Consider the following 72,089-nt stretch of genomic DNA (forward strand, 5'->3'; position numbering starts at 1 on the left):
TTAGGGTAAGTGTCAGGCCTACTTTTAGTGTATGGGTCAGGGCTAGGGCTAGAGGTAAGGTTCCGGTTAGTGTTGGAATTAGGTCCAGGGTTTGGGGTAGGTTTAGGGTTAGATCTAGGGATAGGGCAAGGATAGAGTTAGATTTAGGTAGGGTTAGGGCTAGGGCTAAGGTTTGGGCTAGGACTAGGGCTAGGGGAGGGTTAGGGTTAGGGCTAGAATTAAGGTTAGGATTATGGCTAGGGTTAGGGCTGGGTCAGGGTTAGGGTTAGGGTTAGGATTAGGATCTGCATTAGATTTAGAGTTATGGTTAGGGTTAGGGCTATGATTTCATTTAGGGTTAGGGCTGGGGTTAGTGTCAGGTTCAGAGTCAGGCTAAGGCTAGGGTGAGGATTAGGGCTAGGGCTAGGGTTAGCCTTAGAAACAGGGTTAGGGCTACAGTTAGGGTTAGTTAGGGTTTGGGTTAGGTTTGGGGCCAGGGCGAGGAATAGGGTTAGGGTTAGGATTATGTTTAGGTTAAGGTTTAGGGCTAGAGCTATGGTTCAAATTAGGGTTAGTTTTAGGGTAGGGTTAGGATACTGGTAGGTTTAGGTTTAGGCTAAGGGTGAGGTTAATGGTTAGGATTAGGGTTAGGGTTAGATTTAGTTTTAGGTTAGGTCTAGGGCTAGGGTTAGGGTTAGGGTTAGGGTTAGGATACTGTTAGGTTTAGGGTTGAAGTTAGGGCTAGGGTTAGGGGTAGTGATAGGGTCAGGGTTAGGGTTAGGGCTAGTGTTAGGGCTAGGATTCAAGTAGGGTTTGATTCAGGGTCAGGCCTAAGTCTGGTGTTAGGGTTAGGGTTAGTGGTAAAACTAGAGCTATGGTTATGATTAGAATTAGGTTAAGGCTAGGGTTAGGGCTAGTGCTAGGTTTAGGGGTAGGGGTAGGGTTAGGACTAGGGTTAGTGTTAGTGTAAGGGCTATGGCTATAGGTAGGGTTAGCATTTGTGTTAGGTTTAGGTCTAGGGTTATGGTTAGGTTTAGGGTTAGGGTTAGGGCAAGGGCTAGGGCTATGGTTTGGTTTAGAGTTAAGGCTTAAATTAGGTTTGTGGTTACAACTAGGGTTTGGGTTATGGTTACTGCAAGGACTAGGGTGAGGTCTAGGGTCGGGTTAGGATTAGGATTAGAATTAGTGTTAGGGTTAGGATTAGAACTAGGGCTAGGTTTAGGGTTAGGTTTTTGTCTAGGGTTAGAGTTAGGGTTAGAATTAGAATTTTGGTTAATAATTGGGATAGGGTCAGGGCTAGCATTAAAGTTTGGGTTATGTTATGGAAAGAATTAGGGCAAAGGCTATGGTTGGAACTAAGCCTAATCTAGGGCTAGGACTAGGTTTAGGGTTAGTGTTATGGTTAGGGTTATTTTTAGGCTTAGGGTTTTCTCCAGGAAAAAAAAAAACATAGCCTAACTACAAATTCATGTGTACTATGTAACTTAGTACAGAATTGTGAATGTCTAAATGTTATGAAACCTAAAAGTACATTTTCATGATTCCAAAAGCATTCCACACTGATAATATGGTAGTGAAGTGTTTGGACTTTAATAAATTACTCAGGAATCAAAATATTTCACATGAAGTGGTTTCCAACAAAAGAAATCTTCACTGTTTAGCAGCTTATGACTGTACTCATTAAAGTAGAAGACGAAAGGAATGGTATCTTTCACAATGCAGACTGTTTGTAGCACTTTTGTTCATGTATTTTTATGAAATATGACTGTGAAAAGTTTGATAGTGAAGGAGCTTCTAGAAACACTTTTCTGTCCTCAGATCAGTGAACAGATGCATAAGACGGTGGCATCTTGAAGTAGAAAGAGCTTCTGCAGTACAGATATTTCCAAAGTATTCTACCCTGTATGAAAGCATAGGGAAGTGGAGATGTGCATTAACTGTGTACTACATGACTTGGGCAAAACCATTTCATCAATATCAAAGTGAATATGAACCTACAGTCCACTTTCTATCACCAAGTCCATTTATCTCCGAAAGAACACTAATGAATTGTTGGAACCCTTGCACATCACTTGGGAATAAGCATGTTTCCTATAAAGATTGTTTTATGCATACTACTTCTGCCGTGTTTATCATGCTAGGTCAATATACTCCTTTCAGTAGAAGTTGAAATGGATGGTGCCTGTGGTAATACATAGTGTTTTCAGCTTCTCTGTTAAAGAAGTTTTTTTAAAATGTTTTATTTATTTATCTTTAGAGGGGAAGGGAAGGAGAGAGGAAGAGAAACCTCAATGTATGATTGCTTCTCATGCATTCCCTGCTGGGAACTTGCCCCTGCCGGGAACTGGCCTGCAACCCAGGCATGTGCCCTGACTAGGAATCGAACCACAATCGTCTGGTTTGCAGGCCCGCGCTCAATCCACTGAGCTACACCAGCCAGGGCAAAGCAGTTTTTGAAATGTTACTTTAGTGGTAAGTTTGATAGCAAAAGGGGTCCTGAATTGCAGTTCTGTCAACTAATGTGTGAATGTAAGCATAGGACTGTGAAATTTGTGAAATACTGTAGGCATCCATGCAACAGTTTCCCACATAGATTTTCTCCAGGAGAAAAGCATAGCCTAATTACAAAATGCATGTAGACTGTACTATGTAACTTTGTACAGCATTGTGAATTTCTAAATGAATAGAATTCTAAAAGTACACTTTCGGGATTCCAAGAGTATTCCACACTGATAATATGGTAGTGAAGGATTTGCACTTTAATAAATTACTGAGGAATCAAAATATTTTGTATGGAGCGAGTTTTCAACAAAAGCCATCTGCACTGTTTATTGGCTTATGGTTGTACTCATTTCAATAGACGATAAAAGGAAGGGTGTCTCTCATAGTGCATACTCTTTTAGCACATTTATTCAAGTATCTTTCTGAAATATGACATTGAGGAAAGTTTGATAGTGAAAGAGTTTCTGGAAACACCTTTCTATCCTCAAATCAGTGAAGAGATGCATGACTGTCATCTTGAAGTAGAAAGCGCTTCTGAAGTACAGTTACTTCCAAAGTATTCTTTCCCATCTACAGCATAGGGAAGCTGAGACGTGCATGGCAAAAGGGCTCCTGAATTACATTTCTGTCAACTAATGCGTGAACACAAGCATAGGACTATGTCACTTATGAAATGCTGTAAGCATCCATACCACAGTTTTCCCCCAATGGATTTTCTCTAGGAGAAAAGCATAGCCTAAGTAGTCTGTATGTAGACTACTAAATGCGTGTAGTCTGTACTATGTAACATTGTACAGAATTGTGAAGGTCTAAGTGAATAGAAAATTAAGACACCTATGGGGCTTCAAGAGCATTCCACTCTGATAATACGGTAGTGAAGAGTTTTTACTTTTCTCAGTTACTCGGGAATGGAAACATTTTGTATGAAACAGGTTTTCAACAGAACCCATTTGCCTGGTTTAGTGCCTTATGGGGTCTGTACTTATTTCAATAGAAGATCTAACGAGTAGCATCTCAGATACTGTGAACTGTTTTCAGGTATCTGTTGAAGTATGTCTCTTAAATACCAATTGCAAGGAGTGGGGGATAGCGAAAGACATATTGAAATTATTTTCCTCAGCAAATGTCTGAACACTAGAATAGGACTGTGTGATTTTCGGGAAAGAATGAGCTCCTAGCGTTTTCTCCCAAGTATTTTTTTTTTCCAGCTGAAAAACATAGCCCTCTAAAATGTGAAAGCACAGCCTTCTCTATTAGTTGGACAATAATTTTTGAGAGTGTCAAAATGAACACGAAGTTAGTAGTTTACTTTCAGTCACTCAGTGTGTTTCTCTACGATACAATAGTAATGAATCTTCTGAACCCTTATAAATCACTCCAGAATAAGACTGTTTTCTACACAGCAGGTTTTAAGCATGCATGTTTGGTGGTATTTCTAACTCCAGGACAAATTACTGATTTCAGTAGAAGATAAAACGAATGGCGTCTCTTCATACAGACTGTTTTAACACTTGTGTTGAACAATCTTTCTGAGATATGACTTTTGTGGTAAGTTTGATAGCAAAAGAGCTCTGGAAACATTTTTTTTTTGTCCTCAAATCAGTGAATAGATGCATGACTGTGGCATCTTGAAGTAGAAAGAGCTTCTGAAGTACAGGTACTTCCAAAGTACTCTTTCCCATATTAAAGCATATGAAAGCTGAGATGTGTATGGACTGTGTACTACCAGACTAGTGCAAAGCCATTAATCAATATCAAAATGAGTATGAATCTACAGTCCACTTTCTGTCACCAAGTTCATTTCTCTCTGAGAGAACAGTAATGGATTGTTGGAACCCCTCCTCATTACTTGGGAATAAGCGTGTTTCCTATGAAGAGAGTTTTAAGCAAACTGTCTACAGTGTTTGTCATGCTAGGTCAATATACTCGTTGCAGTAAAGGTGGAAATTAATGGTGTCTATGGTAATACATAGTGTTTTCAGCCCTGCTGTTGAAGTATTTTTCCCAAATGTCACTTTAGTTGTAAGTCTGATAGCAAAAGGGCTCCTGAATTACCTTCCTGTCAACTAATCTGTGAACACAAGCATAGGACTGTGACACTCGTGAAATGCTGTAGACATCCATACCCCAGTTTTTCCCAGTGGATTTTTCTCCAGGGGAAAAGCATAGCCTAACTACAAAATGCATGTAGACTGTACTATGTTACTCAGTACAGAATTGTGAGTGTCTAAGTGAACAGAAACCTAAAAGTATACTTTTGGGATTCCAAGAGCATTCCACACTGATAATATGGCAGTGAAGCATTTGCACTTTAATAAGTTACTCAGGAATCAAAATATTTCATATGAAGTGGTTTCCAACAAAAGAAATCTCCACTGTTCAGTGCCTTATGACTTTACTCATTTCAGGACAATATAAAATGAGTGGTGTCTCAGATCTTATGTCATGTTGTCAGCACTCTGTTGAGGTATATATGTTATATATTGATTCCATGGATTGATTGATAGCGAAAGAGCTATCGAAATTATTTTCCATCAGCCAATGTGGGAATGCTAGCAAAGGACTACATGATCTTTGAAGGAGAATGAGCTTCTATGGTACAGTTTTTTCTAAGTATTTTTTTCCAGCAGAAAAAGAGCCCCATTGAAAGAATAATGCATATTATTAAATAAAATATTGCACAGTAAAAAAATTACATGAGAGGGTATAAATTAAAAAAGAAAAAGGATTTCTACTTGTACCTTCACCAGGTATGCTTAGGAAATACAAACACTAGCATTCCTCTTCTAATTTACAGGTAGAATTTGTTTCTATAAGGTGTATAACTTAAGCTAGTAAAGACCAGCATTTGTGCTGCCTGTCACATTCAGAACTCAATAAGCAGAAACAGGAATTGAATCTTAATGGGTGCTTTATTCAGATGGCCTGCAATCTGAGAAAATTGTGGGTTCATACCCTAACAGACCGTCTTACACTTTCTTCCAAGGCAGTTTTTTTCTACCACAGAAGTGTCCTTTGTATAATACAGTGAGGAGTTTTGAAATTCAGGAAAAATTACATTTTTCAAAACTATGGTATTCTTACCCTGGGCAGTTAGCTGTTCCCAGGTGGTCATCTGTCTCTCCAAGAAACACAGTGGCTCTGATGTCTTCAGCCATGCCCCAGGTAGTGGTCTTTAGCTGTGCCACTGGAGGTCGGTTTTCTCTCCCAATAGAGAGAATGGGCCTTATCTGCAGTTTCTGAAATAACAGCTTTAACATATGCATTACTTACTGGCTTCTAACTATTTACCTTAAACTAAAATTTCCCCACTCTTAAGTCCCTTATCACACCTACACATACAACCAACAAATGTCTACACAGTGCAAATGTCTTCCCTTTGTAACTGACATACATAACCAACTAATTTGCTCCCAAGACTTTATCTTTTCTCTGGGCATATCATAAAGTGTTTCACAGTTCTGGGTTTGCTGGACTCACTTTATCAGGACTCTGATGCCTACTGCATCTACCCTTTGAGTGTGTCACTTGTGCAGGGTGTTGGGTGGTGCTGTGGAGTTGCCTGCAGATGGTAACCAGGTATGTTGGTTCTGGGGTCTCTTGGGAGGTACAGCTGCCATGTGTACCCAGCCCAGGGCTTCTCAGAATGTCCTACAAAGTAATCTACAGATGGTTGCCACTTCTCCTGGGCCCTGTACCCTTGAGGCATCTGAGAGAGGCTAAGCTAGGACCTGAGGCTGGCTGCTGCTAGTGCCAGGCCTCTGATCACTTAGCAAGAGGTACAGGGCACATTGAGGTTGGATACAGGTTGTTTGTGAACTTTTGAGAGATTTTAGGAATCTTCAGCATGAGCCAGAATAGGCCATTTGTGTGGAAACGCCATTGGAAGGAGCTTGGTTAAGCTGGTAGGTTGGGTGGGGCAGGGAGAATGGCTAGCCAGGTTACTGGATAGGGGGTGTGGGTTGGGGGAGGGCCCATCAGAGGAAGAATGGCCTCTGCCAGCACTTCTGTTGAGAGAAAGCTGACACTCCAGCCTTCACCCTGAAGCTACATGACTCAGTTCCTCCTAGTATGTCCCCTGCATTTTGAGCTGCTGCCAGTGCTGGAGCTCAAAGGAAGTTAGTCAGAATTAGTCCAGTTCCAGGATCTCACCTTTAACAGGAAGCTAAACAACAAAACAAACAAGTAAGCAAAATATAACCAGACATTGAAATAGAGAACAGGGGGTCAGTGACCAGAGGGGAGAGGGGAGGGAATTTCAGGGGAAATAGGGGAGGGATTTAGAGGAACAAATATAAAGGATACATGGAAAGCAACTAAGAAGGGTGGAAATGGGAGGGAGGGGGGAGCACGGGGGAATGGGATAGGATGAAAGTAATAGAAAACTATACTTGAAAAATAATTAAATAAATTTCAAAAAAAAGCAAAACAATTTTTTTCAGGAAAATATTATTTAAAAAAAGAATTAGTCCATAAGTGGGCCCTTTAAGAGGAACTCCTGGGGCACCAGCAGCCTTCTGTCTCACTCAGCCTTAACCCCCACTGGTTTTCAAAGTCAGAAGTTATAAGAACTTCTCTTCCTGGCACTGGAATCCTGATCTGGGGGACCCCATGCTCCTCAGAGTGATATAGGACTTCTGTTTAGCTAGTCTTCAGGTGCTTCTGAGTGGTGGTTGTTCTGTAGTTTAGTTGTAATCTTGAAATGGTCATGGGAAGGTGAGAATAGTATACCATTTACCTAGGCTGCTATCTTGACCGGAAGCCCCCAAATGACTTCTGAAGTATTATTATGTGGGTAGCAGTTAAAATGCAGATTCCTGGCTTCTCCAGCACTCTAACTGAATCACAATCTTCAGGGTTTGGAATCCAGGAACCTGCATTTAAATAAATGCCCAGGTGATTCTGTGCACAGTAAACTTTGGGGCTCCCTAGCCTAGCCTCTGCCCCTATGTAGTAGCTAGGATGTACCAGCTGTGTAGCCTTTACATTCTTACCTGCTCACACACAAAGGAAACAAAGGACAGAAAATTTGCAGTTATATTTTTTTATCCCCACCCAAGGACATTTTTTCCATTGCTTTTTTGAGAGTGAGGAAGGGGGGGGGGAAGAGAGAGAGAGAGAGAGAGCACTGTAACCAACTGAACCAAACCGGCCAGGGCTGCAGTCATTTTTATTTGTTCATTTATTCATTTGGAATTAAGAAACAGTTTCCATTTTTATTCATTAAATTTATCAAAATGGCAACAACACATTTTCAGAGTCCCATATCAATTACAAAACTGGAAGGAAACACAATATTCCAGAGACATCTTGAAAAGTTTCAAATGAATACACAACAGGCTAAGAATCTAGAGCTAAACTATGGTTGTGTAACAGGTTATATTTATTCCTGCATTTTCTCAATAAATTCTTCCTTGTATTTGCCTTTCTCTTTTCAAAATTTCTGAGATGTGACTTTGCATTCAGGAATTTTTCCAATATTTGTCTAGTTTTAGTCTGGTAATACCCCCCTTACTCAGGTGAATGCCCATATGAACAGTAGCATGGTTAGCCTTCTTATATTGCACTCCCTCAATGTAGATGACATATTTTTTTCTTTATACTTGTACTACCTTGTGAATTTGCTGACCTCTGTAGTGTCCTCAAACCACCTGGACCACCTTCTCCTTGTGGATAGGCATGGAGTGGATGTTGTACTTCTGCCGCAGCTTGTTTTTTTTCCTGTGGTCTGACATCATGAAGATGTTGATCTTCATGGTGACCATCAGAGAGGTTTTGGGGAGAGAGCAGCACAAAAGTCTTGAAGCTGACTAAAGCGGGAAGGCACGGACTAGAGAAGAATGCATGGTTGGGGTCATACAGAGAGATCTCTGGAGAGGTGAGTAACCCCGTGGCAGGTGGGGAAGGGCCCTACCTGGCAGGGTTCATATATCCTGTAGTCATGTTTAAGTTCAGAATTTATAATTCCTCTTACCTGCTTTTACTACATTCTTTCTAGATTTTAGATTCTCCTTACTTACTTGTACCTACACTTTGCTGCCTGCCTGGCCTTTTAATGTGAGGTTTTCACAGGTAGAAATATTCAAGCTCTAAATTTAGACCCCCCGTTGCTTTCCTTTTCTTTCCTGCCTTCCATCCTTCAACACTTCTGTTTTTTGGTGTATGTTTGTTTGTTCTGTTTTCATTCAGTTTAAAAATATCTCTAAGTTTGGAAAGTTCTCCACACTAAGAACTGGAGTTGCTCCCCACGCTTCTATATCAAGTTTATTATTAGTGTTACTAATTCCATCTGAACATTTTGGGGATGGGTGGTGGGACTACATTGATTGATATACTTTCTCTTGTATAAGCTACTATAATTAATGTGACCAAACAATTTATTACCCAAACCAAGACAATTATGAGACTAAAGGGAGGAACTATTAGTAATTAAATCAGGATAAAATAAACAAAGCATATGACCCACCAATTCCATTCTTAGATACCTACTCAGGAGAAATAGAAACACTTTCACTCAAAGACTTGCATGTGAATGTTCATAGCAGCACTAATTATAATAGCCAGAAAGTGCAAACAACACAAATATCCTTTAACTGGTGATGGATAAACATACAAAGTATGTCTGTATAATGGAGTACTATTCAGCAATAAAAAAGAACAAAATAGTGATACGTGCTACTGCACGAATGAACCTTGTATAGGCAGAATAAAGATATCTATTCTTAGTTTCTGGAATCTGTGAATGCATTACCCAGAAAAAGGGACTTTACAGATGTGATTATAATGGGTCCAGTACACTATTCTCATCTCAAGATCCTTAACTAATCACATGGGTACTTATAAGAGGGACAATGAAAACAAAGGTCAGAGTGGTGTGACCATGAGCTAAGAAAAGCTGGTGGCCTTTCAAAGCTGTAAAAACAAGGAATGAATTTCCCCTTAGAGCCTCCAAAAGGAACGCATCTCTGATGGTACTTGGATTTTATCCTCATAAGTCCCACTTTGGACTTCTGACCTTTGGTTCTATAAGATAATTTATATTGTTTTCTGCCACAAGGTTTGTGCTAATTTGGTATAGCAGTAATTGGAAACTAGTGTAAAAGTCATAAACATTTTGCTAAGTAAAAGAAGGTCGACTCAAAAAAAAAACCCCCTCAGATAATTCCATTTATATGAAATGTCAAAAAATGCATAGGATGGGGAGTAGAAACAGGGATTCACTATATACGGACATGAGGAATCTTAATGGGGTGATGGAAATGTTCTAAAACTATAGTGTGGTGATAACTGCACAACTTGGCAAATTTACCCCCCAAAATTAACTTGTGTAAGTTAAACAAATGAAGTATATAATATATAAATTATACCTCAATAAAGTTGTTAAATGTGGGAAGAGGGTCAGCTTAATGATAAGACAATGGTTCATCATGATCTCCCTGAAAACTTGTTAAAAAGATGCCTTGGTCTTACTCCTGTAGGCTCTTATTCACTGGGTTTGCGATAAGGCTGGGCATCTGCATGATTATTTAACATTATCCCTCGGTATATCCCGATATAAACCACTGGGGTATTTCTCAACATATGGTCTGTTTGTATCATCTACATCCTAATCACCCCAGGTGTTAACGAAAAATGCAGATATTGCCCTGGCTGGTGTGGCTCAGTGGATTGAGTCCAGCCTCCAAACCAAAGGGCCTCTGGTTCAATTCCCAGGAAGGGCACACGCCTGAGTTGCAGGCCAGGTCCCCAGTGCAGGGCACATGAGAGGCAACCACACACTGAAGTTTCTCTCCCTCTCTTTCTCCCTCCTTTTCCCTTTCTAAAAATAAATAAATAAAATATTTTAAAAAATGCAGATATCTTGGTTCTAATGCAGGTCTACTGAATCAGAATCTCTGGGTATGGGGTCCATCATCTGATGTTTCAATGAGTTTATGAACCTCTGCTCTATGTAGCAAGCAACGTTTTGGTTTCTGCTCTAATTCTAAATGTCCAAAAACTGTTCCATGCAACAGAAACTGATTGTCACTATGTATCAATAAGCAGAAGGCTGTCACGGAGGTGTGAAACAGTGATTGGAACCACTGTTCAACTACCTATATCATTTTGGCTTTTTAAAATTTCTGTTTGGGCAAAGCTCAGGAATATTCACTGCAGTATGATCTAATAGAATAATCTTCTAATCCATATTCATTTTTGATTGTCTCCAAGATTAAATACCTTCAAGGGCAGCCAAAGAAATCACTGTCATTGCCCTAGCTGGTGTAGCTCAGTGGATTGAGCGTGGGCCTGCGAACCACACGATCTCGGTTCAATTCCCAGTCAGGGCACATGCCTGGGTTGCAGGCCAGTTCCCAGCAGGGGACTCACAAGAGGCAACCATACATTGATATTTCTCTCCTTCTCTCCTTCCCTTCCCCTCTAAAGATAAATAAAAATAAATAAATAAATACATACATAAATACATAAATAAAATCACTGTTATTAAAGGACCTCAAAAGATGGGAAAAATACTGGGTTAGTGGAGAGAAGAAGGGGAAAGAAGGCTCTTGCCTTGCCAGCTGGAGATGCCCTATAAAGCTAAATCCCAGTTAGAAAAAGTTTTACCCATCTACCTTTCTGTTAATGTTAGCTCCCCAGGATACTGTGAATGTATAATCCTCACACCTGGTAATACAGAACTCATTTACCTCTGCCCCCAAATTGCAAATAATGCCTCAAAGACCTAAATAATTTAAGGTTAAGACATGTCTTATTAAAATATTATGGTGAAAGCTGGGAAGAAAGTATCCTCACTTTACAAAGTATCCAAGACAGGGAAGAATGGATTCCCAGACCTAGAAATAGTCTCTGATGGAAATCTCTCAGCTGCCTGACTGTATGCTTCATATTATCCACCAGCTCCTATGCTTTTAGGAGGGCCTGGTATAACACTCACCTTCTCCAAGTAAGGTCACTGTTGGGTATGTGCTAACAAATCATCCTTTGGTGCTCATACTTTAGGGAGCTGCTTGAAGAAGGGAAAGAGACAGTTTTTGTGAGGAATAAGGTGGAACAAGGGACATTTTCTAGCACATGTAGTTTTCAAACCAAAGTAGAGCCTAAAGTCAACTCAAAACAGGGAATAAGTCAAAGCTCCTAATTAAAAACACATTAATGTTGCCTCAAGGTTTATTTATAGTCACATTTGAATTTTGTAACTATATCCCTATCTTTCATCCACAAAAATGCACTGAAGTGGCAACACGAAAACTGTTTGAAGGAGATACAGGTCAATTTTGTATATTTGTACCAAGGAAAAGTATCAAGGGAAAATGTACTCCTCTTACTTTATTTTAGACTGTTTTTTTTTTCCCCAAAACTAATTTTTTGGCCTACTTTATTGCACTTAAAGGAAAATAAATCTTTTTTTCTATTTTACATGAAAAGTAGTAGTAAGAATGTATCTAGTAAAAAAATGCATCTTTAAATCATTGGGTTCCACCCTTGTGTGCTGTTGGTGGGAATGTAAAATGGTACAGCTGCTATGGGAAACAGCATGGAGGTTCCTGAAAAAAAATTAAAATAGAGTTTCCGTATGATTCAGCAATCCCACTTCTTGGTATGTATTCAGAATAATTGAAAACAGGATCTCAAAGAGATATTTACACACCCATGTTCACAGCGGCATTATTTGCAACAGGTGGATGCAACCCTGATAGGTGAATGGATAAACAAAAGGCAGTATACAAGTACAATAGAATATTATTCAGGCTCAAAAAGGGAAGGAAATTTTAAAACATGCTACAGCATAGATAAACCTTTAGGACACAATACTAAATGAAATAAGGCAGTCAAAAATATAAACACTTTATGATTACACTTATGATTACACCTAGAGTAGTCAAAATCATAGAAATGGAAGGTAGAATGGTGGGTGCCAGGGGCTGTAGAAGGAGGAAATAGAAAGTTTTCATGTAAAGGGGACATAGTTTCAGCTTTGCAAAGAGAAAAAAAATCTGCAGATCAGCTACACAACAGTGTGAAGTACTTAACATTCCTGAGCTGTACACTTAGAAATGGTTAAGATGATAAATATTATGCATTTTACCACAATAATAATATAGCATAATTCTATTTCTAATAAAAATAGTCATGGACACGTAAAGTACAGCATAGGAAATATAGTCAATTATATTGTAATAAATATGGTATGGTGTCAGATGAGTAATAGACTTATCAGGGGATTACTTTGTAAGGTGTATAAATATCTAATCACTCTTTTGTACATCTGAGACCAATATAATGTATATCCACTGTAAGTGGAAAAAAGAAAAATAGGCCTTCCATTTTTTGCATTCCCTGAGGCAGAGTGCAAAATGACTTGTTGTTTTAAAACAATTATAATCCTAGTGCAATGTTTTTACACACACAATAAATGTCAAAGCCAAGTTATTTTTAAAAACCTGGGATCCTTGCATTTTAGAAGCAGCAATCCTTATAAATATCAGCAAATCATTTCTCACTGAAAATATACACAGAGCCCATTTCTTGATTCACAAGGATGAGGTGAAGAACTTCTGTATATTGAATTTAAATGTTATTTTCGGATTAGTTAAATCTTTTAAATGAACACAGAACACAAACACTGATCCCTTTAAATAGAGAAACTGACCACACTCTCAGGCTATCTTTACCATTTAATGCAAATTTGGATATATATCAACATGAGACCTTCAAAGAATGAGAAACTGGATGGAAGAGGAGAAAGAGAAAAGTGAAGAGGTCTCTTTTTTCTGTGTTTTTTTTCTTCTTGTCAACAGCAGCAGGAAAAAAAAGAGAATGAAATGGCAAAATGACTTCTTTTTAGAAAGTAGAGGATGAGGGTGGGGAATATTCAGGAAGCAATGACAGGGAATGAAATGAGAATGAAATGACAGGGCAGGAGAAAGATGTTTCAAAAGGTTTCTGACCCTCTGAGAAAGTGAAGGCACAGATGGATTTCTCCTTATCTGCCACAAGATTTTTAGAGATAGTCAAAGAGAAATGGTTTTACTTTGGGATCATTCTCAATCTTTCACTGGTCTTGACCATTCTTGCTCTTCATCAAAGTGGGTATTCAGATTAGAATTTAGAGAACAATTGAAAGAGATAGACTTGCTCAACTGAAATTAAATACTAACTATTGTGAATTAATGTTTTTTTTTCTTTTCATGGGTCTGCTTTACCCATTATGCTATAAACTCCATGAAGCCAAGGACCCCATTTCATTTATCTTTATAGACTTGGCACCAAGAACAATCCCTGGCAAATAGTAGTGTCTCAAAATAATCTTTGTTAATACAAATTAAACTGGTTAACTGGAAAACTAGCACTGAGCAAACAACTTTGGCAGTGTTTATCAGTCCAGGACTATAGACTCATTTCAGAAAAGCTGAAGGAGAGACTTCTGCTAAGACGGAGGCATAGGAGGAAACACTGTGCCTTCTCCCACAACCAAGTTTCAAGACAACAAAGTTTTAGTAAACAAAAATGCAGCCAAAACACAGAAAATTGAACTATATGAAAGTCTGACAACAATGAACCATTCAGCCAGACCCATAAGAGGCATGGAGCCAGCAGTGGAGCAGGGTGGGGCAGGAAAGATCCCCAGACCCAGGCACCCAGGCATCCGTGGGCGGATCCCAGGTGTGGGGTAGCAATGGGCAGACCCAGTGAGGGTGTAAGGCAGCAGGCTGACTGTGGTCACACATTTACACACAGATAAACCAGTAAAGGAGTAAGCAGTGAGACAGACCTCACAGGCCCCAGTAGCAGAGGAGACCGCCATTGCCCATCTTTGACCCCAACCCCACGTACAGCATTACAACGCAGCGACTGAGTTGCCCTGCACTGGTGAACACCTGGGGCTCTGCTCCTCATAAGTAACAGGCATGAACAGACCAAAATATGGCTCAAGAATTCAAAGCCCCAGAGCCGATAATTCTAAGTGACCAAGAAATAGCCAGCCTCTCAGACGCACAGTTCAAAATACTGGTGATCAGGGTGCTCACAGAACTGGTTGATTTTAGTCACAAATTAGAGGAACATATGAAGGCTAATCTAATTGAAATGAAGGGAAATGCACAGGAAACCAATAGTTGTAGAAAGGAAATTAGGACTCAAATCAAGGGAGTGGACCAGAAGAAAGAAAGAAATGACCAAACAGAAAAATATAAAGAAGCAAGAATTCAAAAGAATGAGGAGAGGCTTAGAAACCTCCAGGACATCTTTAAACATTTCAACATCCAAATTATAGGGCTACCAGAAGGGTAAGAGGAACAGTCATGAGTGGAAAACTTATTTGAACAAATAATAAAGGAGAACTTCCCCAGTCTGGCAAAGCAAATTGACTTCCAGGAAATCCAGGAAGCTCAGAGAGTCCCAAAGAAGCTGGACTCAAGAAGGAACACACTAAGGCACACCATAATTACATTAGCCAAGATTAAAATGAAGGAGAGAATCCTAGAAGCAGCAAGAGATAAGGGGACAGTCACCTACAAAGGAGTTCCCATCAGACTGTCAGTGGATTTCTCAAAAGAGACCTTAGAGGCAAGAAGGGGCTGGAAATAAGTATTCCAAGTCATGAAATCCAAAGACCTACAACCAAGATTGCTCTATCCAGCAAAGCTTTCATTTAGAATGGCGAGAGGGATAAACTGCTTCTCAGATAAGATCAAATTCAAGAAGTTCATTATCACCAAGCCCTTATTATATGAAATGTTAAAGGGACTTACATAAAAAAAAGAAGATGAAAAATATGAACAGTGAAAGGACAGTAAACTCACAGTTATTAACAACCACACCTAAAACAAAAACAAACTAAGAGAACAGCTAGATCAGGAGCAAAACCATAGAAATGAAGATCACATGGAGGGTTAGCAACGGGGGAGTGGGAGGAGGAGAAGGGGGGAGAAGGTGCAGAAAATAAGTAGTACAGACGGTAAGTAGAAAATAAATAGGGGGGACAAGAATAGTAGGGGAAATATAGAATCTAAAGAACATGAGACATGTGGTCATAAACTAAAGGGAGGGTAATGATGGGGGAGGGATGTGCAGGGTGAAGGGGAATGAAGGGGGGGAATAGAACAACTGTATTGGCATAATCAATAAAATATATTTTTAAAAATTAAAAAGAAGAAAAGCTGAAGGGAATGATGTTTCTGATCATAGAGAGTGCATTCACCACTTATGCTCAAGTATTCCTGAAATGTCACTTTCTCAGTAAGTTGGAGCATAAAATGCAGTTAAAATCACGTTTTCTCTCTGAAATGTGTCAATGATGTCACCTTTAAAGTAGAATGCCTTCCACATAGAGATTCCTCCAAAGCATTCTTTCTTGTAGAAAATAATGAGCAAGCTAAGACATGCATGTATTGTGCAGTACATGACTTGGACAAATCAGTTTGTGAATGTCAAAATGAAAAAAAAAATGCACGGTCACCTTCCCTCAAGCAAATAACTTTCTCTCTATTGGAACCATTATGAATTGTTGGAAACCTTCAAAATCACTTGAGAATGAGCAAGTCCTCCATAAAGCCTGTTTTAGGCAAACTCTGAATTGTTTCCAGTAAGGCAAGGAACTCATTTCAGTAGTACAGAAACATAACTCTGTTCCCTTAACAGACACTTTCCTAGTCCTTCTCTTGACGTGTTTTTCTGCAGTGTCACTTTCCTGGTAAGTACTTCACCAAAAGATCCACCAGATCACTTGTGTCAAAAATTATCAATGCTTTCATAGGACTATGTTATCTGTGAAACAGAGAAACTTCTAACCCGTAGTATCCTCCAATGTATTTTCTGTAGTATAAAATTGTAGCCTTAGAAATGTAAGTTTGCTGTACTACATAAATTGGCCTCTACAAGTTTGTGAGTGATACCTGAATGTAAAATTAAAAGTACTCAGTGGGGGCTCCAAGGGCTTTGCATCTGATTACAGAGTATGCTGAGCCCTCAGTCCTGCAAACCCCAAGTGTGAACAATATTTTCTACAAATCTGGCTTTCCACCCATACAGTATGCAGTGCTAATCATCATATCATTGTTCGCATTTGAATAGAAGGTGAAATGAGAGGTGTCTCAGATAGTGGCGTCATCTTTCAGTGCTTGGTTGAAGAATCTTCCTAAAATATATGCTTAGGGGAGTTTGTGAGAAAGAATCTGCAACCCGATTTCTTATTCATTAGTCCATTGGAAAACGCTAGCATAGGAGTATGCCATATTTGAAAGAGAATTATATTTTAGGGTAGAGTTTTCTTGTGTGTTTTATTTCCAAGAGAAAAGCATATCCCTATTAAGACATGCCAGGACACTCTACAACGTGTTTTGGACAAAACAGTATTTTTACAGTTGAAATGAATGAGAAACAAATGGTAAACTTCCTATCATCCAGTTCATTTTCCTTATAAAAATTAGAAGAAAATTGTTTGAACCCTTCAAAAGCACTCTGGAAAGACACTGTTTCAAAACAACTGGCTCGGAGCAAACAACTTTGGCAGTGTTTATCAGTTCAGGACTATAGACTCACTTCAGAAAAGCTGAAGGGAATAATGTTTCTGGTCATACAGAGTGCATTTATCACTTCTGCTCAAGTGAAATGTCACTTTCGTGAAATGTCACTTTCTTGAAATGTCACTTTCTCAGTAAGTTGGAGCATAAAAGAGCAGATAATATCAACCACGTTTCCTCTCTGAAATACATCAGAGAATTCAAAAGTTTATGTCACTTTAAGAGTAGAATAGATTTTCCCTGGCTGGTGTAGCTCAGTGGATTGAGCGCGGGCCTGCGAATCAGACGATTGTGGTTCGATTCCCAGTCAGGGCACATGCCTGGGTTGCAGGCCAGTTCCCTGCAGGCCAAATCCCAGCAGGGGACGCACGAAAGGCAACCATACATTGATGTTTCTCTCCCTCTCTCCTTCCCTTCCCCTCTAAAGATAAATAAACAAAATCTTAAAAAAAAAGAGTAGAATAGATTTAATGTAAATTTTTCTCCACAACATTTCTTCTTGTAGAAAATAAGGAGACAGCTAAGACATGCATGTACTGTGCAGTACTGAACTTGAGCAAATCAGTTTGTGAATGTTAAAGTGAAAAGGAGACAAATGATCACTTTTTTTAAGGAAATGAATTATTCTCTGTTGAAAACATTATAAATTGTTGGAAAACTTCAAAATCACTTGGGAATTAGCAAGTTCTTTACAAAGCCTGATTTAGGCAAACTCTGAATTATTTCCCTGTAAGGTAAGGAATTCCTTTCAGTATTACAAAAACACAATGCTCTTTCTTTAACAAATATTTTCCTAGTGCTTTTGTTCAAGTGTTTCTCTGTTGTGTCACGTTCCTGGCAATTACTACACCCAGAGATACACCAAATTGCTTGTGTCCCAACACATTAATCCTTGCACAGGATTATGCTCTTTGTGAAAGATAGGAAACTTTGAACCCGTAGTATTCTCCAATGTGCTTTCCCTAGGACAATATTGTAGTCTTACAAATGTAAGTTTGCTGTACTACATAAATTGGCTTCCACAGGTTTGTGAGTGTTAACTGAATGTGAAAGTTAACATACACTTTGGGGGCTCTGTAGGCATTGCATATGATTACACAGTATGCTGAGCTTTCAGTCCCACAGATCACAAGGAGGAACAATATTTCATCTGAAGCGGGTTCTCATCAAATGACATTTTCACTGTTTATCATCATATTAGTGCCTTCATTTGAGTAGAAGATAAAATGAGAGGTGTCTCAGATAGTGCCATCTCTTTTCAGCACTCAGTTGAAGAATCTTTCTAAAATATCAGCTTTGTGGAGTGTGTGAGAAACTATGGGCTACTGAATTTCTTGTTTGTTAGTCAATTGGGGAACACTAGGATAGGACTATGTGATATTTGAATGACAAGAAGATTTTAGGGTAGAGTTTTCTCATGTGTTTTATTTCCATGAGAAAAGCATATCCCAATTAAGATATGCAAGTACAGGTTAGGACGTACTTTGGACAAAACAGCATTGTGACAGTCAAAATGAATGTGAAATGAATGGTCGACTTTCTACCATCCAGTACATTTTCCTTATAAAAAATAGAAGAAAAGTGTTTGAAACCTTCGAAAGGATGCTGGGAAGACACTGTTTCAAAACAACTAGCACTGAGCAAACAACTTTGGCAGCATTTATCAGTCCAGGAGTATAGACTCATTTCAGAAAAGCTGAAGGAAATGACGTTTCTGATCATACAGTGTTCATTTATCACTTCTGCTTAAGTATTCCTGAAATGTCACTTACTCAGTAAGTTGGAGCATAAAAGACCAGCTAAAATCCCGTTTTCTCTCTGAAATGTGTCAACGGATGCATAAGACAATGTCACATTTAAAATAGAATGCCTTCCACGTACAGTTTCCTTCAAAGCAGTCTTTCTTGTAGAAAATAACAAGGAAGCTAAGACATGCATGTACTGTGCAGTACATGACTTGGACAATTCGGTTTGTGAGTGCCAAAATGAAGAGATCACAAATGGTCACCTTCCTTTAAGTGAATGAATTTCTCTCAGTTGGAAACATTACGGATTGTCGGGAACCTTTGAAAGCACTTGGGAATGAGCAAGTTTCTTACAAAGCCTGTGTTAGGCAAACTCTGTCTGAATCGTTTTCATGTAAGGCAAAATACTCATTTCAGTAGTACAGAAACATAACGCTGTTCCCGTAACAAATACTTTCCTAGCGCTTCTTTTGAAGTGTTTTTTGCAGTGTCACTTTCCTAGTAAGTATTACATCAAAAGATCCACCAAATCACTAGTGTCCCGACATATTAACGCTTGCATAGGACTATGCTGTTTGTGAAATATAGGCTAGTGTTAGATCTAGGGTTAGTGTTAGGGTCAGGGTTAGGGCCATGGCTGGGGCTGAGGCTTGGGTTAGGGTTAGGGCTAGGATTAGGGTTAGGGTTAGTTTTATGGTTAGGGTTTAGGCTAGGTTAGGCGTAGGGCTAGAATTATGGTTAGGGTTAGGTTTCGTCTTAGGTTTAGGGTTATGGGTAGGGCTAGGGCTAGGTTTAAAGTTAGGAATAGGGTTAGAGTTTGGTCTAGGGCTGGCTCTAGAGTCGGGTTAGGGTTGTAGTTGGGGTTAGTGTTAGGGTTAGGGTAATGGGTAGGGCTAGGTCTAGGGTCAGGGTTAGGGGCAGGTTTAGGTTTAGGGTTAGAGTTTGGTTTAGGTTTAGTGTCAGGGTAAAAGAAGGGCTAGGTTTAATGTTAGGTGAAGGTCTAGATTCTGGGTTACAGTTAGGGTATGGTTAAGGTTACGGTGAGGCTGAGGTTTGGGGTTAGGGTTAGAATTCAGGGTAGGGTTAGGGTAGGGCTAGATTTAGGGTTAGGAATAGGGTTAGGGTTAGAACTGGGGCTGGAGCTACTGCTAGGGTTAGGGATAGAGTTTGTGTTAGTGTTAGGGTTTTGCTTAGGGTTAGGGTTAGGGTCAGATAAAAGTTAGGGCTAGGTTTAGGGTTAGGGTTAGAGGTATGTTTAGATTAGTGTTACATTTAGGATTATGGTTAGGGTTAGGGCAAGGCTTAGAGTTAGGGTAAGGATTAAGGTTAGGGTTAGAATTTGGGGTATGATTAGGGTAAGGGTGTGGCTTAGGGCTAGGGTTAGCACTAGAGCTAGGGCTAGGGCTAGGGTTAGGACAAGTGTTAGGGTTAGGGATAGAATTTCGGTTAGTGTTAGGGTTTTGTTTAGGGTTAAGGTCAGGTTAAAAGTTAGGGCTAGGTTTAGAGTTAGGGGTAGTTCTAGATTAGCATTACACTTAGGGTTATGGCTATGGTTAGGGTGAGGCTTAGTGTTAGGGTAAGGATTAGGATTAGGGTTAGAATTTTGGGTAGAATTAGGGTAAGGGCGCAGTTTAGGGCTAGGGCTAGGGCTAGAGCTAGGTCTATGGTTAGGGCTAGGGTTAGGGTTTGGCTTAGGTTATGGTTATGGTTATAGTTATGGTTAGGGTAAGGGTTTGGGCTAGGGCTAGGGCTAGGGCTAAGTCTAGGGTTAGGGCTAGTTCTAGGGTTAGGGTTAAGGTTAGGGCTAGGACTAGAGCTAGGGCTAGAGCTAGGGCTAAGGCTAGGGCTAGGGTTAGGGTTAGGGTTAACAGTAGGGTTAGGGTTAGGTTTTGGGCTAAGGCTAAGGCTAGGGTTAGGGTTTGGGTTAGTGTTAGGGTTAGGTCTAGGGTAAGGTCTAGGACTAGGGTTATGTTTAATATTGGGTTAGGGTTATGGTTAGGGTTAGGTTTAGTGTTAGGGCTATGGTTAGGTTTGCATTAGGGTTAGACCTAAATCTAGAATTATTGTTTCAGTGGCGGTTAGGGTTGGGGTGAGGCTTAGAGTTAGGGATAGATTTAGTTTTAGGGTTAGAATTTGGGGTAGGGTTAGGGCTAGGGTTAGGGTTTGGGTTAAAATTGGGTTTAGAGTCAGGGTCAGGGCTAGGGCTAGTGTTAGTGTTAGGTGTGTGTGTGGGGGAGGGGGGCTTTTCTCGCAAGTCCTCCCTGTGTGCCTTGGATGAGAGTAAATATGTCTGAGACATGATGTGATCTGCTTAGGGAGGAGAAATGGCCATTTTCCCAGAGGAAAAGGCCATGAGCAGTGGCCAGGGTCTTAGTGGAGAAAGGCCAGCTGTGGCCAGTTTCTCTGAGGAGAAAAGGAATCAAGCCCCCTCCTCCAGGGTTTTTTATTGGGTTCTAATACACAAGAATACATGTCATTAAGATCAAACAGTAGACAACATTTCAAAGAAATCTGAGGGCTTAGTATGAGTCAGAGTCTGTCAGGAACAGAGTTTTAGGGTTTCCTGCTCGATCCATTAACATATGAATGAAAACACTCTTAGCAGAGCAAATTTCACAGGTTTATCAGGAAGTCTTTGTGATGCCAGAATTTTCCCCAGGACACACTCTAGCAAGGCAAGGACCTGCACCTCTCCCCAACAGGTATTCAGACTTAAAAGGATTAGAGCCAGAAAGCACTTTGCCCAGAGAACATGGAGACTCAGGCTATGTCAAAGCTGGTGTGGTGAGACACAATTGCTCCCTCTTTGTTTCAGCCCCCACCCCAAGTCCTTCAATGAAGGCCTCCCAAGTGATGGAGTCTGGCTTAGGTTGACCCCCACTGTGAGGGATCTTACCCATCATTGACTTCTGACCAAGCTTTGGGGGCAGGAGAGGAAACTGAGGCAGTGTTTGCTACCATAGACAAGCTTTGTCTCCTGTGGCTCGCATTCCAAAGGTCATTCCTCACGCTTAGCTACAAGGGGTAGAGATACAATTTCTAAAACCAGGCAGAGCCGTCTACAGTAGTTAGAGATAGGGCTAGGGCCAGACCAAGGGCTAGGGTTATGGTACAAATTAGGCTTAGGTTTAGGCTTAGGGCTAGGTCTAGTGTTAGGTTTAGGGCAAGGTTTAGGGTTAGGGCTTGGGTTAGGAATATTGCTCAGGCTAGGGCTGGGCTGGACCAGGGTTAGGGTTGGGCTAGGGCTAAGTCCAGGGCTAGGGCTAGCGCTAGGGTTATCTTTAGAATTAGTGTTAGGTTTAGGGCTAGGTTTATCATTAGGGCTAGTGCTAGGGCTTAGATAGGGTTTGGGTTAGGGTTAAGGCTAAGGTTAGGCTTAGGGTTTATTTTAGGGTTAGGGTTTGGGCTAACGCTAGGAATGGGGCTAGGTCTAGGATTATGGTTAGGGTTAGGGTTAGATTTAGAGTTAGGGTTATGGGTAGAGCTAGGGGTGAGTCTAGGGTTAGGGTTAGGATAAGGGTTAGGGTCAGGGTTAGGGCTCTGGTTAGGGATAGGCCTAGGCATAGGCCTAGGGGTAGAGTTGGGGTTAGGTTTAGGGTTAGGGTTTAGGCTAGGGCTAAGGTTAGGGTTAGTGCTAGGGTTTTGGGTAGGGCTGGGTCTAGGGTTAAGATTAGTGTAAGGGATAAGGTTATGGGTAGGGCTAGGGCTAGGTCTAGAGATAGGGTTAGGAATAGGATTAAGGTTAGGGTTACGTTTGGTTTAGGGTTAGGGTCAGGGTTACAGTTAGGGCTAGGGTTAGGTTTCGGGTGAGGGTCAGGGTTTGGGCTAGAGCTAGGTCTATGGCTAGAGCTAGGGCTAAGGCTAGGGCTAGGGTTAGGGTTATGGTTAGGGATAGGATTAGGGTTAGTGTTAAGGTTAGAATCACAGTTAGGGCTAGGGCTAGGGTTAGGGCTAGAATTAGGGTTAGGGTTATGGTTAGTTTTACAGTTAGGGCAGGGCCAGCATCAGGGTTTGGGTTAGGGTTAGGGTTCAGGTTAGGTTTAGGGATAGGGCTAGGGTAAAGTTTGGGTTTAGGGGTGGGTTCAGGGTAAGGTTTAAGGCTAGGGTTCTGGCTATGCCTAGATTCAGGGTTACTGTTAATGTTAGGGTTAGGGTTTGGGTTATGGTTAGGGCTAGGTCTAGTGTTAGGGCAAGATTTAGGGTTAGAGTTAGGTTTAGGGTCAGGGTTAGGGTTAGGTTTAAATTTGGGGTTAGTGCTAGGGCCAGGGTATAGCTAGTGTTATGTTTACATTTAGGGTTAGGGTTAGCGCTAGGGTTAGTGTTAGGACAAGGTTTAGGGTAAGGGTTAGGGTTGGGGATATCGTTTGGGCTAGGACTTGGTCTTGGCTAGGGTTAGGTTTAGGGCTAGGGCTATGGTTATGGTTAGGGTTATTGCTGGGGCTTGGGCTATGGTTAGGGTTTGGATTAGGTTTAGAGCTAGGTCTAGATGTATTTTTACCGTTAGAATTAGGGTTAGATTTAGGGTTAGGGTTAGAATTTGGGGTAGTGTTATGGTTATGGTTATGGTTGTGGTTAGTTTTAGAGCTACAGCTAGGTTTAGGGTTAGGGTTAGAATTAGGGTTAGGTCTTGGGCTGCGGTTAGGGCTAGTGTTAGAACTAGAGCTCAGCTAGGGCTAGGGTTAGGGCTAGGACTATGGCTAGCATTAGGTTTAGGGCTAGTGTCAGGGTTAGAGTTAGGGCTAGGGTTAGGGTTAGGTTTTGAGTCAGGGTCAGGGCTATGGCTAGGGTTATGGGGAAGATTAAAACTAGGGCTAGGGATACAGCTAAGGCTTGGCTAGGTTTAGGGTTAGGGTTAGGGCTAGGCTAGGTTTAGGGTTAGGGCTGGGATTAGTGTTAGGGTTAGGATTCAGGTTAAAGTTAGGGTCAGGGTTAGGACTATGGATAGAGTTAGGGTTAGGGTTACTGTCAGTGTTAGGGTTAGGCCTAGGGTTAGGGGTTGGGCTAGGGATAGGCCTAGAGTTAGGTGTAAGGTTAGTGTTTTGGTTAGGTTTTTGGGTAGGGTTAGGGCTAGGTCTATGGCTAAGTTTAAGCCTAGGGTTAGGGTTAGGTTTAGGTTTAGAGTCAGGGTCAAGGCTAGGGCTAGGGCTAAGATTAGGGTTAGGGCTAGGGCTAGGTTAGGTTTAGGATTAGGACAAGGGATAGGATCAGGGTCAGAGTTAGGGCTAGGGCTAGGTCTAGGGATCTCATAGGGTTAGGGCCAGTTTTAGGGTTAGGGTTAGGGTTAGGTCTAAATTCAGGGTTATGGTTAATGTTAGGGTGAGGCTTAGGTTTATGGTTAGGATTGGGATTAGGGTTAGAATTTGGGGTACAGTTAGGGTGAGGGTGAGGCTTAGGGCTACAGTTAGGGTTAGGGTTAGGGCTAGCTCTAGGGTTAACATTAGGTTTAGGTTGAGGGTTAGGGTTATGGCCAGGGCTAGGGCTAGAGCTAGGGCTAAGTCTAGATCTAGGGTTAGAGTTAGGGTTAGGATTAGAATTATGGTTAGGGCAAGGGTTAGCGCTTGTGTTAGGGCCAGCTTTAGGGTTAGGGTTAAGGCTACAGCTAGGGCTAGGGTTAGGTTTAGGTTTTTGCTTGGGTCTAAGACTAGGGCTAAGGTTACGGTTAGGGTTAGTGTTTGGGTTAGGGTTATGGGTAAGGCTATGTCTAGGCTTAGGGTAAGAAATAGGGTTAAGATTAGGGTTTAGGCTAGATCTAGATTCACGGTTTGGGTTAGGGTTATGGTTAGGGTGAGACAGCATTAGGGTTAGGGGTAAGGATTAGGTTTAGGGTTAGAATTTGTGTAGGGTGAGGGTTAGGGTGTGGTTTAGGCCTAGGTTTAAGGTTTGGGCTAGAAGTAGGGTTAGGGTTATGGTGAGGGTTAAGTTTAGGGTCAGGGTCATGGCTAAGGCTAGGGTTATGGTTAGGATTAGTGCTAGTTTTAGGGTTAGTGTTTGGTTTAGGGTTAGGCTCCAGGGTAGGGTTAGGGTCAGGGTTAGGACTAGGGCTAGGGCTAGGGAAATTGCTAGAACTAGGACTAAGGCTAAGGCTAAGGCTAAGGCTAAGGCTAAGTCTAGGGTTAGGGTTGGGGTAGGGTTAGGATTAGGTTTCGGGTTAGGGTTTGGGATATGGCTAGGGCTAAGATTATGGTTAGTAATAGGGTTAGGGTTTGATTTAGCGTTAGGCTCGGGGTTAGAGTTAGGGCTAGGGTTAGGTTTAGGGTTATGGTCAGGGTTAGAGCTAGGGCTAGGGCAATGGCTAGAGCTAGGGCTAAGGCTAGGGCTAGGAGTAGGGTTAGGGTTAGAATTAGGGTTAAGGCTAGGGTTAGAGTTAAGGTTGTGGTTAGGGCTAGTGCTAGCGACAGGGCTAGGGTTGTGGTAAGAATTAAGGTTAGAGTTATGGCTAGGGCTAGGATTGTCATGAGGCCTAGAGCTAGGGCTTAACTTGGGTTAGGTTTAGGTCTAGGTCTAGGGCTAGGGTTAGGTCTAGGGCTAGGGGTAGGGATAGGGTTAGGTTTGTGTTTAGGGTTTAAACTAGGTCCAGGGTTATGATTATGGTTAGGGTTAGGACTAGGCATAGAATCGGGGTTATGATTAGGGGTAGGGTGAGGCTTAGGGTTAGTGTTAGGATTAGGTTAGGGTTAGAATTTGGGGTAGAGTTAGGGTGAGGGTTTGGGCTATGGTTAGGTTCAGGGCTATGGCTAGGGTTAGGTTGGGTGCTAGGATTATGGTAAGGGCTAGGGCTAGGGTTAGTATCAGGATTAGGTCTAATGTTAGGGTTAGGGTTAGGAATAGAGCTATGGTTTGGGCTAGGGTTAGGTTTAGCGTTAGGGTTAGGGTTAGGGCTAGGGCTAGGGCTAGGGCTATGGTTTGAGCCAGGGTTAGGTTTAGGGTTAGGGTTAGGTTTCAGGTCAGGGTCAGGCTAGGGCTAGGGTTAGGTTTAGGACTGGGGCTAGGGCTAGACCTAGGGCTAAGATTATGGTTGGAGTAGGGTTAGGTTTAGGGTTAGGGTTAGTTAGGTGTAGTTTAGGTTTAGGGCAAGGTTTAGGGTTAGTGTTACAGTTAGTGCTTGGTTTGGGATTATGCTCAGGCTACAGCTAGGACATGGCTAGTGTTATTTTGTGTGTTAGGCCTAAGGCTAGGGCTAAGGTTAGGGTTAAGCTGCGGACTAGGGATAGGGTTAGGGTTGGGATTGGGGTTAGGGTTAGAATTAAAGTTTGCTTTAAGGTTTGCTTCAGGTTATAAGTTAGGGCTTGGGTTATTGTTAGGGTTAGGGTTTGGTTTAGGGTTAGGGTCAGGTTAAGGGTTAGGGCTAGGGTTATAATTAGGGTTAGGGGGAGGGTTAGAGTTAGGGGTATGTTTAGGGCTAGGGCTAGGGTCATATTTAGAATTAAGGTTAGGGTTAGGGCTAGGCCTAGTGTTAAGGTTAGGGCTAGGTTTAGGGTTATCATTAGGGATAGGGCTAGATCTTGGCTAGGCTTAGTGCTAGGATTAGGGTTAGGGTAGTGGTAGGGAAAGCATTAGGTTAGGGTTACAGTTAGGGTTAATGTTAGGGCTAAGACTAGGTTTAGGGTTAGAGTTAAGGCTAGTGTTAGGGTTAGGGTTAGGGTTAGGTTTAAGGTCAGGGTCAGGGCTAGGGCTAGGTGTGGATTAGGGTTAAGTCTAAGGCTAGAACTAGAACTAGGGCTAGGGATAGTATTAGAATTAAGGTTAGTGTTATGGTTAGAGCTAGCGTTATCATTAGGGCCAGAGCTAGATCTTGGCTAGGGTTAGGGTTAGGGTTAGGGCTAGGTCTAGGTCTAATGTTAGGTTTAGAACTAGGGTTAAGGTTGGGTTTAGGTTTAGGACTAGGGTTAAGGCTAGGGTAGGGCTAGGGCTAGGATTTGGTTTAGGGTTAGGGTTAGGGTCATGGTGAGGGTTAGACTAGGGTTAGGGTTATGGCTGGGGCTAGGGCTACAGTTAGGGTTAGGATTGGGATTGAAGCTAGGTCAAGATTCATTGTTAAAGTGAGGGTTAAGGTTTGGGTGAAGCTTAGTGTTATGGTTAGATTTAGGGGTAGGGTTAGGGCTAGGGCTTGGGTTATGGTTAGGGCTGGGGTTTAAGTTAGGGTTAGTTTTAGGGTTATCATTAGGGCTAGGGATAGGGCTTGGCTAGGCTTAGGGTTAGGATTAGGTTTAAAGTAGGGCTAGGGAATGTGTTAAGGTTACGGCTACAGCTAGGGGTAATTTAGGACTAGGGTTAATGTTAGGACTAGGGTTAGGTTAGAGTTAGGTTTAGAGTCAGGATAAGGGCTAGGGCTAGAATTAGGGTTAGGATTAGGGTTAGGGGTAGGGTTAGTGTTAGAAATAGGGTTAGGGTTATGGTTAGGTTCAGGTTCTGTGTCAGGTTAGGGCCAGGGACATGGTTACAGCTTGGGTTAGGGTTAGGGTTAGAATTAGGACTAGGGTTAGATGTAGGGTTAGGGCCGGTGCTTGGGCTAGTGCTTAGTGTAGCGCTAGGGCTAGGATTATGGTTAGAATTAAGATCAGGGTTAGGGTTAGGGCTAGGATTAAGGTTAGGGTTAGGTTTAGAGTTAGGGTTCAGGTTAGGGCTAGTTTTAGGGTTATCATTAGGACTATGGGTAGGGCTTAGTTAGGTTTAGGGCAAGGATTGGGGTTAGGACTACAGTTAGGGTTAGTTTTAGGGCTAGGACTAGGGTTAGAGTTTGAGTTAGGACTAGTGTTAGGGTTAGGTTTAGGGTTAGTTTAGGTTCTGAGTCAGGGCTAGGACTAGGGCTAGTGTTAGGGTTTGGGCTAGGGCTAGGGTTATGGTTAGAATGTGGGTTAGTGTGATGCTTAGTGTTATTGGTAGGGTAGGTCTAGGACAAGGGTTAGTGCTAGGAATAGGGTTGGGGTTAGTGTTAGGGTTTGGTTTATGGTTGGAGTCAGGATAAAGGTTAGGGCTAGGGTTAGGGTTAGGTTTAGGGCTAGCCATAGATTCAGGGTTAGTGTAGGGGTAGGGTTAGGGGTACGGTGAGGCTTAGGGTTAGGGTTAGGATTAGTGTAGGGTTAGAATTATGGTTAGGTTTAGGGCTAGGGCTAGGGTTAGGGTTATAAATAATGTTAGAGCTAGAACTAGGATAAGGCTAGGGCTAGAGTTAGGGCTATGGTTAGCGCTTGGGTTAGGTTTAGGGTCAAGTTCAGGGAAAGGGGTAGGGTAAGGGTTAATGTTAGGACTAGGGCAAGGGCTAGGGCTAGGGTTATGTTTAGAATTAGGGTCAGGGTTAAGGCTAGGGCTAGGGTTATTGTTAGGGTAAGGTTTAAGGTTGGGTTAGGGTTAGGGCCCTAGTTAGAGATATTGTTCGGGCCAGGGCTACGGCTTGGCTAGAGTTAGGGTTAGGGCTAGGGCTTGAGGAAGGGCTAGTGTTAGAATGAGAGTGAGGGTGAGGGTTAGGTTCAGGGCTAGGGTTAGGGTTAGGTTTAAGTCAAGGGTTAGCATCAGGGTTAGGTTTTGCATTAAGGTTTTGGTCAGGGTAAGGGTTAAAGCTAGGGTTTGGGTTACAGATAGGGTTTGGTTTAGGATTTGGGTCATGGTAATGGCTAGGGCTAGGGTTAGGGTTATGGCTGGGGCTAAACCTATGGTTATGGTTAGGATTAGGGTTAGATCTAGGTCTGGATTCATTGTTACATTTATGGTTAGGGTTAGATTTAGGGTTAGGGTTAGAATTTGGGGTAGTTTTAGGGTTAGGGTTAGGGTTAAGGCTAGAATTGGGATTAGGATTAGGGTCAGGGTCAGGACTAGGGTTAGGTCTAGAATTAGGGTTAAGTCTAGCGTTAGGGTTAGTGCTAGGGTTAGGGCTAGGGGTAGGATTAGGGCTTGGGCTAGGGTTATGGTCAGGGTTAGGGTTAGGGCTAGGGTTAGGTCTAGGGCTGGGGTTGGGGTAGAGCTAGGGTTAGGGTTGGTTTTAGGAATAGATATAGGAAGATTTTTAAGGCTAGGCCTAGGATTAGGTCTAGGGCTAGGGTTAAATTTTGGGCTAGCGTTAGGGTTAAAATTCGGGTTAGGATTTGGATTAGGGCTACAGCCAGGGCTCAGGTTAGGGTTAGGATTAGGGTTAGATTTAGGGTTAATTTTAGGGCAAGGGCTAAGTTTATGTTTACAGTTAGATTACTCTTAGTGTCAGGGTTAGAATTAGTGATAGATTTAGGGCTAGGTTAGGGATAGGATTAGGGTTAGGGGTAGTGTTAGGGTTGGGGTAAGCTAGAGATATGGTTAGTGTTTGTGTTAGGGTTAGGACTAAGTTTAGGGTTAGGGTGAGGGTTAGGGCTAGGATAAGGGTTATGGGTAGGGTTAGGGTTAAGGCTAGCTTTAAGGTTGGAGATAAGGCTAGGGTTATGTTTAGGACTAGGATTAAAGTTAGGGTTAGAATTGGGTAAGGTCCTAGGCTATGGTTAGGGTTAGGATTAGGGCTAGAGACAGGTTTATTGAGTTAGGGTTAGGTTTAGGGCAGGGGTTAAGTTTAATGTAGGGTTACAGTTAGGTTTAGGGTTAGGGTTTGGTTAGGTTAGGGTTAGGTGTTAGGGTTAGTGTTAGATTTAGGGTTAGGGCTAAGGCTAGAGCTAGGTTTTAGCTTAATGTTAGTATTAGGTCTAGGGTTAGGATTAGGGCTAGGGTTATGGCAATGGCTATGGTTAATTTTAGGATTAGGTTTAGGGCTAGGTTTTGGGTTAGGATTAGGGCTAAGTTTAGGGCTGGGTTAGGGCTAGGTGTAGAGCTTGGGTTTGGTTTAGTGTTATGGTTAGGTCTAGGGTTAAGGCTAGGGTTAAGATTAGGGTTAATGCTAGGTTGAGGGGTAGTCCTAGGGTAGGGCTAGGGTCATGTTAAGGGTTAGGGTTAGGACTACAGCTAGGGCTAGAGCTAGGATTAGGTTTAGTGTTAGGGTTAGGTCTAGGGTTAGGGTTAGAATTAGGGCTAAATTTAGAGCTAGGTTTAAGTCTAGGGTTAGGGTTAAGGCTAGGGCTAGGGTTAGGGCAAGGGCTAGGGCTAGTTTCAGTTTAGGGTTAGGGTTAGAAGTACAGCTAGTGTTAGAGTTAGTGTTAGGGTTAGGTCTAGGTTTAGGGTTAGGGTTAGGGCTAGGGTTAGGTTTTGAGGTAGGGCTAGGGTTAGGGCTTGGTTTAGGGTTAGGGTTTGTGTTAGGGTTAGTGCTAGGGTTTGTGCTAAAGTTACAGTTAGGGCTAGACTTATTGTTAGGGTTAGGGCTAGAGCTAGAGATAGGGTTTGGGTTAGTGTTAGGGTTAGGTCTAGGGTTAAGTTTTGGGTTAGGATTAGGGCTAAGGTTAGGGTGAGGGTTAGGTCTAGAGTTAGGGTTAGGATTAGGGTTAGATTTGGCATTAGGTCCAGGGCTAAGGTTAGGGTTAGAATTAGGGTTAGGGTAGGGTTTAGGGTTAGGTTAGTGCAAGGGTTAGGATACGTTTTGGGTTAGTGTTAGGGTTAAGTTTAGGTTGCCGGCTTGGGTTACTGTTAAGGTTAGGGTTATATCTAAAACTAGGGTTCACTTTAGTTTTAGTTCTAGGTCTAGGCTTAGGGTTGGGGTTACTGTTAGGGGTAGGGTTAGTGTTAGGGTTAAGAATAAATTTAGGGTTAGGGCTAGTGATAGTTGTAGGGTTATGGTTTGGGCTAGGATTAGGGTTAGTCTAGTGTTAGGGTTAGTGTAAGGATTAGGTATGGGATTTATGTTAGCGTTTGGGCTAGGGCTAGGGCTAGGTTTAAGTTTAAGTCTAGGGTTATGTTTAGAACGAGGGTTAGAGTTAGGGTATCAGCTACAGCTAGGGTTAATGGTAGGGTTAGGGCTAGGACTAGGGTTAGTGCTAGGGTTAGGTCTGGGTTTAGGGTTCGGTCTACGTTTAGGGATAGAGTTAGGTTTAGGCCTAGGGTTAGTGTTAGGGGTACGGTTATGTTTAGGTTTAGAGCAAGGGTTAAGTTTAGTGTTAGGTTTAGGTTTAGAATTTTGGTTAAAGTTGGGTTTTGGGTTAGTGTTAGGGCTAGGTTAAGTGTTATGGTTTGGGCTTGAGCTAGAGCTAGGGTTCAGGTTACTGTTTGTGTTTGGTCTAAGGTTAGGGTTGGGGCTACGGTAAGGGATAGGACTAGGGTTAAGATTAGGGTTAGAATTATGATTAGCATTAAGGTTCAGTTTATGGTTAGGGCAAGGTCTGGTGTTAGTTTTAGGGTTTAGTTTAGAGTTAGGGTTAGGGTTAGGGTTAGGTCTGGGTTTAGGGTTAGGGCTAGGGCTAGGGTTAGCTTTAGGGCTAGTGTTAGGGATAACATTATGTTTAGGGTTAGGGCAAGGGTTAGGGTTAGAAATAAGTTTAAGGTTATGGTTTTGGTTAGGATTAGGGTTAAGGTTAGGCCTAGATTTAGAGTTAGGGTTAGGTTTAGGGCTAAGGTTAGTGTTAGGAGTAGGGGTAGGGCTTGAGCAAGGATTAGGGTTTGTGTTAGGATTGGGAATAAGGTAAGTCTAAATGTGAGGGTTAAGGCTAGGTTTAGGACAAGGGCCAGGCTAAGGAATAGGGTTAGGTGTAGGTTTAGGGCTAGGGTCAGGGCTAGGGCCAGAGTTAATTTTAGTTTGAAGTGTTAGCTTTAGGGTTTGAGTTAGGCCTAGGGTTAGGGCTAGGGCTAGGGTTAGGGCTAGGGTTAATGTCTAGGGTTAGGCCTTGGCGAGAGCTAGGGTTAGAGTTAGTGTTAAGATTGGGTATAGGATTATAGTTAGGGTTAGGGTTAGGGTAACGTTTAGGGCTAGGGCTAAGGTTAGTGTTAGGGTTCGTTTTAGGTTTAAATTTAGGGCTAGGTTTTGGGCTATGGGCAACGCGTCGGCTTGTGTTATTGTTCGAATTATAATTTGAGTTAGGGTTTGTGCTATGGCTAGAAATAAGGTTAGGGTTTCATTTAGGGTAGGTGTTAGGGCTAGGGCTAGTCTTAGGTTTAGGTCTAGTATTAGGTTTAGGGCTAGGGTAAGGGATAGGACTAGGGTTAGGTTTAGGGTTAGGATTAGAGTTAGGGTTACAGTTATGGTTAGGGCCAGGGCCAGGGCTTGGACTTGGTTACGGTTCAGGGTAGAAGTCAAGCTAGGGTTAGGGTTAGTGTTAGGGATAGTTTAGGGTTAGGTTTAGGACTATAGTAGGGCTAGGGTTAGTGTTAGAGTTAAATCGAGGGTTCTGTTCAGGGTCAAGACTAGGGTTAGGGTTAGGAATAGTGTTAGGGTTAGGTCTAGGGTTAGGGTTACAGCTGAAGTAAGGTGTATGGCTAGGGTTTGGATTAGGGTTGGAGTTTTTGTTAAGGATAGGGTTAGGGTTAGCGTTAGGATTAGGGCTAGGACTAGGGCTAGATCAAAGTTAGGGTTAGTGTTCAGGTTAGATCTAGGGCTAGGGTGAGGGCTATGGCTACTCTTAGTTATAGGCTTAAGGTTATGGTTAAGGTTACATTTAGGGTTAGGGCAAGGGTGAAGATTAGGATTAGAATTAGGGTTAGCTTTAGAATTAGGATTAGGGCTAGGCCTAGGGTTAGGATTAGGGTTTGTTTTAGACCTAGGGATAGGGTTAGGGTTGGGATAGGGTTGTCTGGATCTAGGGTTGGGCTAGGGCAGGGTTAGGGCAAGGGTTAGTGTTAGGGTTAGGGATAGGGTTAGGTCTAGGGCTATGGCTAGGTTTAGTGCTACGGATAGGATTAGTGTTAGTATTGGGTATAGGATTTGTGTTAGGGCTAGAGCTAGGGTTAAGGTAAGGCTAGGGTCAGGGTTAGGATTAGGGAGTGGGCTAGTGCTAGGGTTCAGTTTAGGGTTAGGACTAGGGCTAGGGCTAGGGCTAGGGTTAGTGTTAGGGTTAGGTTTGGGTTTAGGATTAGGGTTAGAAATAGGGCTAGGGTTTGGCCTAGGTTTAGGTTTAGGGCTAGGGTTAGGGTTAGGGATAAAATTATGATTAGGTTAAGGGCTAGTGTTAGGGTTAGGGCTAGTCGTACAACTAAAGCTATGGTAGAGATTAAAGTTATGGCTGAAGATTGGGCTAATACTATGGTTAGGGTTAGGTTTATGGTTAGGTTTAGGTTGAGGGCTAGGGTGAGATTTATGGTTAGAGTTAGAGCTAGAGCTAGGGTCAGCTTTAGTGTTAGTGATAGATGTAGGCTTAGGATTGGGCTACTGTTAGGGATAGGGTTGGTGTTAGGGTTAAGAATAAGGTTAGTGTTAAGGTTAGGGTTAGGGCTAGGGTTATGGTTGGGGTAGGGTTAGGGTTAGAGTGAGGTCTAGGTTTAGGGTAAGGGTTAGGGTTAGTGTTAGAACTGGGGCTTGGGTTAGGGCTAGGGCTAGGTTTAAGGTCAGGGCAAGTGTTAGGTCTAGGTTTAGTGTTAGGTCGAGGGTTAGAGCTAGGATTAGGGCTAGGATTTTTATTAGGGTTTGGGTTAGGGCTAGGGCTATTGTTAGGGTTAGGGTTCAGTTAGTCTTAGGGGTAGGGTTAGGACTTGGGTTAGTGTTAGGGTTAGGTCTAGATTTAGGGTTACATCTAGGGTTAGAATCAGGGTCAGGTCTAAGGCTAGGTTTAGGGTTAGGGTTAGATTTAGAGTTAGTTCCAGGGCTAAGTTTAGGGTTAGGGTTAGGTTTAGGACAAGGGTTAGGATACGTTTTGGGTTAGGATTAGGATGAGGGCCATGAATAAGGTTAGAGCTTTGCTTAGAGATAGGATTAGGTGTATGGCTAGGGTTAGGGTTAGGGCTAGAGTTAGGGTTTGGGTTAGGATAGGTGCTAGAGTTACAGCTAGGTGTAGGGTGAAGTTCAGGGTTAGGGCTGGTGTTAGGTCTAGTGTTACGGCAAGGCTAGGGTTAGTGCTAGTGCTTATGTTTGGTCTACGTTTAGGGTTAGGTTTAGTGGTTGGGGTAGGGTTAGTGTTAAGTTTAAGAACAAGTTTAATGTTAGGGTTAGGGTTAGAACTAAGGCTTGGTAAGGGCAATGGATAGGTTTAAGGTTATGGATAAGGTTAGTGATAGATTAAGTGCTAGGTTTAGGGCTAGGGCCAGGGTTAGTTTTAATTTGAGGAATAGAGTTAGGGTTAGGTTTAGGGTTAGGGCTAGGGTTAATGTCTAGGGCTAGGCCTTGGTGAGAGCTAAGGTTAGGGTTAGTGTTAAGATTGGGTATAGGTTTACAGTTAGGTTTAGGGTTACAGTTAGGGTTAGGGTTATGTTTGGGGCTAGAGCTAATGTTAGTGTTTGGTTTAGAGTCAGGGTTTTGGTTAAGATACTGTTAGGGTTAGGGTTAGAGTTAGCGTTAGATTTTGGGTGCTAGGTTAGGGTTAGAGATAGGGTTACAGTTAGTTTTAGGTTCAGGGGTAGTGCTAGATGCAGGATTAAGGGTAGTGTTGGGGTTAGGGCTAAGTTAGGGGTTAGTTTTCGGGGTATGATAAGGGGTATTGCTAGGGTTAATGTTAAGGCAAGGTGTAGGGCTCTCGCTAGAGCTAGCATTTGTGTTTGGGTTAGGTCTACAGGTAGAATTAGGGTTAGGGTTAGTTTTAGGGCTAGAGTTAGGTTTAGGGTTAGGGTAGGGTTAGGGTTACAGTTATGGTTAGGGCCAGGGCCAGGGCTTTGAGTTGGTTATGGTTAGGGGTAGAATTCAAGCTAGGGATAGGGTTAGGGTTAGGGATAGTGGTATGGTTAGGTTTAGGGCTAAAGTAGGGCTAGGGTAAGGGCTAGGGTTAGGGTTAAATTTAGGTTACTGTTCACGGTCAAGACTAGGGTTAGGGTTAGGAAAAGGGTTAGTGTTAGGGTTAGGCCTATGGTTAAGGTTAGGGTTAGTGTTAGGATTAGGGTTAGAGTTTTTGTTCAGGATAGGATTAGGGTTAGGGCTAGAGCTAGGACTAGAGAAAAGTTAGGGTTAGTGTTCAGTTTAGGTCTAGGGTTAGGGTTAGTCTTAGGGTTAGGGCTAGGATTATGGCTAGTGCTACAGTAATGTCTAGGGCTAAGGTGAGGGCTATGGCTAGTGTTAGTTCTAGGCTTAAGGTTAGGGTTAAGTTTACATTTAGGGTTAGGGCAAGGGTGAAGATTAGGATTAGGATTAAGGTTAGCTTTAGAATTAGGGTTAGGGCTAGGGCTAGGGTTAGGGTTAGTGTTCGGTTTAGGTCTAGGGTTAGGTTTAGGGCTAGGGTTGTCTTGATCTAGGGTTAGGGCTAGGGCTAAGGTTAGGGCAAGGGTTAGTTTTAGGGTTAGGGTTAGGTTTAGGTTTAGGGTTTAGAACGTGCTAGGGTTTGTATTAGGGTTAGGTCTAGGATTTAAGTTAGAATTAGGGCTAGGGTTACAGTTAGGTCTAGGGCTAGGGCTAGTTTTAGGGCTAGTGTTAGGGGTAGGTTTAGGCTAAGGATTCAGGCTAAGGCTAGGGCTAGTTTTAGGTTTAGTGTTTAGGTTAGGTTTGGGGTTAGGTTTAGGATTAGGGCTAGGGTTATAGCTAGTGTTAGGGTTCGGTGTAGGGTTAGGTTTAGGGTTAAGGTTAAAATTAGTTTAATGTTATTAGTAGAGCTAGGGTAAGGGTTAGTGATAGTGTTAGTGTTCACTCTAAGTTTGGGGTTAGGCTTAGGATTAGGGTAAGGTTAGGGCTAGGTCTAGGGCTAGTGTTAGGGTTACGGCTAATTTTAGGGTTAGGATTCTGATTACGGTGAGTGTTATGGTTAATTATAGGGTTAGAATTAGGGATTGTATGGGGATTAGGATTATGGTTTATATTAGGTTTAAGGTTAGAGTTGGGGTTGTGGTTAGGGTCAGGATTAAGGCTATGTTTATGGATAGGGTTAGTGTTAGGGTTCTGTTTAGGGATAGGTTTAGGGTTAGGGTTAGGTGTAGGGTTAGTTTAATGTTAGGGCTAGAACAAAAGCTAGGTATAGGTTTAGTGTTAGGGTTCAGTCTAGGATTGTTTTTAGGGTTAGGATTAGGGCTAGGTTTAGAGCTAGTCTAGGGCTAGGGCTAGAGGTAGGGTTAGGGTTAGTGTTATGGTTAGTTATAGGGTTAGGGTTAGCATTAGGCTTATTGTTATCGCTAGGGTTAGGACTAGAAATAGAATTATGTTTAGTGGTTTGGTTAGAAGTAGCCTTATGGTTAGGGCCAGGGTTAGTGTTAGGCTTAGGACTACAGGTAGAGAGAACTAGGGTTAGAACTTGTGTTACAGTGAGCTCTAGGGTTAGGTTTTGGGTTAGGGTTAGGGCCAGGTTTATGGCCAAGGTTAAGTTTAGAGCTAGGGCCAAGGTTAGTTTTAGGGCTAGGGCTAGGATGTGAGTTAGAGGTAGGTTTAATCTTAATTTTAGATTTAGCGCTAGGTCTAGAGCTAGGGTTAGGATAACTGTTAGGGTTAGGTCTATGTTTAACATTAGAAATAGGGCTAGGGCTAGGATTAGGTTTAGGGTTAAGATTATAGTTAGGGTTAAGGTTAGGGCTAGGACTAAGGTTATGGTTATGGTTAGGATTGTGATTGGGGTTAATTTTAGGTTTAGGGTTAAGTTTAGGGCTGGACTTAGGGTGAGGGATAGGGTTAGGTGTAGGGTTAGGGTCAGATAAGAGCTATGGTTCCGGTTAATGTTTGTTTTAGGTCTAGGGCTAGGGTTAGATTTAGGATTAGTGTTAGGACTAGGGTTACTGTTAGCTTTAGGGGTAGGGCTACAGCTAGGTTTAGGATTCGGGTTAGGGTTAGTAGAGAGTCTAATTGGTGGAGGTGGGTTACATCCAGAGAAGCCTTTACAGCGATAGGCCTTCACCCTCTTCACTGGCAGTTGGAAAACTACTCTTGTAAAGTAAACAGAAGCATAAACTCTACCCCATGTTAAAAGTTTAGAGGACCTTGCCAAGTGCCATCTTCTATAGGATATCTGTATAATACCTGAGGGTAAGGTGGCTTCAACTCTTCTGCCTGAAAATATTTTTGAAGTGGAGTATAAAGCAATATATGGTCATTTAGAAAATTATAAGTACATATGGCACAGCAACTATTTTGGCAAGGGAGTACCCATGACTTTCCCTTATTTGTTTTTTAAAAAGACTTTTAAAAGTATGATGAGTCTGTTTCACCACCACCTGGCCATTGGACGATAGGTCCTCCCGTTAAAACAGATGCACGTAGGACATTACATTAAGTATTAAATGAAATATGCATGTGTTCATATTTTCCAAGGAAAGCATAATTAGTGACCTCTGGTTACCAAGTTACTTGAGCAGTTGGCCGTTGAGGTTTAATTCTCATAAACAGAGAATTTGCAAGGACTTCAGAGTCCTGTGGAGGAAAAAGGAAGGCACTGCATGGTTACTCCCTCAAGTGGGGAGTACCTGAAAGTGGCCAGGCAACTTTCTCAAACACCGAGATACTGAAAAGGACCTAGCGACGCGATCAAGGAGAAAGCACTCTTACCTGTGCCTAGAAAGGTTTTACAGTTTTTTTTTCTTGCACAGGATTTCAGGTGCAATTTATTCATCTTCATCAGGCAGTAAACAGAAGATAGTACACAAAGAACCATTAAGGCAGCTTCTAAGTAATGGTCTGTCAAACAAAAGGCTACAGAACTTTGGGGAAAATTTTTCTGTACTAGCATTTATCATTTAACTAAAAGCAACCTTAGCAAAGCAGGCTTCATAGGATTGTTAGGATTTCTTTATGATGCCAGATCAAACCGGATTCAGCTATAGCTGTCAAAACGCTGCACTGCCTCCCCCCTCATGGGTGCTCAAGTTTCAGTGGATTAGAGCCAGGAAGCCCTCCTCCCAGAGGACATGGGGACTGGGCTATATGAGAATAGCAGTGAGGTGAGGGTTCATTACTCCCTTTGGCTGCAGCACCCCGAGTCCTTCTATGATAGCCTCCAAAGATATCGGACCTGGGTTAGCTTTCCCCTACCCTGAGGAATCTTACCTTTCTCTGAGTATCCGACCATGCTTTTTGGTCTGAGGAGGAAGCAGAGACTGCATTTGCTGGCAGACACAAGCTTTGACTCCTTGTGGCTTTCTTTCCAGAGCTTGCTCACTCATTCTAAAGATCAAGATAGATACACTTCCTGAAATGAAGGAGAGCAGTTCCCAACATCTCCTTCATTTCTGTTTCTTAAGTGGATTGTAGCTGTTTGGCCTGTAAAATCTACTATGCACTGTTCCCTCACGCTGTCACCTGAAAACAACGTCCATATACATCATAAAGCACACATAAAGATTGAGAGAATGAGGAGTTCACCAGCTTCCATGACCCAAGCTCCTGAGTTTACTCCTCTGAGAAAAGAGGCAAATACAGGGTAATAACAAAAGTAACAGTTTTGGTTACATTTTGATTTTGGGGAGGATTAGCACAAACTTCAGGAATTGCAAATTACATAGAAGCCTGAGTACAAAGAAGGCCTGATCACCCACAGGAGTACCTCATTACTGGGGTATTCTTGCATGCTGTTTTACCCCACACTGGTTTCCCACGTGGGTGTTGAGCTACATTTCCCCATCTAGAGAAGGGGTTCCCTGAATCGCCCTCCTTTTGTTTGTTTATGACTACTATAAATCCAAAAAAGATTGCCACATTCTGCTCTCCTATACGACCCAAACCGAGGAAATAATTTGCAACTGCATCAAAGTACACAAAGCATTTTTAGGGGCAGCAAACAGCAGCCAGCTCCAAAAACCCACATTCTCAGAAGTGCATCAAACCAAGTTTCGGGGTTCAAGCAGCCAACATTTTCACAGAGGCCCTCAAGCACCTCCTGCTTGGTTAGGCATTGAATGTCCTGCAGCTGCTGAAGTAGCTCCAGATGCAGTTTATTGATTTGTCCCTTTAACTTTGTAGAAAATGTCCTAAGGGGATCTGAAATACCACTCCAGGATTTCCACTACCTCTGGATGACACACATTTTGCCGAAGTCTGAATGGAGAAAGTCTAATAGGTGGAGGTGGGTCAAGTCCAGAGAAGCCTTTATGCTGATAAGGCTTCAGCCTCTTCACCAGCAGTTAAAAAGCTCCTTTGTAAAGTAAAAAGAAGCATATCCTCTTCCTCAAGTTAAGAGATTAGAGCACCCTGCCATGTGACATACCCTAAAGGATCTCTGTATAAAACATGAGGGTAAGGTGGCTTCGACTCTTCTGCCTGAAAATATTTTTCAAGTGGAGTATAAAGTAGTACATGGTCCTTTAGAAATGTGGCACAGACGCATTTTTTGTGATGGAGGACCCATGACTTCCCATTATTTGTCTTTTAAAAATATTTTTAAAGGTATGATGAGTCTGTTCTACCACTGCCTGACTATTTGGATCGTAGGTCATCCTGTAAGAACAGATGCACATAGGGCATCAGAGTTAGAATTAAATGAAATACGTACGCGTTTGAATTTTCCAAAGAGTACATAATGATTGACATCTGATTTCGAAGTTATTTGATAGGTCAGTCCTTGAGATTTAGTTTCTGTAAATGGGGAATTCAAATGGAATTCAGAGTCCTGAGGAGGAAAAGGGAAGGTACCGCACAACTACTGCCTCAAGTGGGGAGTGCCTCGGAGTGGCCAGGCAAGTCTCTCAAACAGGGAGAGACTGGAAGCGGCCTGGCCACCCTCTCAAAGAACCTGCGCAAATACCGTTGCTTAGAGGCTTTTACTGTTTTTTTTTTTTTTCTACAGGACTTCAGGTTCAACTTATTAAACTTCATCAGGCAGTAAACAGTAGATAGTACACAAAGAACAATTAAGGCAGCTTCTAAGTCAGGGTCTGTCACCCAAAAGGCTACAGAAGTTTGGGAAAACAAACTCATTTTCTGTGGTAGTCTTTATCATTTAATTAAAAGCAATCTTAATAAAGCTAGATTCACAGGACTGTTAGGAATTGTTTCTGAAGTCAGATCACCCTGAATCCTGCTCTAGTTGGCAATGGGCTACACTGCCTCCTCCCTCATGGGTGCTCAAGCTTCAGTGGATTAGAGCCAGGAAGCGCTCCTCCCAGAGGACATGGGGACTGGGCTATATCAGAATAGCTGTGGGGTGAGAATTCATTACTCCCTCTGGGCTGCAGAAACCCAAGTGCTTCTATGATGGCCACCAAAGTGATTTGCTCTGGGTTAGCTTTGCCCTCCTCTGAGGAGTCTCTTCATACATATCTCTGAGTCTCTGACCATGCTTTTGGGGCTGAAGAGAAAGTAGAAGTAGTGTTTGCTAAAAGAGTCAAGTTCATCTCCTTGTGGTTTTCTTTCCAGAGCTTCCTCACTGGTAATAGCAATGGGAGGCATTTACACTTCCTGAAACCAGGCAGAGCAAGTTCCAAACATATTCTTTTCTGTTTCTTAAATGAATTGTAGCTGTTTGGCCTGTGAACCCTGCTATGCGCTGTTACCTCATACAGTCACCAGAAAACAACTTGCATATACATCATAAAGTACACATAAAGATTGAGACAAAAGAAGTCCACGAGATGGCAAGACCCAATTTCTGAGTTCACTCCTCAGAAAAACGGTGCAAATACAAGAGAAAACAAAACTAACAGATCTGGTTCCATTTTGATTTTAGGGAGTATTAGAACAAAATTCTGAAAATGCAAATCACAAAGGAGCCAGAGTACACAGCAGGCCTGATCACCCAAGGGAGTACATCATTACTGGAGTGGTATTGCATGCTGTCTTACCCCTCACTGTTTTTTTAGGTGGGTGTTGAGCTACATTACCCATCTCGAGAAGCAGTTCCCTGAATCTCTCTCCTTCTGTTTGGTTATGACTGCTATAAATTCCCAAAACATTCCCACTTGCTGCTCTCCTATAAGACTCAAACCAGGGAAATAATTTGCAAATGTATCAAAGTACACAAAGCTGCTATTATTATTGGAATCAGCAAGCAACCTGCAGCTCCAAGTGCACACATTCTCAGAAGAATTCCATCAAACCAAGTTTCAGACTTCAACCAGCCAACTTTTTCACGGAGGATCTCAACCACCTCCTGCTTGATTAGTCATTGAGTGGCCTGCAGCTGCTAAAGTAGCTCCAGCAGCAGTTTATTGATTTGCCCCTTTAACTTTGTAGAAAATGTCCTAAGGTGATGCTGAATACCACTCATGAATTCCACTTCAGGTGAATTACACACAGTTTGCCACAGTCTGAATTAGGAGAGTCTAAGGGGTGGAGGTGGGTAAGAGCCAGAGAGGCTTTTAGGGTGATAAGGCTTCACTGTCTTCACCAGCAGCTGGAAAGCTCCTTTGTAAAGTAAAAAGAAGCATACCCTCTTTCTTAAGTTAATAGATTAGAGGACCCTGCCAAGTGTCATCTTCTAAAGGACCTCTGTATAAAGCTTGCAGGTAAGGTGTCTTCAACTCTTCTGCTTAAAAATCTTTTTCACCTGGAGTATAAAGCAGTACATGGTCATTTAGAAAATTATAGGTAAACATGGCACAATATAAATTTTTGCAATGAAGAACGTGTTACTCCCCCTTATGTATCTTTTAAAAATATTCTTAAAAATATGATGAGTCTGTTCCACCACTGCTGGGCAATTTGGGTGGAAGATCCTCCTGTGAGAACAGATGCACATAGGCCATTAGAGTTAGAATTAAATGAAATATGTGCGTGCTCGAATTCTTCGAAGACAGCATAATGAGGGACATCTGGTTTCCAAGTTATTTCAGAAGTTAGCCCTTGAGATATAATTTCTGCAAATGGGAGAATCACATGGATTTCAGAGTCCTGTGGAGGAAAAAGAACAGCACCATACAGCTACTCCCTCAAGTGGGGAGTGCCAAGGAGTGACCAAGACACTCTCTCAGACAGGGAAAGACTGGGATCGGCCTGGAGACCCTCTCACGAAGAATGATCGCATACTTTTGCCTAGAGAGACTTTTCTCATTGTGTTTTCTTTCTTTCTTTCTTTCTTTCTTTCTTTCTTTCTTTCTTTCTTTCTTTCTTTCTTTCTTTCTTTCTTTCTTTCTCTCTTTCTTTCCTTTTCTTTTTCTTTTTTTTTTTTTTTGCACAGGGCTTCAGGTTCAACTTTTTAAACTTCATCAGGCAGTAAACAGATGATATTATACAAAGAACCATTAAGACAGCCTCCATTTGGGGTCTATCATGCAAAAACACTACAGATCTTTGGGAAAACAAACTCATTTTCTGTGCTAGCATTTATCATTTAACTAAAAGCAATCTTAGCAAAGCACGCTTCACAGGATCGGTAGAAATTTTTTCTGATGCCAGATCATCCCGGATCCTGCTCTAGCTAGCAAGGGGCTGCACTGCTTCCCCGATCACGAGTGCTTGAGCTTAAGTGGATTAGAGCCAGAAAGTGCTCCTCCCAGAGGACATGGGTCCTGGGCTATATCAGGATAGCTGTGGGGTGAGGGTCCATTATTCCCGTTTCGATGCAGCATCCAGTGTCCTTCTATGATGGCCTCCAATGTGATTGGACCTGGTTTAGCTTTCCCCTCTTCTGAGGAGTGTTACCTCTCTCCGAATATCTGACCATGCTTTTGGGGCTGAGGAGGAAGCAGAGGCAGCGTTTGCTAGCAGAGACAAGCTTCCTCTCCTTGTGGCTTTCGTTCTGGAGCTTGCTCACTCGAACAAGCTCCAGAACAAGCTCCAACTTTGAGCATGCCTTGCTCAAAGCCATGGGAGGCAGGTACACTTCCTGAAAATATGCAGAGCAGTTCCCAACATCTCCTACTTTTCTATTTCTTAAATGAAGTGTAGCTGTTTGGCCTGTGAAACCTACTATGCTTTGTTCCCTCATGCAGTTACCAGAAAACAACTTCCATATACATTATAAAGCACACATGAAGATTTAGACAAGGCAGAGTCCACAAGCTGCCAAGATCAAAGCTGCTGAATTCAGTCCTCCGAGAAAAAAATGTAAATACAAGGGGATAAAGAAACTAACAGATCTGGTTACATTTTGACTTTCTGGGAGGATTAGCACAAACTTCAGGAAATGCAAATCACAAAGTAGCCTCAGTACAACCAGGCCTGATCACCCATGGGAGTACATCATTACAGGGGTGGCCTGGCATGCTGTCTTATCCCACACTGCTTTCCCACCTGGATGTTGAGCTACGTTTCCCCATCTCCAGAAGTGGTTCTCTGAATCACTCTCCTTCTCTTTGGTTACGACTGCTATAAATCCCAAAAAGGCTGCCACTTGCTGCTCTGCTTACCCATCCTGAGGAAAAAAAATTGCCAATGCATTACAGTACACAAAGCATTTTTAGAATCAGCAAGCAACCGGAAGCTCCAAAGACCCACATTTTCAGAAGAAGTCAATCAAACCAAATTTCTGGGGTCAACCAGCCAAAATTTCACGAAGGGTCACACCACTTCCTACATGGTTATGCTTTTAATGTCCTGAAGCTACTGAACTAGCGCCCTCTTCAGTTTATTCACTTGCCCCTTTAACTTTGTAAAAAGAGTCCTAAAGTGATATTGAATACCACTTTAGGAATTCCACTTCAGGTGGATGACACACAGCGTCCGCAGTCCTAAATGAGAGAGTCTAATATGTGGAGGTGGTTCACGGACACAGAAGCCTTTATGGTGATAAGGCTTCACCCTCTTTACCAGCAGCTGGAAAGCTCCTTTTGTAAAGTAAACAGAAGAATACCCTCTTCCCCAAGTTAAAAGATTAGAGGACCCTGCCAAGTGCCATCTCTTAAAGGACCTCTGTGTAAAACCTGAGGTTAGGGTGGCTTTGAACTTCTGCCTGAAAACGTTTTTCAAGTGGAGTACAAAGCAATACTTAGTCATTTAGAAAATTATAGGTAAACATGGTAAAGAACCAATTTTGGTGGGGGAGGACCCAGGACTTCTCCTTATTTTTTTTTAAAGACTCTTAAAAGTGTGCTGAGTCTGTTCCACCACTGCCTGACCATTTGGATGGTAGGTCATCTTGTGAGAACAGATGCGGCTAGGGCATCAGAGTTAAAATTAAATGAAATATGTGCATGTTGGAATTTTCCAAGGACAGCATAGTGAGTGACATCTGGTTTCCAAGTTATTTGAGAAATTAACTCTTGAGACTTAATTTTTGTAAGTGGGGGATTCACATTGATTTCAGAGTCCTGTGAAGAAAAAGGGAAGACACCGCACAACTACTGCCTCAAGTGGGGAGTGCCTCTGAGTGTCCAGGCAACTCTTTCAAATATTGAGATACTGGGAGCGGCCTGGCGACCCTCTCAAGGAGAGTGCACACATACCCTTGCCTAGAGAGGCTTGTATGGATTTTTTTTTTTTTTGCACAGGACTTCAGGTTCAACCAATCAATCTTTGTCAGGCAGTAAACAGATGATAGTATACAAAGAACCATTAAGGCAGCTTCTAAATCAGAGTCTATCACCCAAAAGGCTACAGAATTTGGGAAAACACTTATTTTCTGTGTTAGCCTTTATCAATTAACTAAAAGCAATCTTAGCAAAGCAGGATTCACAGGATTGTTGGAATTTTTTTGTGATGCCAGATCACACCAAATCTTGCTCTAGCTGGCAAGGGGCTGCACTGCCTCCCCCATCATTGGTGCTCAGGCTTCAGTGGATTAGAGCCAGGAAGCACTCCTCCCAGAGGACATGGGGACTGGGCTATATAAGAATAGCTCTGGGATGTGGGTCCATTACTTTCTCTTGACTGCAGCACCCCGATTCCTTCTCTGATGGCCTTTAAAGTGATCTGCCCATGGTTAGCTTTTCCCTCCTCTGAGGAGTCTTACCTGTCTCTGAGTATCTGATCATGCTTTTGGGGCCGAGGAGGAATCAGAGGCAGCATTTGCTAACAGGGATAAGATTTCTTTCCTTGCGGCTTTCGTTCCAGAGTTTGCTCACTCAACCTACACCTTGTAAGGCAGTTACACTTCCTGAAACAAGGCAGAGCAGTTCCCAACATCTCCTTCTTTTCTGTTTCTTAAATGAATTTTAGCTGTGTGACCTGTGAAACCTACTATGCTCTGTTCCCTCATTCAGTCACCAGAAAACAACTTCCATATACATCAAAAAGCACACATAAAGATGAAGACAAGGAGGAGTCCACAAGCTGCCAAGACCCAAGCTCTTGAGTTCACTCCTCTGAGAAAAGATGCAAATAAAATGTAAGAACAAAACTAACAGGTCTGGTTACATTTTTATTTTGGGGAGTATTAGCACATACTTTGTGAAATGCAAATCAGAAACTAGCCTAAATACAAAGCAGGCCTGATCACCCACGGGAGTACATCATTACGTGGGTGGTCTTGCATGCTGTCTTACTGCACACTGGTTTCCCACGTGGGTGTTTAGGTACGTTTATCTCTCTTTAGAAGCGGTTCCCAGAATTTCTCTACTTCTGTTTGGATATGACTGCTATAAATTTCCAGAAGTTTGCAACTTGCTGCTCTCGTATATGACCCAACCTGTGGTAGTAATTTGCAAATGCATCAAGGTACAGGAAGCATTTTTAGAATCAGCAAACAACCAACGGCACCAAAATCACCCCCTTAATGATGTACTCCATAACCCCAACACTAAGGCTAACTCTAATTATAATCCTACACCTAAACCTAAGCCTAGCTGTAGCCCTAACCCTAGCCCTAACCCTAACCCTTGACCTAACCTTAACGCTTATCCTAATTCTACCTATATCCATAGACCTAAACCTAACACTAATACTACACCTAACACTTACCCTATAGCTAACCTAAAAACTAAACCTATCACTAACCCTAACACTAACACTAAACTTCACCCTTTCCCTAACCCTGAAAGTAACCCTAACCATTACCTGATAACTAATTCTATCCCTAGCCCTAATCCCAACCATAATCATAAGCTTAGACCATACACTGATTCTAACCTTAACCCTAAAGCAAGCACTAAAGCTAACCGTAGCCTTATTCCTAAACCTAACTCTAAAACTGACTGTAGACCTAGCCCCAATTTCAACAATAGACCTAACCCTAACACTAACCCAAAACCTAGGCTTCACCCAAACCCTAACCCTAAAAATATCCTAAACCTTATCCTAACCCTAACCGTAAACCTAAACCTGAACCTAGGAATAAACCTAACACTAACCCTGCCTTTAACCCTAACCCTAAACCTAAACCTATCACAGACTTATCCCTGACCTTGATATTAACCCCAAAACCTTGACCTAACCATAACCATAACCCTAGACTTAACCCTAACACTAACACGAACCCTAGCTCTAGTTCTAGTCCTAAAACCAACACTAACCATAGCCCTAAACCTAACCCTAAAACTAACACTAAATTTAGTCATAAACGTAACCCTAAACCTACACTTAATCCTAGCCCTTACCCAGCTCTAGACCTAACCCTGACACAAACCCAAAATCTTGCTCCAGCCCTAGCCCTAACCTAGCCCTAACTGTAACCCTAACTGCCACTCTAGCCCTGGCTTTAACTTTAGCCCTGAACTTAATCCTAGCGCTAAAACTAACCCTAACCCTAACCATAACCCTAGCCCTTACCCTAACACTAGCTCTAATCCTACCCTTATCCCAAACCCTAGCTGTAACCCTAACCCAAACCCTAAACTTAACCTAACACTAACCCTGATCCTAGCTCTAGATGTAGGTCTAATCCTCACACCAACCCTGGCCCTGACCCTAACCGAAACCCTACCCTAACTTTACCACCAAACTTAAGCCATGTCCTAACCTTAAACATAACTCTAACACTTACCTTATCAGTAACCCAATTCCTACCCCAAATCCTAATCCTAATGGTAACCTTAGACCTCACCCTGATTCTAATCCTAACCATAATCCTAGCCCTAACCCCTAATCATAGCCTTATTTCTAACCCTAATCCTAAAGGTTACCCTGGCACTAGCCCTAGTTTTAGCTCTAAACATAACCCTAACCCAAACAATAACCATAGCCCAAGCCCTAATCCTAACCCTAGACCAAATGTTAGCACAAACAATAACCCCAGACCTAGCTCTAACCATAAACCTAACCCTAAATTTACACCTTGCTCTAGCCTTCACACTAACTCTACACATACCCTTTACCCTAGCTCTAAACCTAATTCTATTTGTAGCCCTAACCCCAGCCATAAACGAAACCTTAACTCTACACCTAACCCTAATACTAGCCCTAGCCCTATTCCAAGACCTGACCGACACCCTAACTCTAGACTTAAACGTTTCACTACCCTAGCCTTAGGCCAGGCCCTATAACTAACCCTAAACCTAACCCTAAACTAAGCCTAAACTAGCCTTAGCCCTACCTCTAAACCTTACCCTAATCTTAGCCATAACCCTAGCCCTTGTCCTAACCCTACCCCTAGCTTTAACCATAACCCTAGCTCTAACGGCCATAACCCTAGCCCTTGTCCTAACCCTACCCCTAGCTTTAACCATAACCCTAGCTCTAACGCTAGACCTAACCCTAGCCCCATACTTTGCCCTAATTCTAACCCTAACTGTAACACTAGACCAAACCCTAACACTGCACTTAAGCCTAGCTCCAGCTCTAACCAAAACCTAACAATAACCCTAGCCCTAACCCTAATTCTAAACCTAACACTAACCATAACCATAACCCTAACCCTAAACCTAATGACAAGCCTAACACTAGTTCTAAACTTCCCCTAATGCTGGACCTAACCCTAACACTAACCTTAATCCTAGCTCTACACTTAGACCCAACCCAAACTCTAATCTTAGCTCTAATCCTAACCCTAACCCTAACCCTAGATCTAACCCTTACACTAACCCGGTTTTTAACCAAAAACCTAAACCTAAACCTAACGCTAGCCTTAGCTCTAACCTTGATACTAACCCCAACCGTGGACCTAACCCTGACCCTAACCTTAACCTTCACCCTAGAAATCACCTGAACACTAACCATAACCCTACCTCTTGCACTAACCATAACCCTAGAATTAACAATTGACCTAACCCTAACCTTAATGCTAAAACTAATAAAGCCTTACCCTAATTCTAACCTTAACCCTAACCCAAGACCTAGCTCTAACACTAACTGTAACCCTAGCTCTAAATCTAGCCCTAACCCTAAAGCTTACCCTATTTCAACCCTAACCCTATATCTAGCCCTAAATTAGCTCAAACTCATCACTAAACCTAATTTTAAGTAAAAACATAACCCAAGTTATAGTTCTAGACCTTGCCTTAAACCTTACCCTAACCCTAACCCTCGCCCTATCCCTAACCCTAGTCCTAGCCCTAAGCCTAATCCTAGACCTAAACCAAACACTCACCCTAACCCTATCTTAAGCTCTATTCATACCCCTAACACTAACCCTAGCCCTAAAACTTACACTAACCCTAAAATTAGACTTAACCCTAACAGACCTAACCCTAACACTAACCCTAGCCCTAGTCATAAACATCGCTAACCCTACCACTGAGGCTAACTCTAATTCTAATCCTGATCCTGACCTAAGCCTAGCTGTAGCCCCAACCCTAACCTTAACCCTAACATCAACCCCAAACCTAGACGTCACCCAAACCCTAACCCTAAACATATCCTAAACCTTATCCTAACCCTAACCTAAAACCTAATTCTGAACCTAGCACTAAACCTAACTCCAGTGCTGTCTTTAATCCTAACCCTAAACCTAAACCTAACTGTAGCCTTAGCCCTGACCCTGATACTAAACTTAACCCTGGACCTAACCCTAAACCGAACCCTAACCTCAACCATAACCCTAGACCTAACCGAGACACTAATGTGAACCCTGGCTCTAGTTTTAGCTCTAACCCTAAAAGTAACCATAGCCCTAACCCTAACCCTAATACTAACCCTAGCCTTAGCCATAAACCTAATCCTAGACCTATACCTAATCCTAGCTTTTACCCGAACTCTAAACCTAACCCTGATACAAACCCCAAATTTTGCTGTAGCCCTAACCCTAACCATAGCCCTAACCCTAACCCTCACCATATCCCTAGCTTTAATTCTAGCCCTAAAATTAACCCTAACCCTAACCCCAACCCTAACCCTAAACAAAACCTTAAGCCTAACCCTAGCCCTAACTCTAATCATATTCCTAGCCCTAACCCTAACACTAACCCTTGCCCTGACCCTAACCCTAAAACGAACCAAAATCCTAACCTTATTCCTAACACTTAACTTAAACCACGCCCTAACCTTAAACATAACACTAACACTTACCGTATCAATAATCCTATTTCTAGCACTAATCCTAATTCTAACCATAACTTTATACTGTACCCTGATTCTAACCCTAAGCATAACCCTAGCCCTAACCACTAACCATAGCCTTATTTTTAACCCTAAACCTAAACCTTACCATGGAACTAACCCTAGCTTTAACTCTAAACCTAACCCTAACCCAAACAATAACCATAGCCCAAGTCCTAAACCTATCCCTAGATGGAACTTTAGCCAAAATGATAACCCTGACCCACCCCTAACCATAACCCTAACCCTAACTTTACATCTTACCCTAGCCCTCACCCTAATTCTACAACTACCACTTATTCTAGCTCTAAGAATAATTCTGTTTGTAGCTCTAACCCCATCCATAAACCTAACCTAAACCCCAGACCAACACTAAACCCAGCCCTGGCCCTAGGCCTAGTCCTAGCCCTAGTCCTAGCCCTAACTGACACCCTAACCATAGACTTAAACCTTACAGTACCCTAGCGATAATCCTAGCCCTTGCCCTAACACTGCACCTAGCCTTAATCCTGAGCCTAGTGCTAACCCTAGACCTAACCCTAGCCATAAACTTAGCCCTAATTATAACCCTAACTGTAACACGATCTAACCCTAAAACTAAACTGAAACCCAGCTCTAGCTCTACCCAAACACTAAAAATAACCCTAGCCCTAACCTTAATACAAACCCTAACCATAACCCTAACCCTAACCGTAACCCTAAACCTAATGAAAAGCCTAGAACTAGGTCTAACATTAACCCTAACACTAGACACAAACCTAACACTAACCCTAACCCTAGCTCTAGACCTAGCCCAATCCAAAGCCCTAATCCTAGCTCTAATCCTAACCCTAACCCTAAACCTACACCTAATCCTTACACTAACCCTGTCTTTAACCCAAAACCTAAACCTAAACCTAATGGTAGCCCTAACCTTGATATTAACCTCAACCCTGGACCTAACACTAACACAAACCCTAAGCCTAGAACTAACCCTAACACTAACACTAATGCTAGCTATTGCACTGACGGTAATCCTAGCACTAACAATGGTCCTAACCCTAACCCTAACCCTAAAACTAATAAAGCCTTACCCTAGCTCTAACCTTAACCCTAACTTTAGACTTAACCCTAACACTAATCATAACCCTAGCTCTAGATTAAGCCCTAACAATAAAGCTAACCCTATTTCTACCCAAACCCTTTGCCTGGCCCTAATGTTAGCTTGAACCCTTCGCTAAACCTAATTTTAACTGATAACTTAACCCAAGTTTATGCCTAGACTTAGCCTTAACTCCTAACCTAATCCTAACACTTGGCATATTCCTGGCCCCCTTGCTGGTCCTTACCATAGCCCTAGCTTTAAACATAACCCCAGAACTAAACCAAACACTAACCCTAACTTAAGCTCAAGCTCTATTCATAAATCTAAAACTAACCCTAGCCCTAAACCTTACACTAACCCCAAAATTAGACCTAACCCTAAAATTAGACCTGAACCTAACACTAACCCTAGCCTGAGTCATAACCCTATCCCTAATCTTAACACTAAGGATAGTACTAATTCTAATCCTAATCTTAAACCTAAGTGTAGCCATAGGACTAAGCCTGGCCCTAACCCTAGTCTTAACCCTAACCCTAACCCAACTCTCACCCTAGCCCTAGCTTTAACTCTACCCCTCAACTTAATCCTAAGTCTAACCTTAAATGAAATATTAAGCCTAACCCTAACCCTAATCTTAACACTAACCAAAACCCTAGCTCTAGATCTAGCCCTACCACTAAAGCTAATCCTATTCCTACCCTAACCCTATATCTGGTCCTAACTTTAGCTTGAACCCTTCCCCAAAAGTTTATTTTAACTGAAAACTTAACCCAAGTTCTACCCCTAGGCCTAGACTTAACTTTTATCCTAACCCTAACACTCGCCCTACCCTGGGCCTAGCCCTAACAGTAGCCCTAGCCCTAAACCTAACCACAGACCTACACCATACTCTAACCCTAACCCTAGTTCAAGCTCTATTCACAACTCTAACACTAACCATACACCTAAAGCTTACACTAATCCTAAAATTAAACCCAACCCTAATGTGAGACGTAACCCTAATACTAACCCTAGCACTAGTGGTAAACCCATTCCTAACACTAAAACTAAGGCTAACTCTAAATCTAATCCTAATTCTAAACCTAAGCCGAGCCATAGCCCTAAAACTAGGCCTAACCCTAATCCTAGAACTAGCCCTAACACTAACCCTAACCCTAACCCTAGGTCTTGCACTAACCATAACCCTAGTACTAAAAATGGTCCTACACCTAACCCTAAAACTAATAAATTATCACCCAAGTTCTAACCTTAACCCTAACCCTAGACCTGGTCCTAACACTAATCCTAGACCTAGGCCAAGCCCTAGCCCTAAAGCTAATCCTATTTCTACCTTAACCCTATCCCTGGCCATAACTGTAGCTCAAACCTTTTCCTAAAACTAATTTTAAATGAAAACTTAACCCAAGTTCTACCACTAGCCCTAGCCTTAACCCTTACACCAACCTTAACCCTTGCCCTATCCCTGGACCTAGCCATAGCCCTAGTCCTAGCCCTAAACCTAACCACGGACCTAAACCATGCACTAAACCTAACCCTAGCTCAAGCTCTATTCATAACTCTAACACTAACCCTAGCCCTAAACCTTACACTAATTCTGAAATTAGACCTAACCCTAACATTAGGTCTAACCTTAACACTAACCCTAGCCCTAGTCGTAACCCTATCCCTAAACCTAACACTAAGGCTAACTCTAAGTCTAATCCTAAACATAAACCTAAGCCTAGCCATAGCCCTATCCCTAACCCTAAACTTAACAATAGACCTAAAATTAACACTAACTCTAATCAAACCTATAGCTGTATCCCTAACCCTACATCTAACCCTAATCCTAAGCCTAACCAAAATACTAAACCTAACCCTAACCCTAACCCTAACACTAACACTAAACTTCACCCTTCCCCTAACTCTCAACATAACCCTAAAAATTACTCTATTAGTAAACTTATTTCTAGCCCTAATCCCAACCATAATCATAGCCTTAGACCTTACCCTGCTTCTAACCTTAACCCTAAACCAAGCACTAAAGCTACCTTTAGCATTATCCCTAAACCTAGCCCTAAACTTACCCTAGACCTAGCCCCAGCCCCAACCCTAACCTACATCCTAACACTAACCCCAAAGCTAGCCCTCACCCAGACCTTAACCCTAAACATATCCTAAACATTGTCCTAATCATAACCTTAAACCTAACCCTGAATCTAGCACAAAACCTAAACCTAACCCTGTCTTTAATTCTAACCCTAAACCTAAACCTAACAGTAGCCTTAGCCCTGAATGTGATACTAACCCCAAATCAGGACCTAATCTTAACCCTATCCCTAACCTTAACACTAGACCTAAACCTAACACTAACGCAAACACTAGCTCTAGCTGTAGCCCTAAACCTAACACTAACCATAGCCTTAACCCTAATCCTAAAACTAACCCTAACACTAGCCATAAATCTAACCCTAGACCTACACCTAATCCTAGCCCTTACCCTAACTCTAGACCTAACTCTGACACAAACCCAAACTGTTGTTCTAGCCCTAGCCATAACCTTTGCCCTCACCCTAACCCTAAACCTCACCCCAGCCCTAACTTAAATCTAGCCCTAAACTTAAACCTAACCCTAACCCCAAATGAAACCTTAAGCCTAACCCTAACCCGAACTCTAACACTAACCCTAACTGTAGCCCTAACACTAACTCTGACACTAATCATAATACCAACCCTTATCCTAGGTCTAGCTTTAATGCTAGCCCTAACCCTAATCCTCACCCTAGTGCTAGCCCTCACCCAATGCTAGCTGTAACTCTAGTTTTAAACCTAAACCTAGCTGTAACCCTAGCCTTAAACCTAACACTAGTCATAACCCTAAGTCCAACACTAGACTTCAACCTAACACTAACCCTTACCCTAGCTCTAGCCCTAGTCCTAGCCCGAGCCCTAACAGTAACCCTGGCTCTAACCCTAACCCTAACCCTAATCAAAATCCTAACACTATCAATAACACTAAACTGAAACCATGCCCTAACCCTAAACATAATCTTAACACTTAACCTATCAATAACCCTACTCCTCCTACCCCTAATCCTAATCCTTACCACAACCTTAGACCTCACTCTGAATCTAACCCTAATGATAACCTTAGGCCTAACCCCTAACCATAGCCTTATTTATAACCCTAAAACTAAATGTCACCCTGGCACAAGCCCTAGCCTTAAATCTAAGATTAATCTCAACCCACACAAGAACCACAGACCAAGCCCTAAACCTAAAACTAGACCAAACTTTAGCACAAATGATAACCCCAGACCTAGCCCTAACTATAACTGTTACCCTAACTTTACACCTTGCCCTAGCCCTCACCCTAACTCTACACCTACCACTTATCCTACCCCTAACCCTAATTCTATCTGTAGCCCTAACCCCAGAAATAAACCTAATGTTAACCCTAGACCTAACCCAAACACTAGACTTAGCCCTAGTCCGAACCCTAACCAACACCCTAACCGTAGATTTAAACTTTACACTACACTAGTCTTAGCACAAGCCCTAGAACTAACCCTAAACCTAACCCTAACCTGAGCCTAAAACTAACCCTAGACCTAGCCCTAGCCCTACCCCTAAACCTTACCCTAACCCTATCCATAAAACAAGCCCTTGCCCTAACATGACACCTCGCCTTAACCCTGACCCTTGTCCTAAACCTAGATGTACCCTAGCCTTAAACATAGCCCTAATTCTAACCATAACTGTAACATTAGACATAGCCCTAAAACTACATTGAAACCTAGCTCTAGCTATACCCAAACCCTAACAATAAACCTAGCCCTAACACTAATCCTAACCCTAATCCTAACCATAACCCTAAACCTAAACCTAAGGAGAAGCCGAGAACTAGTTCAAACCTTAACCCTAACGCTAGATCTAACCCTAACACTAACTTTAACCCTAGCTCCAGACCTAGCCCTAGATTAAGCCCTAACCCTAGCTCTAATCCTAACCCTAATCCTATACCGAAACCTTACACTAACACTGTCTTTAACCCAAAACCTAAGCCTAAACTTAATGCTAGCCCTAACCTTGATACTAACCCCAACCCTGGATCTAACCCTAACTCTAACCCTAATCCACTCCCTTACTCTATAACTAACCCTAACACTAACCCTAAACCTAGATCTTACACTAACCGTAACCCTAGCACTAACAATGGTCTTAACCTTAACCCTAAAACAAATAAAGCCTTAACCTAATTCTAACCTTAATTGTAACCCTAGACCTGACCCTAACACTAACCATAGCCCTAGCTCTAGATCTAGTCCTAACCCTAAATCTAACACTATTTCTACCCTAACCCTATTCCTGGCCATAACTGTAGCTTGAACCTTTCCCCCAAAATAATTTTAACAGAAAACTTAACCCAAGGTCCACCCCTAGCCCTAGCCTTAACCCTTACCCTAACCCTAACCCTTGCCCTATCCCTGGACCTAGCCCTAACCCTAGCCCTAGCCCTAAACCTAACCACAGACCTAAACCATACACTAAACCTAACCCTTGCTCAAGCTCTATTCATACCTCTAACAGTAACTCCAGCCCTAAACCTTACACTAACCCTAAAATTAGACCTAACATTAACACTAACTCTAACCCTAGCTCTAGACCTAACCCTAGCCCAAGCCCTAACTTTAGCTCTAATCCTAACCCTAACCCTAACCCTAGACCAAACACTTACACTAACCCTGTCTTTAACCTGAAACAACCTAAACTGACCCCAGCCTTAGCATTAACCTTGATACTTACCCAAACCCCGAACGAACCTTAAACCTACCCCTAACCCTAACCCTAGAACTAACCCTAACCCTAGCATTTGCACTAACTGTAACCCTAGCACTAACAATGGTCCTAACCATAATCCTAACCCTTAAACTAATAAAGCCTTACCATAGTTCTCACCCTAACCCTAACACTAGACATAACACTTACACTAACCCTGTCTTTAACCCGAAAACTAAACTTAACCTAACTCTACCCATGGCCCTAATATTGACACTAACCCCATGCTGTACTTAGCCCTAACACTAACCCTAACCCTTACCATAGAACTAACCCTAACAGTAACCCTAAGCCTAGCTCTACATCTAGTCCTAACCCTAACACTAACCTTAGCACTGACCCTAACCCTAAAACTAACCCTAACCATAGAAATAGACCTAACCCTAGACATACACCTAACCCTAGCCCTTACCCTAACTCCATACCCAATCCTGAAACAAACCCAATTCTTGCTCTAGCCCTAGCCCTAGCCCTAACCCTGAACCTCATCCTAACCCTAGCTTTAACTCTAACCCTAAACTATCCCTAACCCTAAAAGAAATAGGCTTTCTATTTAGAAATAGAGTTAGTAAGGCTAACTCTAGCCCTAACTGTAACACTAACCCTAAACTTAACCCTAGCCCTAACACTAACCCTAACCCTGATCATAATCCCAGCTCCTAGTCCTAACCCTAACTCTAAACCTCACTCTAGCCCTAGCTGTAACTTTAGTTCTAAATCTAACTTCAGCCCTAACCCTAGTCTTATCCCTAACCCTACCCATAACCCTAACCCCAACACTAGACCAAAACCTAACACTAACCCTCACCCTAACCCTAGCCCTAGCCCTACCCCTAAACCTTACCCTAACTATAGTCTATGCACTAACAATACCCACAGACTCAACTCTAACCCTACCCCTAACCCTAGACCTAAACCTAACTTTAAAAGTACACCTAATTCTAACCCTAAATGTAACACTAGACATAACTCTAACATTACCCTGCAATCTAGCTCAAGTTCTACCCAAGCCCTAACAATAACCCTAGCCCTAACCCTAATTCTAACCCTAACCCTAACCATAACCATAACCATAACCGTAAACCTAAAGACAAGCCTAACACTAGTTCTAACCTTAACCCTAATGCTAGAACTAACCCTAACACTAACCCTAACCCTAGCTACAGACCTAGCCCTACCCCAAGCACTAACCCTAGCTCTAATCATACCCCTAATAAGAACCCTAACCCTTACATTAACCCAGTCTTTAACCCTAACCCTAACCCTAACCCTAACCCTATAACTAACCCTAACACTAACTCTAACCCTAGCTTTTGCACTAACACACCCTAGCACAAACAATGGTCCTAACCCTAACCTTTACCCTAAAACTAATAAAGCCTTACCCTAATTCTAACCTTAATCTTAACCCTAGACCTAACCCTAACACTAACAATAACCTTAGCACTAGATCTAGCCCTAACCTTAAAGCTAATCCTTTTTCTACCCTAACTCTATCCCGGGCCGTAACTGTAGCTCTAACCCTTCCCTAAACCTAATTTTAAATGAAAATTTACCCAAGTTCTATCCCTAGCCCCAGCTTTAACCCACACCCCAACCCTAACCCTTGCCAAATCTCTGGACCTAGCTTTAACACTAGCCCTAGCCCTAAACCTAACCAAAGACTTAAACCATACACTAACCCTACCCCTAAACCTTACACTAACCCTAAAATTAGACCTAACCCTAACATTAGACATAACCCTGAACTAAACCTAGCCACAGATGTAACCCCATCCCTAACCCTAACATTAAGGCTAACTCTAATCCTAAACCTAAACCTAAACCTAAACCTAAGCCTAGCCATAGCCCAAAGCCTAGCCCTAACCCTATACCTAACCTTAACCCTTACCCTAACCATACCTAGAGCTGTAGCCTTAACCCTAACACTAACCCTACACTTAACCATAATCCTAAACTTAACTAAAACACTAAACCTAAACCTAACCCTATCACTAACACTAACTTCACCCTTGCCCTAACCCTGAACATAACATTAATTATTACCCTATCAATAACCCTAGCCCTAGCCCTGATCCCAACCATAACCATAGCCTTAGACCTTACCCTGATTCTAACTTTAACCCTAAACCAAGCACTAAAGCTAACCATAGCTTTATCCCTAAACTTAACCTTAAAACTTATCCTAGACCTAGCGCCAGCCCCAACCCTAACCCTAACACTAACCCCAAACCTAGCCCTCAACCAAACCGCAACCCTAAAAATATCCTAAACCTTATCATAACCATAACCTTAAGCCTAACCCTGAACCTAGCACTAAACCTAACACAAACCCTGTCTTTAATACTAAACCTAAACCTAAACCTAACCGTAGCCTTGGCCCTGACGCTGTTACTGACCCCAACCCTGGACATAACCTTAACTCTAACCGTATTGATAACCCTAAACCTAACTGTAACACTAACACAAACCCTACCTCTAGCTCTATCAAATCCTAACAGTAACCCTAGCCCTAACCCTAATTCTAAACCTAATCCTAACCCTAACCACATTCTAAACCTAAACCTAATGACAAGCCTAACACTAGTACCAAACTTAACCCTAACACTAGACATAACCCTAACAGTAAACCTAACCCTAGCTCTAGGCCTAGCCCTAGCCCAAGCTGTAAACCTAGCTCTAATCCTAACCCTTACCCTAAACCTAACCCTAATCCTAGAACTTACCCTAACACTAACCCTAACCCTAGCACTTGCACTAACTGTAACCCTAGCACTAACAATGTTCCTAACCCTAACCCCAAAACTAATAAAGCCTTACCCTAATTCTGACTTTAACCCTAACCCTACACCTAATCCTAACACCAACTGTAGCCCTAGCTCTAGATCTAGCCCTTAAGCTAAAGCTAACCATATTTCTACCCTAACCCTATTCCTGGCCCTAACTGTATCTTGAACCATTCCCTAATCGTAATTCTAACTGAAGACTTAACCCAAGTTCTACCTCCAGCCCTAGCCTTAACCCTCACATTAACGCTAACCCTCGCCCTATCCCTAACTTTAACTCTAGCCCTAAACTTAACCCTAAACCTAAGCCTAAACAAAACATTAAGCCTAACTCTAACTCTAACACTAACCCTAGCCCTAACCCGAGCCCTAAAACTAACCCTAACACTAATCATAATCCCAACCCTTACCCTAGGCCTAGCCCTAACCCTAACCCTAACACTCATTCTAGCACTAGCTGTAACTCTAGTTCTAAACCTAGCCCTAGCCCTAACCCTAGACTTACCCCTAATCTTAGCCATAACCCTAACCCCAATCCTAGACTTAAACCTTAACACTAAAACTCACCCTAGATCTAGCCCTAGCGCTAGCCCCAAACCTAACCCTGGGCCCAACTCTAACAGTAAACCTAACCAAAATCCTAACCCTATCCCTAACACTAAACTTGAATCGTGCCCTATCCCTAAACATAACCCTAACACTTACCCTATCAATAACCCTATTCTTAGCCCAAATCCTAATCTTTACCATAACCTTAGACATTACTCTGATTCTAACCCTAACCATAACCATAGCCCTAACCTCTAACCATAGCCTATTTCTAACCCGAAAATTAAACCTTAACCTGGCCTAGCCCTCGCCTAACTCTGAACCTAACCCAAACTCAAACAATAACCACAGCCCAAGCCCTAACCCTAACCCTAGACCAAACTTTAGCACAAACGATAACCCCAGACCTACCCCTAACGATAATTCTAACCCTAACTTTACACCTTGCCCTAGCCCTCACCCTAACTCTACACCTTTCACTTATCCTACCATGAACCCTAATTCGATCTGTAGCCCTAACCCCAGTAATAAACTTAATCTTAACCATAGATCGAGCGTTAACACTAGCCGTACTGCTATCCCTAAACTACACCCTAACCCTAGACTTAAATCTTACACAACCCTAGCCTTAGCACAAGCCCTATAACTAACCCTAAACTAAGCCTAAAACTAACCATAGTTCTAGCCCTAGCCCTATACCTAAACCTTACCCTAACCCTAGCCATAACCCTAGCCCTTGCCCTAAGCCTACACCTAGCCTTAATCCTGACCCTAGCGCTAACCCAAGACCTAGCCCTAGCCATAAACTTAGCCCTAATTCTAACCCTAACTGTAAAATTAGACCTAACCCTAATACTAAACTGAAACCCAGCTCTAGCTCTACCCAAACCCCCAAAATAACCCTAGCCCTCACCCTAATCCTAACCCTAACCATAACCCTAACCCTAAACCTAATGACAAGCCCAACACTAGTTCTAACCTTAACCGTAATGCTAGATATGACCCTAACAATAACTTTAACCCTAGCTCTAGACCTAGACATAGACCAAGCCCTAACCCTTACTCTAATTCTAACCCTAACCCTAGACTGAACACTTACACTAACTCTGTCTTTAACCTGAAAACTAAACCTAAACCTAACCTGAGCCTTAGTCCTGACCTTATTATTCACCTCAACCCTGGACCTAACCCTAACACTAACTCAATCCCTAAACCTAGAACTAACCCTAACACTAACCCAAACACTAACCCTAATACCAGCTCTTACACTAACTGTAACCCTAGCACTAACAATGGTCCTAACCCTAACCCCCAAACTAATAAAGCCTTACCCTAATTCTAACTTTAATCCTAATCCCTGACCTAACCCAAACACTAACTGTAGCCCTAGCTCTAGATCTAGCCCTTAACCTAAAGCTAACCCTATTTCTACCCTAACCCTATTCCTGGCCCTAACTGTATCTCGAGCCGTTCCCCAATCATAATTCTAACTGAAAACTTAACCCAAGTTCTACCTCTAGCTCTAGCCTTACCCTAACCCTAACCCTCGCCCTATCCCTGGCCCTAGCTCTAACCCTAGCCCTAGCCCTAAACCTAACTCTAGACCTAAACCAAACACTAACCCTAACCCTATCTTAAGCTCTATTCATACCTCTAACACTAACCCTAGCCCTAAACCTTACACTAACCCTAATATTAGACCTAACCCTAACATTAGACCTGACCCTAACACTAACCCTAGCCCTAGTTGTAACTCTATCCCTAACCCTAACATTAAGGTTAACTCTAATTCTAATCCTAAATCTAAACCTAAGCCTAGTCATAGCCCTAAGCCTAGCCCTAAGCCTAACTCTAACCCTACACCTAACCTTAACACTTACCCTAATCCTACCTATCGCCATAGCTCTAACCCTAACACTAAACCCAAACCTAGCCCTTACCCAAACCTTAATCCTAAACATATCCTAAACATTATCCAACCATAGGCATAAACCTAACCCTGAACTTAGCACTAAACATTACCCTAACCCTGTCTTTAAACCTAACCGTAGCCTTAGGTCTGACCTGATACTAAACCCAAACCTGGACATAACCTTAACCTTAACCCTAACCCTAACCATAATCCTAAACCTAACACTAACACTAATGTGAATCCTAGTTCTAGCTCTAGCCCTAACACTAACCATAGCCCTAACCCTAACGCTACCCCTAGCCATAAACCTAACCCTAGACCTATACCTAATCCTAGCTCTTACCCTAACTCTAGACCTAACCCTGACACAAACCCAAACTCTTGCTCTAGCCCTAGCCCTAACCGAAGCCTTAACACTAACCCTAACACTCACCCCAGCCCTAGCTTTAACTCTAGCCCTAAACGTAACCCTAACCCTAACCATAAATTAATAAAGCATTATCCTAATTCTAACCTTAACCCTAACCCTAGACCTAACCCTAACACTAACTGTAACCCTAGCTCTAGATCTAGCCCTAACCCTAAAGCTCACCTTATTTCTACCCTAACTCTAACCCTGGCCCTAACTTTAGCTCTTAATCCTTCCCGAAACCTAATTTTAACTGAAAAATTAAATGGTGTCCTAGCCCTACCCCTAACCTTAACACCTACCCTAACCTGAACTTTCGCCATATCCCTTGCTCTGGCCCTAAACATTGCCATAGCCCTAAACCTAACCCTATACTTAAACCAAACCCTAACCCTAACCCTAGCTCAAGCTCTATTTATAACTCTAACACAAGCTCTATTCATAACTCTAACACTAGCCCTACATGTTACACTAACCCTAATGTTAGACCTGACCCTAACATTAGACCTAACCCTAACACTAACCCTAGCCCTAGTCATAACCCTATCCCTAACCGTAACAGTAAGGATAACTCTAATTCTAATTCTAATCTTAAACCTAAGTCTAGACATAGCCATAATCCTAGCCCTAAACCTACTCTTAACCCTAGCCCTAGCTTTAACTCTAGCCCTAAACTTAACCCTAACCCTAACCCTAAATGAAATATTAAGCCTAACCCTACCCTAACTCTAACACTAACTGTAGCCCTAACCTGAGCCCTAAAACTAACCCTAACACTAATCATAATCCCAGCCCTTACCCTAGGCCTAGCCCTAACCATAACCCTAAACCTAACACTCACTCCAGCACTAGCTGTAACTCTAGTTCCAAACCTAGCCCTAGCCCTAACCCTAGACTTACCCCTAATACTAGCCATAACCCTAACCCCAACCCTAGACCTAAACCTAACACTAAACCTCACCCTAGTTCAAGCCCTAGCCCTAGCCCCAAACCTAACCCTGGCCCTAACTCTAAGCATAAACCTGACCAAAAATACTAACCCTATCCCTAACACTAAACTTGAACTGTGCCCTATCCCTAAACATAACCCTAACACTTACCCTATCAATACCTTATTATTAGTCCTAATTCTAATCCTAACCATAAACTTAGATTTACCTGGAATCTAACCCAAACCATAACCCTAGCCCTAACCCCTAACCATAGACTTATTTCTAACCCTAAACCTTAATGTTACCCTGGCACTAGACCTAGCCTTAACTCTAAACCTAACCCAAACTCAAACAATAACCACAGCCAAAGCCCTAACCCTAACCCTAGACCATACTGTAGCACAAACGATAACTTCAGCCCTAGCTCTAAAGAAAAACCTAACCCTAAATTTAGACCTTGCCCCAGCCCTCAACTTAACCCTACACCTACCACTTATCCTAGCTCGAACCCTAATTCTCTCTGTAGCCCTAACACCAGCCATAAACCTAACCTTAATCCTAGACCTAAACCTAACCCTAGCCTTAGCCCTAGTCCTAGCCCTAACAGAAACTCTAACCATAGTATTAAACCTTACACTACAATAGCCTCAGCCAAAGCCCTAGAACTAACCCTAACCTAAGCCTAAAACTAACCCTTGCCCTAGCCCTAGCCATACTCCCAAACCTTACCCTAATTCTATCCATAACCCTAGCCCTTGCCCTAACCTTACCGCTAGACTTAACCCTGACCCTAGCCCTAACCCTAGACCTAAACCTAGCCCTAAACCTAGCCCTAATTCTAACCCTAACTGTAACACTAGAACTAACCCTAACACTACACTGCAACCTAGCTCTAGCTCCACCCAAATCCTAATAATAACCATAGCCCTAACCCTAACACTAACAATAACCCTAACCCTAAACCTAAACCTAACAAAAAGCCTAACACTAATTCTAACTTTCACCCTAACACTAGAACTAACCCTATCACTAACCCTAACCTTAGCTCTAGACCTAGCCCTAGCCCAAGCCCTAACACTAGCTCTAATTCTAACCCTAACCCTAGACCTAAACTTTATACTAACCCTGTCTTTAACCTGAAACCTAAACCTAAACCTAATCCTAGCCTTAGCCCTAAACTTGCTACTAAAGCCAACCCTGGAACTAACCCTAACCCTAACCCTACCCTTAGCCTTAACCCTGACTATAGCCCTAACCCTAGACCTAACCCTAGCCTTAAACATAGTCCTAATTCTAACCCTAACCGTAACAGTAGACCTAACCAAAACACTACCCTGAAACCTAGCTCAAGCTTTACCCAAACCCTAACAATCACCCTAGCCCTAACCCTAATCCTAACATAACCCTATCCCTAACCCTAATCCTAACTGTGTTGACAAGCCTAACACTAGTTCTAACCTTAACCCTAATGCTAGACCTAATCCTAACACTAACTCTAATCCTAGCTGCAGACCTAGCTGAAGCCCAAGTCCTAACCCTAGCTCTAATCCTAACCCTTACACTTATCCTAAACCCTTACACTTACCCTCTCTTTAACCTGAAAACTAAAGCTAAAACTAACCCTAGACTTACCATTAACCTTGATACTTACCCCAACCCTGGACCTAACCCTAACCCTAACTTTAGAACTAATCCTAACAGTAACCCTAACCCTAGCTTTTGCACTAACCGTAACCCTAGCACTAACAATGGCCCTATCCCTAACCCTAACCCTAAAACTAAAAAAGACTTAACCTAGTCCTAACCCTAACCCTAACCCAAACCCTAGCCCTAGCCCTTACAGTAACCCTGTCTTTAACCCGAAACCTAAACCTAAACCTAACTCTAGCCTTAGCTGTAATATTGACACTCACCCCAAACTGGACCTAAAACTAACCCTAATCCTAACCCTAAACCTAACTCTAACCCTAGAACTGACACTAACACTAACCCTAAGTCTAGCTCTACATCTAGTCCTAACCCTAACACTAACCATAGCACTAGCCCTAAACCCAAAACTAACCCTAACCCTAGCCATAAACCTAACCCTAGACCAACACCTAATCCTAGCCCTTACCCTAACTCTACACCTAACCCTGACACAAACCCCAACTCTTGCTCTAGCCCTAGCCCTAACAAGAGTCCAAACCCTAACCCTGACACTCACCCTAACCTTTGCTTTAACTCTAGCCCCAAACATAATCCTAACACTAAACCTGAATGAAATATTAAGCCTAACCCCAGCCCTAACTCTAACACTAATTCTAAACTTAACCCTAGCCCTAACACTAAACCTAACTCTAATCATAATCCCAGACCTTACCCTAGGCCTAATCCTAACCATAGCCCTATCCCTAAATCTCACTCTAGCCATAACTCTAGTTCTAAACCTAACTCTAGCCCTAACACAAGACTCGCCCCTAACCTTACCCGTAACCCTAACTCCAACCCTAGACCTGAACCAAACACTAACCCTCACCCTAGCCCTAGCCCTACCCCTAAACCTTACCGTAACCCTAGCCCTTGCACTAACCCCGCCAGCCCCAAACCTAACCCTAGCCTGAATCCTAGACCTAACCCTAGCCCTAAACTTAGCCCTAATTCTAACCCTAACCATAACACTAGACCTAGGCCAAACACTACCCTGAAACCTAGCTCTAGCTCTACCCAAATCCTAACAATAACCCTAGCCCTAAACCTAACCCCAACCCTAACCCTAACCACAACCCTAACTCTAAACCAAATGACAAGCCTAACACTAGTTCTAACCTTAACCCTAACCTAGACCTAAATCTAACAGTAAACCTACCCCTAGCTCTAGGCCTAGTGCTAGCGCAAGCCCTAACCCTAGCTCTAATCCTAACACTAACCCTAACTCTAGACCCAACCCTTAAACTAACCCTGTCTTTAACCCAAAACCTAAACCTAACCCTAGGCTTAGCCTTAAATTTCATACTAACCAGAACCCTGGACCTAACCCTAGCACTAACCCTAACCCTAGCTTTCACACCAATGGTAACCCTAGCACTAACAATTGTACTAACCCTAACCATAAAACTAATAAAGCCCTACCCTAGTTCTTACCTTAATCCTAACCCTAGACCTATCCCTAACACTAACCGTGACCATAGCTCTAGATCTAGCCCTAACCCTAAACCTAACCCTAACTCTATCCCTGGCCGTAACTGTAGCTTGTACCCTTCCCTAAACCTAATTTTACTGAAAACTTAACCCCGGTTCTACCCCTAGTCATAGCCTTAACCCTTACCCCTACCTTAACTCTTGCCCTATCCCTGGACCTAGCCCTAACCCTAGCCCTAAAAATAACCACAGACCTAAAACATACACTAACCCTAAACCTAGCTCAAGCTCTATGCATAACTCTAACACTAACCGTAGCCCTAAAACTTACATTAACGCAAAAATTAGACCTAACCCTAACATTAGACCTAACACTAACCCTAGCCCTAGTCGTAACCCTATCCCTAACCCTAACACTAAGGCTAACTCTAATTCTAATACTAAACTTAACCTAAGCCTAGCCATAGTCCTAAGCCTAGCCCTAACCCTAACCCTAGACCTAACCCTAACACTAACCATAACCCTAGCTGTAGATCTAGTCCTAACCTTCAAGCTAAACCTATTTCTACCCTAACCCTATTCCTGGCCCTAACTTTAGCTCGAACCCTCCCCTAAACGTAATTTTCACTGAAAACTTAACCCAAGTTCTAGCCCTAGCCCTAGCCTTAACCCTTACCCTAACATTAAACCTCACCCTATTCAAGGCTCTCTCCCTGGCCCTAAACCTAACCCTAAATGAATCCTTAAGCCTAACCCTTGCCCAAAGTCTAACACTAACCCTAATATTAGTCTTAGTCCTAACACTAACCCTAGCACTAATCATAATACCAGCTTTTACCCTAGCCCTAGCCCTAACCTCAAACCTCATCCTAACGCTAGCTGTAACTCTAGTTCTAAACCTAACCCTAGCCCTAACCCTAGCCTTACACCTAAACCTAGATGTAACCTTAAGCCCAACCATAAACTTAAACCTAGCACTAACCCTCACCCTAGCTCTAGCCCTAGCCCTAAACACTAACCCTTGCCTTAACCCTAACCAGAATCCTAACCCTATAACTAACACTAAACTTAAACCGTGCCCTAACCCTATACATAACCCTAACACTTACCCTATCAATAACCCTATTCCCAGCCCTAATCCTAACCCTAACCATAACCTTACCCCTAACCCCTAACCATAGCCATATTTCTAGCCATAAACCTAAATGTTCCCCTGGCAATAGCCCTAGCCTTAAACATACCCTAAACCTTATCCTAACCATAACCTTAAACCTAATTCTGAACCTAGCACTAAACCTAAGTCTAACGCTGTCTTTAATCCTAACCATAAACCTAAATCTAAGCCTTAGCCCTGACCCTGATACTAGCCCCAACCCTGGACCTAACCCTAACCCTAACCCTAATGATAACCCTAAACCTAACCCTAACACTAATGTGAACCCTAGCTCCAACTCTAGCCCTAACCCTAACCCTAACCCTAACACTAACCATAGCCTTAACCCTAACCCTAAAACTAACCCTAACCCTAGCCATAAACCTAACCCTAGACCTACTCCTAATTCTAGCCCTTACCCTAACCCTAGACATAACCCTATCTCTAACCATAACCCTAGCTCTAAATCTAGCCCTAACCTTAAAGCTAACTCTATTTCTAACCTAACCCTATCCCTAGTGCTGACTTTAGCTTGAACCCTTCCCTAAATGTAATTTTAACTGAAAACTTAACCTAAGTTCTACCCCTGACCCTAGCCTTAACCCTTACCCTAATATTAAACCTCGCCCTATCCCTGGATCTCTCCCTGGCCCTAACCATTGCCCTAGCCCTAACTCTAGCTCTAACCCTAAACCTAAACCTCACCCTAGCTGTAGCTATAACTTTAGCCCTAAACTTAACCCTAAACCTAACCCTGAACAAAACCTTAATCCTACCCCTTGCTCTAACTCTAACACTAATCCTAATCCTAGCCTTAGCCCTAACACTAACTAACAATAATCATAATCCCAGCCCTTACCCTAGCCCTAGCCGTAACCCTAGCTCTAACCCTAAACCTCATCCTAATGTTAGCAGTAACTCTAGTTCTAAACCTAACCAGCCCTAACTCTAGCCTTACACCTACCCTAGCAATAACCCTAAGTCCAACCCTAGACTTAAACCTAAAACTAATCCTCACCCTAGCCCTAACACTAACCCTTGCCTTAACCCTAAACATAAACCTAATCAGAATCCTAACCCTATCACTAACATGAAACTTAAACCATGTCCTAACCCTATACATAAACCTAACACTTACCCTATCAATAACCCTATTCCTAGCCCTAAACCTAATCCTAACCATAACCTTAGACCTTACCTTGATTCTAACCATAACCATAACCTTAGCCCTAACCCTTAACCATAGCCTTATTTCTAGCCCTAAAACTAAATGTTTCCCTGGCACTAGCCCTAGCCTTAACTCTAAACCTAACCCTAACCCAAACAATAACCACAGACAAAGCACTAACCCTAACACTAGACCATACTGTAGCACAAACGATAAACCTAGACCATACTCTACCACAAACGATAACCCCACACCTAGCCCTAAACTTAACCCTAACCTTATCATTACACCCTGCCCTAGCCCTCAACGTAACTCTACACCTACCACTTATCCTAGGTCCAACCCTAATTTTCTCTGTAGACCTAACACCAACCATAAACCTAACCTTAGCCCTAGACCTAAACCTAACACTAGTCTTAGGCCTAGTCCTAGCCCTAACAAACACCCTAATCCTAGACTTAAAACTTACACGACCCTAGCCTCATCTCAAGCCCTAGAACTAACCCTAAACCTAACCCCAACCTAAGCCTAAAACTAACTCTTGTCCTAGCCCTAACCCTACCCCCAGACCTCACCCTAACCCCATACGTAACCCTAGCCCTTGCCCTAAGCCTAACCCTAGACTTAATTCTGACCTTAGCCCTAACCATAGACCTAACCCCAGCCCTAAACCTAGCCCTAACTCTAACCCTAAACATAACAGTAGACCTTACTCTAACACTACCCTGCAACCTGGCTCAAGCTCTACCCAAACCCAAACAATAACCCTAGCCCTAACTCTAATACTAACCCTAACTATACCTTAAACCTAAACCTGGACTTCCGTCAAGATGGAGGCATAGGTGGAAACACTGTGCCTTCTCCCACAACCAAGTTTGAACACAACAAAGGTTTGGAGAACTAGGACACACCCAAAGAGCAGAAAACGGAATTATATGGAAGTCTGACAACTACGAACCATTCAACAGGGATGGTAAGAGAGGCGGAGCCAGCAGCAGAGCTGGGTCGGGCAGGACAGGTCCCCCAACCTAGACGTGCAGGCAGCCCAGAACCAGTCAGGGTGTGGAGCAGACTGACCGTGGTCGCACATTCGTGCACAGTGAGACGGACCACACAGACCCCAGGAGGCGAACCCAGTGGTGGAGGGCTGACGGCGGTGGCACACTCGCGTGCAGTGGAACGAAACGCGTGGGCCTGGTGACGGTGGTGGCTGTGGCGCCGGGCCACGGCGGCAGGCGGCAGACTGGAAGCCATTGTCCCTCTTTGACCCCGCCCCCACATACAACATCACAACCCAGCGACTTAGTTTCCCTATTCTAGTGAACACTTTAGGGCTCTGATCCTGCTACAGAACAGGCACGAACAGCCCAAAAGATGGTGCAAGAAGAACTCAAAGTCCCAGAGCCAATAACTCTAAGAGACCGAGAAATTGCCAGCCTCTCAGAAGCACAATTCAAGACACTATTTATCAGGATGCTCACAGAACTGGTAGATTATAGTCACAAATTAGAGGAACATAGTCACAAATTAGAGGAACATATGAAGGCTAAACTAATTGAAATGAAGGGAGATGCACAGGAAACCAATAGTGATGGAAAGGAAACTGGGACTCAAATCAATGGAATGGACCAGAAGGAAGAACAAAACATCCCACCACAAAGGAATGAAGAAATGAGAATTCAAAAAAATGAGGAGAGGCTTAGGAACCTCCAGGACATCTTTAAACGTTCCAACATCCGAATTATAGGGGTACCAGAAGGGGGAAAGAAACAGCCACAAGTGGAAAACATATTTGAACAAATAATAAAGGAGAACTTCCCCCATCTGGCAAAGGAAATAGACTTCCAGGAAATCCAGGAAGCTCAGAGAGTGCCAAAGAAGTTGGACCCAAGAAGGAACACACCAAGGCACATCATCATTACATTAGCCAAGACTAAAATGAAGGAGAGAATCCTAGAAGCAGCAAGACACAAGGGGACAGTCACCTACAAAGGAGTACCCATCAGACTGTCAGTGGATTTCTCAAAAGAGACCTTCCAGGCAAGAAGGGGCTGGAAAGAATTATTCCAAGTCATGAAATCCAAAGACCTACAGCTAAGATTGCTTTATCCAGCAAAACTTTCATTTAGAATGGAAGGACAGATAAAGTGCTTCTCAGATAAGGTCAAGTTCAAGGAGTTCATCATCACCAAGCCCTTATTATATGAAATGCTAAAGGGACTTATATAAGAAAGAGATGATGAAAAATATTAACCGTGAAAGGACAGCAAACACACAGTTATTAACAACCACACCTAAAACAAAAGCAAACCAAGAGGACAGCTAGATCAGGAGTGGAACCATAGAAATGAAGAACACATGGAGGGTTAGAAACAGGGGGGTGGGAGGAGGAGAAGAGGGGAGAAGGCACAGAAAATAGCATAGATGGTAGGTAGAAAATAGATAGGGGGGGAGGGCGAGAATAGTGGGGGAAATATAGAATCTAAAGAACTTGAGACACGTGGTTATAAACTAACGGGGGGAGAATGGTGGGGGTGGGAGTGTGCGGGTGGAGGGGAATGGAGGGGGGGAATAGAACAACTGTAATGGTATAATCAATAAAATATATTTTAAAAAAACCTAAACCTAATGACAAGCATAACACTAGTTCTAACCTTAACCCTAATGCTTGACCTAACCCTAACAGTAACCCCAGGCCTAGCTCTAGCCCAAGTCCTAACCCTAACTCTAATCCTAACCCTAACCCGAAACCTCAATCTAAACCTTACACTAAACCTGTCTTTAACCTGAAACCTAAACCTAAACCTAAACTCGGGCTTAGGCCTAAACTTGATACTAACACCAACCCAGGACCCAACCCTCAACCTAACCTTAACCCTAGAACTAACCCTGACACTAACCCTAATCCTAGGTCTTGCACTAACCATAACCTTAGTACTAAAAATGGTCCTAACCCTAATCCTACAACTAATAAAGCCTTACCCTAGTTCTAACCTTAACCCTAACACTAGACCTAACACTAACCATAACCCAAGATCTAGATCTAGCCCTAACCCTAAAGCTAACCCTATTTCTACCCTAACCCTATCCCTGGCCCTCACTTTATCTCGAACCCCTCCCTAAACCTAATTTTAACTGAAATGTTAATCCAAGTTATAACCCTAGCCCTAGCCTTACCCCTTACCCTAACCTTAACCCTCTCCCTATCCCTGCTCTCTCCCTGGCCCTAACCCTAGCCCTAGCCCTAAACCTAACCCTAGACCTAAACACAGCACTAACCCTAACCCTAGCTCAAGTTCTATTAATAATTCTAACACTAACACTAGCCCTATACGTTACACTAACCCTAATATTAGACTTGACCCTAACATTAGACCTAACCCTAACACTAACCTTAGCCCTAGTTGTATACCTATCCCTAACCTTAACACTAAGGCTAACTCTAATTCTAATCCTAATCCTAAACATGAGCCTAGCCATAGCCCTATGCCTAGCCCTAACTCTAGCCCCAGACGTAACCTTAACACTTAACTTAATCGTACCTATATCAGTAGCCCTAACCCTAACACTAATCCTTCACCTAACCCTAACCCTAAACCTAACCAAACACTAAACCTAACACTAACACTAAACTTCACCCTTGCCCTAACCCTGAACAAAACCCTAACCGTTACCCTATTAATAACCATATCCCTAGCCCTAATCCTAACCATATTCAAAGCCTTAGACCTTACCCTGATTCTAACCTTAACCCTAAACCAAGCGCTAAAGCTAACCATAGTCTTATCCTTAAACCTAAACCCAAACTTACCATAGACCTAGCCCCAGCCCCAACTAAACCCACATCCTAACACTAAACACAAACCCAGGCCCCACCCAAACCCTAATCCTAAACATCTCTTAAACCTTATTCTAAACATAACCTTAAACCTAACCCTGAACCTACCACGACACCTAATCCTAACCCTATCTTTAACCTTAACCCTAAACCTAAACCTAGCCACAGCCTTAGCCCTGACCCTGATACTAAACCCAAACCTGTACCTAACCTCAACCCTAACCCTAACCCTAGACCTAATCCTAACACTAACATATACCCTTGCTGTAGCTCCAACCCTAACCATAACACTAACCATAGCCCTAACCCTAAACCTAACCCTAAAACATAAACCTAGCCATAAACCTAAACCTAGACTTACACCTAATCCTAGCCCTTAGCCTAACTCTAGACCTAACCCTAACACAAACCTGAACTCTTGCTCTAGCCCTAGCCCTAAACCTAACCCTAACCCTAAAACTAACCCTCACCCTAGCCCTAGATTTACCTTTAGCCCTAAACTTAACCCTAACCCTAAGCCTAAATGAAACATTAAGCCTAAACCTAGCCCTAAGTCTAACAGTAACCCTAACCCTAACCCTAGCCCTAACACTAACCCTAACCCTAACACTAATCATAATCACAGCCCTTATCCTAGGCCTAGCCCTAATCCTAGCTTTAATGCTAACCCCTACCTTCACCCTAGCGCTAGGTGTAACTCTTGTTCTAAACTTAACCCTAACCCTAATCCCAGCCTTACCACTAACCCTAGCCGCAACCCTAACCCCAACCCTAGACCTACACCTAACACTAAACCTCACCCTAGCCCTAGCCCTAGCCTTAACCCTAAAACTAACCTTGGCCCTAATCCTAAACCAAAACCTAACCAAATGCCTAACCCTACCCTTAACACTAAACTTGAACTGTGCCCTAACCCTACACATAACCCTAACACTTACTCTATCAATAACCCTATTCCTAGCCCTAATCCTAATCCTAACCATAAATTTAGACCTTACCCTAATACTAACCATAACCATAACCCTAGCCTAAGCCCTAGCCATAGTCTTATTTCTAACCCTAAACCTAAAACTTACTATGGCACTAGCCCTAGGCTTAACTCCAAACCTAACCCTAACCCAAATAATAACCTTAGCCTGAGGCCTAACCCCAACCCTAGAACAAACTTTAGCACAAAAGATAACCCCAGACCTAGCTGTAACCATAACCTTAACTCTAACTAGGGTTAAGCTGCGAGCTAGGGATATGGAGAGGGTTCGGGTTGGGTTAGAATTAAGGTTTGCTTTAGTGTTTGCTTCAGGTTATAACTTAGAGCTTAGGTTATTGTTAGGATTAGGGTTTGGTTTAGGGTTAGGGTCAGATTAAGGGTTAGGGCTGGACTTATAATTAGGGTTAGGGAGAGGGTT

The sequence above is a fragment of the Sturnira hondurensis genome, unplaced genomic scaffold, assembly GCF_014824575.4.
Source record: "Sturnira hondurensis isolate 20B ecotype Veracruz unplaced genomic scaffold, ASM1482457v3 Scaffold0006474, whole genome shotgun sequence".
Classification (NCBI taxonomy): Eukaryota; Metazoa; Chordata; class Mammalia; order Chiroptera; family Phyllostomidae; genus Sturnira; species Sturnira hondurensis.